A 72,089-nucleotide genomic window follows, 5' to 3' on the forward strand; every position below is an offset into this window, starting at 1 on the left:
AAAGAGACACTGGATGTCGGTCTCCACATGGCATAAAGGAACAGTGAAGATGAGTATCCTAACTTTTTCAAAAATTTTCCAGAGTATGCTCAGTAGTTCAGTCTTACTGGCTTAAAGAATGAATGGACAAACATTGGGGTAAAACCATGATTGAAAAGCAAAAAGCAAGAAAAACAAAAACCAAAAAACAAAAACAAAAAAACACAAACTATATAAAGAGAGCAATAATTTGGAGCCCAAAATTTTGTAAAAAAAATCTCTGTTCAAATCTCTAATAGACTCCTAAGCTATATTTGTGCAAGGAAGATTTCAGGAAGTCTAGCTAGGCCAGACAGAGTGGCTCATGCCTGTAATCCCAGCACTTTGGGAGGTCAAGGTGGGTGGATCACCTGGGGTCAGGAGTTCGCAACCAGCTTGGCCAACATGGTGAAACCCTGTCTCTACTAAAAATACAGAAACTAGCTGGGTGTGGTGACGCATGCCTGTCAGCTACTCGGGAGGCTGAAGCAAGATAATTGCTTGAACCTAGGAGGCAGAGGTTGCAGAGAGCTGAGATAGCACCCCTGCACTCCCTACCCTCCAGCCTGGGCAACAAGAGCAAAACTCCATCTCAAAAAAAAAAAGTCTAGCTAAAGACAACAGAAATAAACAAAAAAATTTTAATTCTTATGCTACCTTGGAAAGATTAAATTTGGAGTTTGACTCCTGCCAATTTAGTTTTCTTGAAAAAAAAATTTAGATAAACAGAATTACAGCTGATAGTATGTTCATTCACAATATCTAGGATACATTGTAGAATTACTAAGTGTAGGAAGAAATAGGAAAATGTAACCAAAAGAATAGTGAGCAGCAGTCGACAAAACAGTCCAAGTCAGTAAAATGCTAAAATCAGAGGTGTGACTTCTTGCCTGTTTTCACAGTGATCGTGTAGACATTACTTTCTTCATGTGAAGTGGTGAAGTTTCCATCCCCAAGAGAACTGAATATTCCAATTGTAGAGTGCTGGGAAGGCCCTTTTAGCAATCATAGTGGACTGATGAAGTACAGTTTTCTCAGCTTAATAGGGACAGGATGAAAACAGTTTCTGTAAAAATATGAGTCTAAGGTTAGAGCCACAAATCAGAAATCAACTTTACTGGACATTGGGTGGAGTAGGGTTAAGAGAGGCAAACGATCTAGTTCAGAATATGACTTAATGAGAATGAGAATGAAGTTCCCAATACTATTCCCAAAAATATAACCAGGAAAAATCTAACTGGGAATGAAGGACTCTTTGAAGATTGCTCGGGATTGCTAGCTCAGCTTTTTCTAACAAGATGGGACACAGCCCTGGAAGTTCTGATGAGCACAATAAGGCCTAGCAATGACAAGCCACAATTTATTATGGCTTCACTTTGCTGGCATCTGAATTGAAAAGCCTGCTATGTTCAACAACAGGCCTTGTTGGTATACAATTTTCAGTCACAACTAACATTAAAATCCTCTTTCTCAGATAACCAGGGAGAAATACATTATGTCTAATTACTTGTTATTTGTAGCTATTAAACATTTATATCCACAGTATCATGAATCTTTTAAGATAGAAGAAAACTCAAAGATCATTAAGAAGTTTGCTGTACAATACCATAGACATTAGCCACATTGGCTCTGAGCACTTGAATTATGGCTACCTTAAATTGAAATGTATTGTACTTTTAAAATATACATTGGATTTCTTAGACTTAATACAAAAATAACAAAAATAATATAAAATACCTTATTATTTTTTCAAAAGTTGATTACATGTTAAAATTAAATTAGATTTACTGAGTGAAATAAAATGCATCATTAAAATTAATGACACCTGTTTATTTCTAAAATGCAGCTTTTGGAAAACAATATTATGTGTGTGACTGACATTGTTGGCCCACATTATATTTCTATTAATTTTTATCTAGATCAGTATTAGCAAACCTTTTTAAGACCCAAATTGTAAATATTTTAGATTTTGAGTGGAAAATGCTAAATTCACTTTATATATATACATGTATATGTATATATATACACACACATATATATACATAAATGTATATATATATGTATATGCACATACATGTGTATATATATGTATATACACATACATGTATATATATGTGTATATATATATATATATATATATATATATATATATATATATATATACTTTAAGTTCTGGGATACAAGTGCATAACGCACAGGTTTGTTACATAGGTATACACCTGCCATGGTGGTTTGCTCACCCATCAACCCATCATCAGCATTAGGTATTTATTGTAATGCTATCCCTCCCCTAGCCCCCACCCCCAACAGGCCCCAGTGTGTGATGTTCCCCGCCACATTCATGAGTTCTCATTGTTCAGCTCCTACTTGTGAGTGAAAACATGGTGTTTGGTTTTCTGTTCTTTTTTTTTTTTTTTTTTTTTTTTTTTTGTCTTTTTGTTTTTTTCCTTTTTGTGGAGAACGGGGTCTCGCTATGTTGCCCAGGCAGGTCTCGAACTCCTGGGCTCAAGCTATCCTCCCGCCTCTGCCTCCCTAAGAGCTGGGATTACAGGCGTGAGCCACAGCGCCCGGCGGTTTTCTGTTCTTATGTTAGTTTGCTGATAATGATGGTTTCCAGCTTCATCCATGTCCCTGCAAAGAACATGTGCTCATCGTTTTTTATGACTGCATAGTATTTCATGGTATATATGTGCCACATTATCTTTATCCTACCTATAATTGATATAGGGCTGAGATTATGGGGTTTTCTAAATATACAGTCATATCATCTTCAAACACAGACCATTTGACTTCTTCTCTTCCTATTTGAATACCTTTATTTTTTTCTCTTGCCTGACTGCCCTGGCCAGAACTTCCAATACTATGTTGAATAGGAGTGGTGAGGAAGGGTATCCTTGTCTTGTACCAGTTTTCAAAGGAAATGCTTTCAGCTTTTGCCCATTCAGTATGATATTGGCTGTGTATTTGTCATAAATAGCTCTTATTATTTTAAGATAGGTTCTCAATACCTAGTTTTGCAAGTTTTTATCCTAAAGGGCTGGTGAATTTTAGCAAAGGCCTTTTCTTCATTTATTGAGGTAAACGTGGTTATTGTCATTGGTTCTGTTTATGTGATTGATTACGTTTATTAATTTGCATATGTTGAACTAGCCTTGCATCCTGGGATGAAGCTAACTTGAGAAGCAAGAGTAAACAAATTCAAAAGCTAGCAGAAGACAAGAAATAACTAAGATCAGAGCAGAACTGAAGGAGATAGAGACATGAAAAACCCTTCAAAATGTCAATGAATCCAGGAGATGTTTTTTTTTTTCTTTTTTGAAGAGATTAACAAAATAGACCTGTAGCCAGCCTAATAAAGAAAAAGAGAAGAATCAAATAGACACAACAAAAAGTGATAAAGGGGATACCTTTATCCAGTGATCCCACAGAAATACAAACTACCATCAGAGAATACTATAAATACCTCTATGCAAATAAACTAGAAAATCTAGGAGAAATGGATAAATTCCTGGACACATACACCCTCCCATGACTAAATCAGGAAGAAGTCAAATCCCTGAATAGACCAATAACAAGTTCTAAAATTGAGGCAGTAATGAATAGCCTAGCAACCAAAAAAAAGAAAAAAAAAAAAGCCCAGGACCAGACGGATTCATAGCTGAATTCTACCAGAGATGCACAGAGGAGCTGGTACCATTCCTTCTGTAACTATTCCAAACAATAGGAAAATATGGGATCCTCCTGGACAAGCATCATCTTGATGCCAAAACCTGACAGAGACACAACAAAAAAGAAAATTTCCGGCCAATATCCCTGATGAACATCAGTGTGAAAATCCGCAGTAAAATACTGGCAAACTGAATCCAGTAGCACATTAAAAAGCTTATTTGCCAGGATAAAATTCACTTTATTTCTTCCCTCACCCACTTCCCCCCTTCTCCAAAAAAACATTAAAAACATCCTTAGCTTGGGAAAATCTATAAATGTGTGTGTGTATATATATATATACACATAATATATATACATGTAATATATATGAATATATAGTAGGCCATGGGATCTAGTTGGCCCAAGAAGCTTCGTTTTTTGACTCCTGACTTAGATCAACCTATATTTTATTGATAAGTAAACCAACATCAGAGCATTCTATTACTTACTCTTAACCAAACGTCTGGAAGCCAAACTTCAGTCCCCACAGTTAATGTTTCTAGTATACTATAAAATATTTATGGTTAAGAATTATGAATCTTTTTGGCATTTCTTCAGATTTACTTCCCTGAAATGCTACATATGCCCTTTATAGAATTGCTTTCAGCTCAGGCATATCCTAGCTAATTATTGAGCACATTACCAACCTACTTTTCATCAGTGGTTTACCAAGTGATTTTAATGTCAAGTTTAATTTGGTACCACGCAAGAATGCTGCCTGCTTAAATCTCTGACATTGGGCAATTCATTTATGTTTTCTTTGCTAAGTTAATTATTCCCAGAGTTGTTGCCACTGAGTCAAGCTTCATCTACTAAGCTTTTCAACCTTACCTTTGAGTTATCTTTCTCAATCACTGCTAACATTTAGAGATTATTTCCAGTAGGCTTAGGTAAATGTAGTTAGCCTGTACTATAGCACAACCTCATATGCCAGTAGTATTTCAGTCCCACAAACCAGAATAGTTGATGTCACTTCCAGACTCAAGCACTAAATTGCCAATGTAAAACTGTTTATAGCTGCCTCTTTTTGAAGCAGAAGCAACATTTGAGATGGTAGCTTCTCCCTGGGTTCCTTAATAATTATAATGTGCATTGCCTCCAACTATCCTGTGATGGACATGTGGTACAAATAAGAAATAAACCTCAGTTCTTGTAAACTGATGACACCTGTAGGCTGTTTGTTATCTCAGCATAACCTGTTTCTTCTGACTCATACACCTTTGATCCATAGACAGGAAACTCTGGTGCATTAAAAGGTGAAGGAGGTATTGTAGAGTTTGTCATAAAACTGATGAGTGTAGTCTTTTCTTCATATTTTACTCCTATTTTATTGGTCATTCTCCTGTTTTAGGGGATAATGATGGAGTATAAAATCAGTCATATATTTGATTATATAGTAAGTGAAACTAACGAAAATTTGAAAGCTTAGACTGAGGCAGAGGAATCCAGAAATTAAGACATTAGCAAAGAGACTGTTTCTTAGAGTAGAGTGTATTATTGATGGGTAATATTGAGACTTGATTAGCAAAATGGCAATATTGCTAATTTCTCTGCTTAATGTTACATAACAAACCAAACTATCTATCATCTATCTATCCTCATTTCTCCCTCTCCCTCTCTATGTATATATTTTATATATTTTTTCTTTTAAATATTTTCCTATATCAACTCTATTTTCAGAACGATTTTTTTAGTATGAGCTTCGTTATGTATTAAGTTTCGTAAGAACCTCCTAACTCATGCTTCTGAATATATTCAAACTCTTCATTGATTTATTTTCTTTATGAATCCCAGAGTAATCTTTTAAAATTATAGATTTGCCATATCATTTTCCTAATTAAAATATTTGGAAATATTTTCTTTGCCACAAGACAAATAAATCTTTTCATCGTTGAATAAAAGGTTTAATCATCACTGCTTTTCAATGCTCTCACTCCATACTAAATTGTTTGCAATTCCATGTATCATTCCCTCTCTTTGCATGTCCTGGGATACAAGGAAGGAAAGTGGACTTAGGAAATCAAGTCAAATCAATATGGTCTTAGCAAATTGTATCAAACTGAATAAAGCAAACATATGGGCATAACTCTTGAAAAAGCAATCCCAATAAGAATATTACATAATATAAAGGCTAAGTAGACAGAACATATAAATCATAATATATTATGTTATAAATCCCCATACAAAAGATTTTTCTCTAGCTGTAACTATTATTTTCTATTACTAGTTCTTATATTTATTATGTTTGGTTATAGGAAGAAGATCAGATTCTGACCTGAAAAGGGTGATAGGCAGATTTACTTTGATGTTAATTATTCCTTGAATTTCCCTATTTCTGGACTTTTCTTTGAGACTAATGGCTTTGTTACCTTTCACTTTATTTTGCTAAAAAACAGTGTTTTCTTAACATTTTCATAACTTTTAATTTTCTTTGATTTTAATGCTCATCTTAACCAATTAAAATTTTTTTAATTTTCAAAATTGCTATTCTGTGTGTAGCTAGATTTTATTTTTATTTTTGCTAATCTTTATAATGTACTAATTTATAATTGAATACACTATTATTATGCCACACAATTATTCTGCTCACTTGTACCAAAATTAAGAAACATTGTAAATTGTCCATATATTTTAAAATTATTAATCCTGTTATTAAAATTGTGTTTTATAATCACTTTAATTTTAACCATGCTTTACTTAACTTTGTTTACCACCATAATATAAAATCATAATGCTTTTAGAAATTATATATTACATTTATTCATCTATTTGGATGATTACTGTATACTACCTCTTACTATATTTTGGGTTGCCATTTACAGCTATTTTTAAATCTAGAAATATCATGAAATTTGTGACTGAAACCCTTCTCCCTATAACAAACTGGATTGTGAGCTTCATAAAGTCAGCAAACTAGCAATTTTCTATTTTTTATCCCACCATATATAGCATATTCCCCTTGCCTAGAGATCAAAGAGAATTTTTAGGTTATTTTTTCAATTACACTTATTAAGTATTTATATATTGACCTACTTTTTAATGCTTGTATTTTCTACTTACAGAATCTGTAAAAGTTTCAATTAGAGAAACAACATTTCCTTTAAAATGAATTTTCTGAGATCTTGTATTTGGGTTCCAAATTGTATAATGTATACTCATGAAAAGAAGCATTAAAACTTTGCCCAAATCTAGTGTAGTCTATAAGTGTCAATACATATTTTAGGCAAAAGTATGTTATTCAAGAATCATGTTAGTTAGTTAAATATATATTTACAGAATAGATAAATGCTTTAAGACATTTGACTTCTATTTTATCGAAAGATGTTAGTTGTAGCCCACTGAATTAATTTCATGACCTAATAGTTAGGTCAAAGCCAGCTATATGAAACACGTTTGTATTACACAAAAGCTTATGGAGGATGAATATACTCAGGAAAGATAAGGATTCTGCAAATTTTGGGCAAAAGGTGCAGAGAAATAATGGAAAAATACAACAAGAAATTAGTTAAGAAATGAGATTTGCTGCCAAACAGGGAAGCTTTGGTTGGAAGTTGTATTTTTAGCTTACACATTACTGTAACGTGTTCTATGTTTTTCAGATAAGAAAGTAAACTGATAACATATTTGTTGTAGATAATTACCATTGTCGGCAGTGGTAGTGATGAACTGGAGTCTGGACATGCTAGACACAGGGGAGAGAGAATCCTACTGGAATAATGAAAGGAAAAGTTAATAAGAATCTGAATGGTAAAGGCACAATGAAAATTACTGAAAAAAGACAAAAGATATTCAAAATATGGGATAAATAAAATTCACTAGTTGATAGATCTGTTGAGTGAAGGAGAGGGAAAAGTTGTCTATGATTCTTTGGCTTTTAAGCCTTAGAAAATTACTATGTGGTTTTAGCATTTTCTAAACTTTGCCATAGCAGAAAGTAGAATTCTGAGAGAAGGATGAATTCACTTTTGTTCACATTGAATTGGATACATCAGTAATCTCCGTGACTTGACAATTAAAGTGTATCTTGCTTTATGATTTCATAATACTCTTTAATATTAGAAAAATGATAACTTTAATAAATGTGCAGAGAAAAGTAATAGAAAATTATATTTTATCCAACCTGCTAGAAAAACTAGTAAAATTACAATGGAGACATGCACATTTGAGAGCAATTAATGACTGTCATTCTAATTTTAATTCTTATTGGAGGTAAGTTATAAATAGTTAGAAATGATCATAAAAGTCATAAATTATTATAATCTTTTTGAATAGATACCTGGCAATTTGTTTCAAGAACCAGTAAACCAATAAACCAATATATGTGAAGGCTTCTCCCAAAAACTGTGAACACAAACAAAATTTTGTGAACATACAAAAATTTTAATCAATTAGCATTTTTATTTGTTCTTCAAATAGAATGTTCAGTTCTTTCCAAACAGAAACACAAAATATTTTTTAACTTCAATTTTGCTTATAGTTAAATCTAAGTAACAGCTTAATGTGGCTTTGAAATGTAATGAAGCATTTAAGATAATTAAAAGATATCATGAATTAAAAAATCAGAAAATAAAATTTATTTCTGAAAAGCTGGTGCTGCAACAAAAATCAAATAATAGGAGAGTTAGTGACAGCATTTTTGAAAATCTGAAACTAACGTTGAAAAATAAAATCAATAAAAAATGGATAGGAAAAGTTTAGTAAGTAAACAGTAAATGTATCCTAAAATCTCTTCTCATATGTCCCATTTTGCTCAGTTGCTTGCTTTTATTGTGACATCTCTTTCTCTGAATTTCCAACTTTACTGCCTCCCTTTATAAGGACCTTTATGATTACATTAGTAGACTCAAATAAATAAATGAGGATCATCTGCTCCTAGAATCCTTAATTTAATCACAACAGCAAACTCTAAAGGACATTGGAGTAGCCATCATTCAACCCACCACAAAGTTTAGAGAGGGTACTGTTAGGTAAAATACCTAATTATGGAAATTGCAGGTGGGGTAGCAGAACAGGAAGGTTTGATTAGAGTTAGTGCTGATATGCAATAAACAAAAAGAGGATACTGCCCTGTGTTTCAAAATAATGTCCCAAGAAAAGTGTAGTTATGTGGCTTGAATTCCTATTTCCTATAAAAGAGATAAAGCCTTCGAATACCCCTTATGAATATAATATGATATAATTAAATATGGAAACATGAAACAAATAGGAAAGGAAAACAAGACACACCATTACAGATATCTGATAGATAGCATGGAGGTAAAGTGTGAGGGGTTCAGAATTAGAGCAGGGATGGGAATTGGAAAAGGCCTCAACTCTCCCAATTTTTATGCATGAACCAGACTCCCTGACAAGGGTCATTCCACTGGTTGCAATCTCCTTACACAAAAACTCTCTAGCAGGAATCAAGTGAAGGTAGTTTTTGCTTTGTTTATTCTGATTTATTATTAACAAAGCATCATAACAGATAGAATATGATTTGACATACTGATTTAAGATTTTTAGGCATGTCTTCCACTTGTCTTTTGCTCTGCCTCTTTTTAAAGAGCCTGGAGATTGAGGTAATTTAAACCAGCATGTGAAAGTTAGAAAAGAAACTAGAAATCAGAGGTGGAGATAATTAAGACCTTCTAATGTAATGGTATTATTCACTCTTTAATAACAGGTTCCTTGGATATGTCTTCTAAGTGAAATAGACATCATTATTCTCAACATTAGTATTTAACAATAATAGCATTATGGCAATTTTCAATAATGAATGCTGCAACTGATGATTATTTCAATATTGCATTTTCAGATAGGCAGTAATAATCAATTTGGAAAATTATTTGAGGTAGGAAATTTTTGGTAGGGTTGGAATTTTTTTTTTCTAGACACGATTGTTATCTGATAATAAAATAAAAAATTTGTAACAATTATTGATTTTGGGGAAGATGGCCGCCTAAGAACAGCTCAGGACTTCAGCTCCCAGTGAAAGTGCAGAGGAGACAGACAACAGGTGGATAAACCCACAAAAATGGGAAGAACCCAGCGCAAAAAGGATGAAAACTCCCGAAACCAGAACACCTCTCCTCCTAAAAGGGATCACAACTCCTCACCAGCAAGGGAACCAGACTGGATGGAGAAGGAGGGTGATGAAATGACAGAATCAGACTTCAGAAGGTGGGTAGTAAGAAACTACAATGAACTAAAAGAACATGTTCTAACCCATCGCAAAGAAAATAGGAACCTTGAAAAAAGATTGGACGAACTGCTGACGAGAATGGACAGCATAGAGAGGAGTATAAATGAATTGATGGAGCTGAAAAACGCAACACGAGAACTTCGTGAAGCATGCACAAGCTTCAACAGCCGAATTGACCAAGCAGAAGAAAGGATATCAGAGGTCGAAGATCAACTCAATGAAATAAAAAGAGAAGGCAAGAACAGAGAAAAAAGCGCAAAAAAGAATGAACAAAATCTTCAAGAAATGTGGGACTATGTGAAAAGACCTAATCTACGTCTGATAGGTGTACCTGAATGTGATGAAGAGAATGAATCCAAGCTGGAAAATACTCTTCAGGATATTATCCAGGAAAACTTCCCTAACCTAGCAAGGCAGACCAATATTCAAATCAAGGAAATACAGAGAACACCACAAAGATACTCCTCAAGAAGAGCAACCCCAAGGCACATAATCGTCAGATTCACCAGGGTTGAAATGAAAGAGAAAATCCTAAGGGCAGCCAGAGAGAGAGGTCGGGTTACCCACAAAGGGAAGCCCATTAGACTCACAGCAGATCTCTCAGCAGAAACCCTACAAGCCAGAAGAGATTGGGGGCCAATATTCAACATCCTCAAAGAAAAGAACTTTCAACCCAGAATCTCCTATCCAGCCAAACTAAGCTTCATCAGTGAAGGAAAAATAAAATCCTTTGTGAACAAGCAAGCACTCAGAGATTTCATCACCACCAAACCTGCTCTACAAGAACTCCTGAAAGAGGCTCTACACATGTAAAGGAACAACCAGTACCAGCCACTCCAAAAACACACCAAATGGTAAAAAAGCATCAACACAATCAAGAATCTGCATCAACTAACCAACAAAACAGCCAGGTAGCATCAAAATGACAGCATCAAATTCACACATAACAATACTATCCCTAAATGTCAATGGACTAAATGCCCCAACCAAAAGACACAGACTGGCAAATTGGATAAAAAGCCAAAACCCATCAGTGTGCTGTATCCAGGAAACCCATCTTACATGCAAGGATACACAAAGGCTCAAAATAAAGGGATGGAGGAAGATCTACCAAGCAAATGGAGAGCAAAAAAAGGCAGGAGTTGCAATTCTCATCTCTGATAAAATAGACTTTAAAGCAACAAAGATCAAAAGAGACAAAGAAGGACATTACATAATGGTAAAAGGATCAATGCAACAAGAAGAGCTAATGATCCTAAATATATACGCACCCAATACAGGAGCACCCAGATACATAAGGCAAGTTCTTAATGACTTACAAAGAGACTTAGACTCCCACACAATAATAGTGGGAGACTTTAACACCCCATTGTCAATATTAGACAGATCAACCAGACAGAAAATCAACAAGGATATCCAGGACCTGAATACAGACCTGGAACAAGCAAACCTAATAGACATTTACAGAACTCCACCCCAAATCCACAGAATATACATTCTTCTCAGCACCACATCACACCTACTCTAAAATTGACCACATAATTGGCAATAAATCACTCCTCAGCAAATGCAAAAGAACAGAAATCATAACAAACAGTCTCTCAGACCACAGTGCAATCGAGTTAGAACTCAGAATGCAGAAACTAACTCAGAACCGCACAGCTTTATGGAAACTGAACAACTTGCTCTTGAATGTTGACTGGATAAACAATGAAATGAAGGCAGATATAAAGATGTTCTTCAAAACCAATGAGAACGAAGACACAACATACCAGAATCTCTGGGACACATTTAAAGCAGTCTCCAGAGGAAAATATATAGCAATGAGTGCCCACATGAGAAGAAAGGAGAGATCTAAAATTGACACCCTATCATCAAAATTGAAAGAGCTAGAGGAGCAAGACCAAAAAAACTCAAAACCTAGCAGAAGACAGGAAATAACTAAGATCAGAGCAGAACTGAAGGAAATAGAGACACAAAAAACTCTTCAAAAAATCAATAAATCCAGGAGCTGGTTTTTTGAAAAGATCAACAAAATAGACAGACCACTAGCCAGATTAATAAAAAAGAAAAGTGAGAATAACCAAATTGATGCAATAAAAAACGATAAAGGGGATATCACCACAGATTCCACAGAAATCCAAACCATCATCAGAGATTATTACAAACAACTCTATGCACATAAACTAGTAAACATGGAAGAAATGGATAAATTCCTGGACACCTGCAACCTCCCAAGCCTAAACCTAGAAGAAGCCGAAACCCTGAATAGACCAATAACATGGTCTGAAGTCGAGGCAGCAATAAAGAGCCTACCACCCAAAAAAAGCCCAGGTCCAGATGGGTTCACAGCTGAATTCTACCAGACATACAAGGAGGAGCTGATACCATTCCTTCTGAAACTATTCCAGACAATCCAAAAAGAGGGAATCCTTCCCAAATCATTTTACGAGACAAACATCATACTGATACCAAAACCCGGCAGAGACTCAACAAGAAAAGAAAATTTCAGGCCAATATCCATGATGAACATAGATGCAAAAATCTTCAATAAAATACTGGCAAACCGATTGCAACAGCATATCAAAAAGCTCATCCACCATGATCAAGTAGGATTCATCCCGGGGATGCAAGGCTGGTTCAACATACGCAAGTCCATAAACGTAATCCACCACATAAACAGAACCAAAGGCAAAAACCACATGATTATCTCGATTGATGCAGAGAAGGCTTTTGACAAAATTCAACAACACTTTATGCTAAAAACCCTCAATAAACTAGGTATTGACGGAACGTATCTCAAAACAATAAAAGCTATTTACGACAAACCAACAGCCAATATCATACTGAATGGGCAAAAACTGGAAGCATTCCCTTTGAAATCTGGCACTAGACAAGGATGCCATCTCTCACCACTCCTATTCAATATAGTACTGGAAGTTTTAGCCAGAGCAATCAGGCAAGAAAAAGAAATAAAGGGTATCCAAGTTGGAAAGGAGGAAATCAAATTGTCTCTATTTGCAGATGACATGATTGTATATCTGGAAGACCCCATCATCTCAGCCCAAAATCTCCTGAAACTGATAAACAACTTCAGCAAAGTCTCAGGATACAAAATCAATGTGCAAAAATCACAAGCATTCCTATACACCAGTAATAGACTTCAAGAGAGCCAAATCAAGAACGAACTGCCATTCACAATTGCTACAAAGAGAATAAAGTACCTAGGAATACAACTAACAAGGAACGTAAAGGACCTCTTCAAGGAGAACTACAAGCCATTGCTCAACGAAATAAGAGAGGATACAAACAGATGGAGAAACATTCCATGTTCATGGTTAGGAAGAATCAACATCGTGAAAATGGCCATACTGCCCAAAGTAATTTACAGATTCAATGCTATTCCCATCAAGCTACCAATGACTTTCTTCACAGAACTGGAAAAAAACACCTTAAACTTCATATGGAACCAAAAGAGAGCCCGCATAGCCAAGTCAATTCTAAGCAAAAAGAACAAAGCAGGAGGCATCACACTACCGGACTTCAAACTATACTACAAGGCTACAGTAATCAAAACAGCATGGTACTGGTACCAAAACAGAGATATAGACCAATGGAACAGAACAGAGGCCTCAGAGGAAATACAACATACCCACAACCATCTGATCTTCGACAAACCTGACAAAAACAAGCAATGGGGAAAGGATTCCCTGTTTAATAAATGGTGTTGGGAAAACTGGCTAGCCATGTGCAGAAAGCAGAAACAGGACCCCTTCCTGACACCTTACACCAAAATTAACTCCAGATGGATTAAAGACTTAAACATCAGACCTAATACCATAAAAACCTTAGAAGAAAATCTAGGCAAAACCATTCAGGACATAGGTGTAGGCAAGGACTTCATGACCAAAACGCCAAAAGCAATGGCAACAAAAGCCAAAATAGACAAATGGGACCTAATCAAACTCCACAGCTTCTGCACGGCAAAGGAAACAGTCAGTAGAGTGAATCGGCAACCAACAGAATGGGAAAAAATTTTTGCAGTCTACCCATCTGACAAGGGGCTGATATCCAGAATTTACAAAGAACTAAAGCAGATCTACAAGAAAAAAGCAAACAAGCCCATTCAAAAATGGGCAAAGGATATGAACAGATACTTTACAAAAGAAGACATACGGGAGGCCAACAAACATATGAAAAAATGCTCATCATCACTGGTCATCAGAGAAATGCAAATCAAAACCACATTGAGATACCATCTCACACCAGTTAGAATGGCGATCATTAAAAAATCGGGAAACAACAGATGCTGGAGAGGATGTGGAGAAATAGGAACACTTTTACACTGTTGGTGGGAATGTAAATTAATTCAACCATTGTGGAAGACAGTGTGGCGATTCCTCAAGGACCTAAAAATAGAAATCCCATTTGACCCAGCAATCCCATTACTGGGTATATATCCAAAGGATTATAAATCATTCTACTACAAGGACACATGCACACGAATGTTCATTGCAGCACTGTTTACAATAGCAAAGACCTGGAACCAACCCAAATGCCCAACGATGATAGACTGGATAGGGAAAATGTGGTACATATACACCATGGAATATTATGCAGCCATCAAAAACGATGAGTTCACATCCTTTGTAGGGACATGGATGAACCTGGAAACCATTATTCTCAGCAAACTGACACAAGAGCAGAAAATCAAACACCGTATATTCTCGCTCATAGGCGGGTGTTGAACAATGAGAACACATGGACACAGGGAGGGGAGCACTACACACTGGGATCCGTTGGGGGGAAATGGGGGAGGGGCGTGGGGGTGGGGAGGTGGGAAGAGATAGCATGGGGAGAAATGACAGATACAGGTGAGGGGACGGAAGGAAGCAAAGCACACTGCCATGTGTGTACCTATGCAACAATCTTGCATGTTCATCACATGTACCCCAAAACCTAAAATGCAATAAAAAAAAATAATTTATAAAAAAAAAAAAAACAATTACTGATTTTATCAAATCAATTTCTGTACTTAAAAATGATGTTCTATATAATTAATTAAAATATTAAAATATTTTAAATAATTTTAATTAAAATAATTAAATAATAGGTTTGTCGAAGATTAGATGGTTGTGGGTATGTTGTATTTCCTCTGAAGCCTCTGTTCTGTTCCATTGGTCTATATCTCTGTTTTGGTACCAGTACCATGCTGTTTTGATTACTGTAGCCTTGTAGTATAGTTTGAAGTCCAGTAGTGTGATGCCTCCTGCTTTGTTCTTTTTGCTTAGAATTGACTTGGCTATGCGGGCTCTCTTTTGGTTCCATACGAAGTTTAAGGTGTTTTTTTCCAGTTCTGTGAAGAAAGTCATTGGTAGCTTGATGGGAATAGCGTTGAATCTGTAAATTACTTTGGGCAGTATGGCCATTTTCACGATGTTGATTCTTCCTAACCATGAACATGGAATGTTTCTCCATCTGTTTGTGTCCTCTCTTACTTCGTTCGACAAACCTGACAAAAACAAGCAATGGGGAAAGGATTCCCTGTTTAATAAATGGTGTTGGGAAAACTGGCTAGCCATGTGCAGAAAGCAGAAACTGGACCCCTTCCTGACACCTTACACCAAAATTAACTCCAGATGGATTAAAGACTTAAACATCAGACCTAACACCATAAAAACCCTAGAAGAAAATCTAGGCAAAACCATTCAGGACATAGGCGTAGGCAAGGACTTCATGACCAAAACACCAAAAGCAATAGCAACAAAAGCCAAAATAGACAAATGGGTCCTAATCAAACTCCACAGCTTCTGCACGGCAAAAGAAACAGTCAGTAGAGTGAATCGGCAACCAACAGAATGGGAAAAAAATTTTTGCAGTCTACCCATCTGACAAGGGGCCGATATCCAGAATTTACAAAGAACTAAAACAGATCTACAAGAAAAAAACAAACAAACCCATTCAAAAATGGGCGAAGGATATGAACAGATACTTTACCAAAGAAGACATACAGGAGGCCAACAAACATATGAAAAAATGCTCATCATCACTGGTCATTAGAGAAATGCAAATCAAAACCACATTGAGATACCAGTTAGAATGGCAATCATTAAAAAATCTGGAAACAACAGATGCTGGAGAGGATGTGAAGAAATATGAACACTTTTACACCATTGGTGGGAATGTAAATTAATTCAACCATTGTGAAAGACAGTGTGTCGATTCCTCAAGGACCTAAAAATAGAAATCCCATTTGACCCAGCAATCCCGTTACTGGGTATATATCCAAAGGATTATAAATCATTATACTATAAGGACACATGCACACAAATGTTTATTGCAGCACTGTTTACAATAGCAAAGACCTGGAACCAACCCAAATGCCCAACGATGATCGACTGGATAGGGAATATGTGGTACATATACACCATGGAATATTACGCAGCCATCAAAAACCATGAGTTCACGTCCTTTGCAGGGACATGGATGAACCTGGAAACCATCATTCTCAGCAAACTGACACAAGAGCAGAAAATCAAACACTGCATATTCTCACTCATAGGTGGGTGTTGAACAATGAGAACACATGGACACAGGGAGGGGAGCACTACACATTGGGGTCCATGGGGGGGTAATGGGGGAGGGACGGGGGTGGGGAGGTGGGAAGAGATAGCATAGGGAGAAATGGCAGATACAGGTGAGGGGAAGGGAGGCAGCAAACCACACTGCCATGTGTGTACTTATGCAACAATCTTGCCTGTTCTTCACATGTACCCCAAAACCTAAAATGCAATAAAAAAATTAATTAAAAAAATAATAATAACATAAACAAATAATGTGCATGTTTATATTCTTTTCTTTGTTGTGAAGACAAAGAAAATAATATGAACATGCACATTAAAAATAAAAATATTTCTGGCCGGGCACAGTAGCTTACACCTGTAATCCTAGCACTTCGGGAAGCCGAGGTGGGTGAATCACCTGAGGTCAGGAGTTTGAGATCAGCATGGCCAACATGGTGAAACCCCCATCTCTACTAAAAATACAAAAGTTAGGTGAGTGTGGTGGTGGATGCCTGTTATCTCAGCTGCTTGGGATGCTGAGGACGGACAATAATTTGAACACAGGAGGCAGAGGTTGCAGTGAGCCGAGATCTTGCCACTGCACTCCAGCCTTGGCAACAAAGCGAGACTCCGTCTCCAGAAAATCCCAAAACAAAACATATTTCTTAATATTTATTACATCTAAACTGACATTTTCTTCATTGTGTCCTGATAAGTCTTTGAAAACAGACACACTTGGATTTTGAACTTGCAAAAATACTAGCATTGATAAACATAAAAGTATCAGCCTGGTGAAAATTATTTTAATTTGTTATATTCCTATGCATTTCTAGCTAGGGCTTTTTCTTATTATGTTACTGCAAAGGACTGATTTTACCTATCCTAGAATCAATGAGACAACTCATATTTGAAAATTTTCTCATGTGTCAAATGTATTCATTTTACCATGTTTAAAGTGCAAAAGATATAAGTCACACTCAGGAAATGGTTTTTGGTAAATTTTAATATTAAAATGAGGTGTGACCTTGCATCAGCCCCTGTGAAAAATTGCATAATATTTTTTTCACAATTGATCATCCAGAAAATCATCTGCAAAAGGAAGTTTGTATCTACAATACAAAATACATACATTAATGCAAAATACATTTGCGTTAATGTATCTCAAATAGATTATTTTAGCTTATTTTTTATTTTTAATTTTTAAAATTAAAGTTAGAATTTCAAAGGTTTATTACATATGTTTTTAAACTAAAACTCAAAATTTTTTGTAAAATGTTTTAACTTGTTTACTATTCCTTTTAGTTTTCTTACTTTTCTTGCTTTCCAGGAAAGAAGAGTGAAAGAGAGTATAAATTTGACATAAAATATCACATAAAAGTTAAAGAATTCAAAAATAATGAAACAACTTTTTTTGAATTTTATGTTTATCTTAAGGTCTGGTGTCATTTGGAACAGAAAATAATATTCCTTATTTGTCTTACGGGATTCACTGGTTAACAAAATCTATTATTTTAGATAAGATTCTAAGCTAATAATCAAGATTGTACTGTTAAATAAGACTCATACAAATTAAAGATCTTAGTATTAACAAATATCACCTAATATCACATGTTCTAATAATTTTAAGATCAAAGGCAATTGAGAGGCACGAAAGCAAAAAGAAGTCTGGGACATTTAGAGCAGCTCCTTCTCTTTCCACACTAGTCCCAGGTATTTTTGGCCCAGAATGAATGAATAAGGTCCCTAGCTGAGGTTCTGTGGGGTCGTCTCATACAGCAGGGAGGGAAAGTTTAAGTTGTAAAATATCTCCATTTTCTACCTCAGAGTGTTATAAAACTTACCGTGCCTCAGATATCCATAGATCCTGGATTTATTAACTATTAGTAATCTTTAGGCAAAGGCATGTTGCTAAGAATATTCTGTAGCCTAGAACTCTGGCAAATATCATTAGATTAATCACCCAAGAAGTCCAATTGACAAACCTATTCAGAGGAGATCACCCATTTTCTCTTATTTTACCAAAGGCATCCTCCAGTAAAGATAGTGAATGCAGTAGCAGGGCAGATGTTTTAACTTCATCCTCTTCAGGATGATTTGGTGATCAAATAACCAAACATGAAGGAAGACCCGTAATGAGATAGTATAGCATTAAAAAAATCTGCTAATGTGAAGGGAAAAAGCAAGCAGCTTTAAGTTTCCAATAAAGTCTAGCTTACTAATAACCCTCTCAATCCTCCCTGTATTTCATTTAGAAAATAACTGTAAGTAGATAAGCAACCTTAATAAATAAACTGAAAACAATTGAAGAACAAAATAAAAATACATGCAAAAAATTAAAAATTATAAGTACAAATGACTCTAGTACCCACAAAAACAATTCTGTCAACCAAAACTACTACTACTATTACTACTACTACTGCCACCACTACAGATGATGATGATGACGATAATGATGATGGGTAAAGATCTTTGACTGGTTTGATTAGAATAAGTAGTATTGTTAAAACATTTCTTTTATTTTTCTTTTTGAAATTGCATTTTCGGTTTTGGGGTACATGTGAAGAACATGCAAAATTGTTGCATAGGTACATACATGGCAATGTGGTTTGCTGCCTTCCTCCCCATCACCTATATCTGGCATTTCTCCCCATGCTATCTCTCCCCAACTCCCCACCCCACACTATCCTTCCCCTATTTTCCCCCTGACAGACCCCGGTGTGTGATGCTCCCTTCCCTGCGTTCATGTGTTCTCATTGTTCAACACCTACCTATGAGTGAGAACATGCTGTGTTTGATTTTCTGTTCTTGCGACAGTTTGCTGAGAATGATGGTTAAAAGTTGTTGTAATAAATTTCTCCTCATAAGCAAGAAAAACAAACATCTTTTCACCTTTAAATCCTAGGGATCTGTGTAAGAGTAGTCAATCAAAAATAAGAACTGTTTGGAATTTGCAGTATTTTGATATTACATTTCTCAATTTTATCATTCTAATTATCATCTATAGTTGGGCTTTTTCTATAGCCAACCAAATGAAAAGCATTTAACATTTATGATTAAAGTCTGTATTATCACATCTGTTGAAATTTAGCCTTCCTGTTAACATTTGTCTCTTGACCTTAGCAATACAGCAGCTGAGCAGGTAATGAAAAGCATAAGATATAATTGTTTTGTCAATTTTTTTAAATTTTTTCGTAAAAGGATTTGTTTTACATTTTGGCATATCCTTTTTTATTTAAGTGTGACATAGGGCTTTTATAGTAGAATTTGATGAAAGTAATGTGTCTCACTAAAAATAGGCCATTTATATTACATCTAAAATAATTAGATGTAATATAAACTTGGACTATTTTTATAATACTAATATTATAAATGAGAGCTATAATAATTGTTTGAAAGTTTGAACCTGTATACATTTTATCAACAATGCATTTAAGTTAAGACTTTACTATTATTCTATATTCTGTTTTATGGGTCTTTGTAGTTAAGAATGCCTGCACACTAAGAACCACATAGTGACTCAAATCTCATATTTTCCTCTATTTAAACTTATGAAAAACATTGTTTATATAGAACATTATGATGTCATTTGGGCAAACAAAGAGAAGTACACTGTATTTAAATATGCTAGAACAGATTTTATTTTAGGTTGTCATCACAGAGACAGATTGTAGATTATGCTGGGTACTTTTGTTAGGTTATTTGTTTTTTTTTGTTTGTTTGTTTTTGTTTTTTGTAGATACATAAGTATGTCTACATTTGAGGGAACTTACATTTCACTCGGATGACTCAACAATACTTCAAAAAAGGATACTTAAAATATAAAAAGATATAAAACTCACAATTTTATGATCTATGGAAGAATCATATTTCCTTTGTTATTTTTATTAAGATATTATACTTTTTTCCATCAACTTTTACAATATTCAGCACTTCAGAATGCTAGAATTTCCTCTCTGCATAAATATCTTATGTATTCTCGCATGAAATCTATTCTAAAAGTGACATACAAGTAGATAATGCTTTTTTATTTGTGGTTTCACAAAGAGTACCAATGGTTGGTGCAGTTCTGGTGAGACAACATTATGTAATATGATAGGAATTAAATATATGCAGAATAACAGAAATTAGAAATAGCCATGCAGCCTTTACATTTAATTAGCATTATTTTTAAGCTCTAGACCAGTGTTGTATGCATTCACAGAAACCAGTTGAAATGTCAGTTATGCCACTTAGAAACATTATGACTTTGAGAAATTTTCCTAATCAACTTGAGCCTCAATTTTTTCACATGTAAGGTGTGATAATAATAATTAATATGATTCTTTTGAAAAATGAAATGGTTAGCAACTATATTGTACTTCACACAGGTTACTACATGACCCAGAGTAGGCATTAATTAAATGAATGCCATTGTTATTATTAGAAACAGAATTTGTGTCTGGTCTTGTGAGACAAATTGGCATCCAGTCTTTTCTTTGATTAATGGGGAGGAGGAGATCAGAGTAGGAGGAAGAGAACGCTTTATCACTTTTATAAATAACCTGTCTACAAAAAGTTTTGTATAGCTAGTTGTTTAGAACTAGGAAGTAATTTTCTCATGGAAACAATGCTATAAATGGTAGGTTCTCAGAAAAACCCACAGAACTCTATTTAGGCCACAATGTGGTTGAAAATGTGTAATTGCAAAGGAAAATAGGAAAATAATAGTGTTTCAATATTACTAATTACACAAACAGATAAAAAATAAAATAAAATTGGTCCTTTGTATTGAATTCTTGGATTGGATAAAATATTTAATAAACAAATGAAGAAATGTCCACCATAAATTTCTATAATGATTCTGAGGGTCAATTTATTACATTTCAGAGGCTTTTGAGACTAATGACTAGTCTTTAAATGTAAGCTGACTTCATTTTGTTTTCTCTCTTATTTTTTGAGGGGGATGGAGTTTCACTTTGTCTCCAGGCTGTAGTGCAATGGGGCAATCTCAGCTCACTGCAACCTCTGACTCCCTGGTTCAAGCGTTTCTCCTCCCTTGGCCTCCTGAGTGGCTGGGATTACAGGCACACACAGCCACCATGCCTAACTAATTTTTGTATTTTTAGTAGAGACGGGATTTCACTATGTTGGCCAGAATGGTCTCAATCTCCTGACCTTGTGATCCACCTGTCTCAGCCTTCCAAATTGCTGGGATTACAGGCATGAGCCACCACACCCAAACTTCTTTTACTTTTTTTCTCTTTTCTTGCCTAAATAAAATAAAGAAAGGATGAAGAGTAGAAGAAAAATGATTATAGAGAGAAATCTTCTGATTTTGTAATGGAGAGGATGTTCAAAACAAGAAAGAAAAGGAAAAGATTTTTGAAAAGGTGGGTAGAAGTTTATTGAAAAAGGAAAGGAAAGAATGGCTGAATTACAGAAAGGAAGTGCTACAGAGAAAAAGTGAATAAGGAAAACAGGAGTGAAATTTGTTGAAGAGTTTCAAGCAACATGAGATATGGGAAAAATAAAGAGGAACCATAGCGTAAGAATCTGCTTGCAATGTGAAGCCCTCACAAGTGTGAAATTTCATTAATATTTAAAACATAAAAATTTACACTAATTTTGTATTCTACAAGGAAAAATAGGAACATAACAAAAATCAATTACTTTTCTTAGGCCCATCAAAAAATTTCAGTCACATGGGAAACTAATATCCAGAAATCTGAAATGAAGGGGAATATAGAAAACTGAGTCAAGGACAACTAAGTCTTTCTTCTGGAATGAGAAAATTCAACTTATACTTAAAAGGAATGCCAAAGAAACAAAGAGATATATGAATTTACTACACCAGTAAATTTATTCTTCAGAAGTGAAGGAAACAGAAACATTTTCAAATACTGAGGAAATTTATTGCCAGTAGACCTGTCCTGCAAGAAATATTAAAAGATGTTCCTCAGAGAGAGGAAAATGATATAGGTCAGAAACTCAGGTCTACATCAAAAAAGAAAGTGTGTTGGAGACAGAATAAATTAAGGTTATAAGGCACCTGCATTCCTCATAAAGTGTTATTTAAAAGTGGACTTAAATTAGTTATAAAGATTTATTGCAGACTCTAGGGTAACCAATAACAAAAATTTTAAAAGAGGTATAATTGATATGCTAAGTGAAGAAACAAAATGAAATTGTAAAAAATGCTCAGTTATAACCAGTAGGGGCAGAAGAATAGAGGAAAAATAGAAAAACAGAGAATATGTGCAATCAATAGAAAACGGCAATATGGTAGGTATTAAACAAATTATATAAACAATCACCTTAAATGTAAATGGCCTAAATACAACAAAGGCAATTAGAGTGACTAAAAAATAAGACCTGGCCAGGCATGCAGTGTCTCATGATCTATAATCTTATCACTTTGGGTGGCTGAGGCATGAGGATCACTTGAGTCGAGGAGTTTGAGACCAGCCTGGGCAACATAGTGAGACCTTCCCTCTACAAAAATTATCCAGGTGCAGTGGTGCATGCCTACAGTCACAGTTGCCTGGGAGGCTGAGGCAGGATTGTTTGAGCCCAGGAGTTCAAGCCATGATCTTGCCACTACACTCTAGCCTGAGGGAAAGAGTAAGATCCTATTTCAAAAAAAAAAAAAAAAAGAAGGAAAGAGAAGAGAAAAGAAGGGAAGGGAAGGGAAGGGAGGAAGAGGAGAAGGGGAGAGAAGAGGGGAAGGGAAGGGAAGGAAAGGAAAGCAAAAGGAGAAAAGAGACAAAGAAAGAAAAAGAGGAAGGAAATAAGGAAGGAAGGGAGGGAGAGAGGGAGGAGGAGGGAGGAAGTGGAAGGAGGAAAAGAAGGAAGGAGTGAAAGAAGGAAGAAGGGAAGGAAAGAAGGAAGAAGGAAAGAAGGGGAGGAAAGAGGAAGGAAGGAAAGAAGGAAGAAGGGAAAGAGAGAAGGAGGGAAGGAAGGAAGGGAAGGGAAGGAAGGTAGAAAAGAAGGGAGAAAAGGCCCAACTATACCTTGTCTGCAAGAAACCTACTTTGAATATAAAAACTAAGATAGGTTAAAGGTAAAGATATTAATGTATAACTAGAAAACTTCTGGAAGATAACATAGAAAAGAATCTAGGTTATCTTGGGTTGCATTTATCATTGTATAACGGTAAAGCCGTATCTTTGGTTTGGCGATGAATATATACAAAACAAAAATCACAAAATAATATCCTGATAACTTAGTCTGTTGAAATTAAAAATCTACTCTTCAAAAGACTCTATTGCAGAATAAAAATACAAGCCACAGACAGGAATAAAATATTTACAAAACACATAGCTGCCAAACAACTCATAAACAAGTTTTTTAAACTTCTATTCAGTGTGGTAGCAGTACTGTAAAATAAATAAATAATAAAAAAATTTAAAACTCCCCGAACTAAACTATAAGAAAACAAGTCAATAAAAAATCATGAAAAATCTGAGCATACACCTCACCGAAGAAGATACAGACATGGCAAATAGACATATAAAAATATTCAATATCATTTTTATTTAGGAATTTTAAATTAAAGCAAGATGCCCCTGCACACCTGTAAGAATTGGTAAATTTAAAAACGCTGAATATGCCAAATGCTGGCCAGGATGGGGAGTAACAGGCATGCCATTCATTGCTGCTGCGAATGCAAAATAGTACATCCACTTTAGAAGACAGGGTGTTTCTTACTGTAGAAGTTTCAAGGGATTTGGGGGGACTGTGCAAGGAAGAAGACATGTAACACACAGTAACAGACAACAAGATTTATTGGGTGGGCCAGGTTGCATGGAAGGGGGCTTCCTGCAGTAGTGGGCAGAACAAGAAAACTTTTAAGGGAGAAAGAAGGATTGGAAAAGGAATTTTTGTGTCTAGGTGTTGTCTCAGTAGCACAGCCAGCTATTTCTAGATTAGAAACTCTGAAGGGCAGTAGTTGTGTGGAATCTTACAACGCAAGCTCTGTTTTATTAGCAGACAATAGATGCTAGATCTATTTTCATGTAGTGTGCAAAGCAAGCGAGCTCTAATGACTAAAATTTGGTTGTTTAGGTTGAGCTTAACTGATGGCTTTGTGAGTGAATGGGTCTCATTGGGCAATGAAGAAATAAACAACTTAGGGGTCAACATACAAAGGCCATTGTTGGCTTTTTTATCAAATGCTCATGAGACTAAAAACAGTATTACTACATGATCTAACAATGAGGTGTGTTCCTTGGTATTTACCCAAAGTTGAAAACTTATGTCTATACAGAAATCTGCACTTGAATGTGTTTATAGCAGTTATTTATAATTGCTAAAAACTGGAAGCATAAAATATGTTTTTTAATATTTGAGTGGAATATTATTTAGCAATAAAAATGAGCTATCAGGCCACAAAAAGCCATGAAGGACCATTAAAGGCATATTGCTAATTAAAAGAATCTGGTATGAAAAGGCTATAGACTGTGATCTCAATTATACAATGTTTCAGAAAAAGTGAAACTATAGAGATTAAACATCTAAATAGTTGACAGGGCCTTGGGAGTGAGGGAAGTTAACAGGTGGTTTTTAGGTGAATATACTGTATGACACTGTTATAAAAGATATATAACATGCTTTTTAAAACCTGTAGAAGTCTACAATACAAAGAGCAAATCTTAATTGTAACCTATTTAATATACATGTCTTGTACATACATGTCTCTCTCTCACTCTGTGTGTGTCAGGAGCAGTTTGAAATTCCAGCCGGGAAAGAATGCAGACAATGAAAAGGGGGTCTAACTCTTTTACAAATGTATGAAATGACATCACTGAAGAGGGTGAAGGAAAAGGGGCAAACATAACTTTGAAGATAAATCCGTCTACAAAACTAAAGGCAAAATGAAATGCACATAAAAACTATGGTCTGGTTAATGATTATTTCCCTCAGGCTTATAAGTTAACAGTCCAGATACTGTTATACATGCATGCTAGAATCAAATGAAGTAAATGGTGATGGATGGTGAGAGACATGTTTATATTATTGAAATTATATAGTTCAGGTAATATAAATTCCATGAAGAAAATAAAACAGGGTAATAGTATAGACAGTGACTGGACTAGGATGTTTTAGATATGGTGATCAGTAATAATCTAAAACTTTTATGTTCAAGAGAGTATTTAAATGATCAGAAGTTAGTTTTGTGAAGATTTTGAGGAAGGGCATCCCAGGCAAAGAAAATAGAAATGTGTAAAACTTGTGAAAAATAGGAGTTAACTTTGTCAATTCCAAGAGTAATAAGGAGACTGATATGATTAAAACATTTTACATGCTAGAAGACAGTCTGAGTTGACAAGCTCAGTGTGTGAGCTAATTGTGTAAGGCTTTGTACACCACAGGGAAGTTTTTGCATTGTAGTCTTAGTGAGAAAGAAGGCATTCAGATTAATGGCAAATAAATGAGATTATCTGACTTACATATTTAAAGAAATACATTGACTGCTTTCTCATTAAGCTCAAGGAAAACAAGCAAAAAAAAAACGAAACCAGAAGCATGTTAACTGCCACATGGGTTAGAGACTGTAGAGAAACAAGAGTGGAGACAATGTGACCAAATGCACATTATTACAGAATTCAGTCGCTGATAGTCGCAGATATAGTTTAATAGACTTGGGGTGAATCAGTAGTGGTCAAATTCTGGATATATTTCTGAAAGGAGGGTCAAAATAATTTGTTCAAGTAGCAGATAATGCAGTGCAAAAAAAATGACTCCAATTTGTTTTGATCTGAACAACTGGAAAAACAGAATTGGTAACTATTGAGATGGGTGAGAGAATAGGAAGAAAGTTATTCTCGTAGGAACAGTTATCAGGTGTTCTATTTTGAACATTTGATATTTTAGATGCTTATTAAACATAATGAAGATGTCAAATAGGTAATTAGTGCCCAAGTCTTGAGATCAGAAGATATTTGGGCATGAAAATATAAATACAAGTACACTACCATCCAGTAGACTATACTTAAAGCCATGAAAATGGGTTAAACCACCATAATATTACAGAAGGAAAAGAGAAAATAGTTTAGCTTTACATAGTAAATTCTTTAAAATTTAAATGTTGATTAGAGAAGTTGCCACAAATGGATTTTTTAGAAAGTCGCCTTTGAGTTAGAAAGAATAAAGAATGAATAAAAGGTAATGTATTATGTAAAGGCTGATGAAGAAACAAGCAGTTAAATAGTTGGACAAGTTGAGCATGTAGAAATGTTAGGCTTGCTAATGTGAACTCCAGTAAAGTGAAACAAAAAATGATAATAACTGATGTTTATTGGTGGCATTATAATCTAGACACTGTTCTAAGCACTCTACATGTATTATATCATTTACTCTGATTATTATATTGATTTTACAGATGAAGATATGAAGGCATTTTGAGATTGAGTTAAATTATTACAGGATTGCACATTTAGTAACTGAGGCAGTTAGGATAAAATCTTGTGCACTCTGATTTTCATGTTTATACTCTCAACCGCTGTAAGAAATTTAATGATGAAGTCTTGGAAGCATCCTTTTAAAGGAGGTGGGGAATTAAAAATGTCTGCCAATTATCCTTCTATTTTCAACATGTTAACCAGAAATTCTGGTTAATCATTAAAATAAAAAAATAAAAAGTTATGAAGATTTAAATATATATATATATATATTTCATTTCCTAATCTGTACAATCAAAATAATTCTATATGTAATTATCAATATAAGAAATGATGAGTTAGAACTAAACATGTGAGTTTGGCAAGTTATCCTGATATAAGATAAATAAGTAAAACAATAGCATTTGTTCTCTGAGGAGTTAAAATTCAGTTAGCACTTAGTTGAGGGTCAAAATTTTAAAGCAATACATAATTTTAAAGAAATACACTTTTTCTTTAAATTTAATTATGATTTTTATCAAATTTATTGAGCATTTATTATGTGTTAGAAAGTTTGATAGCCCCCTACAATCTTATCAGTACCACATCATACCTACTTACAGGTTTAAATGAAATATTGGTTGGCTACTTGTTATTTTCTTGCCTCATTTTTTTTAATGTCTCTATTATTAAGCACAATTATAGGCATACCCATTTTTAGACTGCTTTCTAGCCTGGGCAATAAAGCAATACCCCCATTCTCTCTCCCTCTTTCTCTTCCTCTTTCTTCCTCTCCTTCATTCTTATTTTTATTTTATTTTATTCTTTTTTTTCTTTCTTTCTCCCTTTCTTTCTTTCTTTTTTTTTTTTTCTGAAAAAAAAAAAAAAAAAAAAAAAAAAAGAAAGTTTGATAGCCCCAAGGAACAGGTAGATCAGTAGGCTGGAGTAATTGCCTGGAGGAGTTCAACATATAGTAGGGCAGAAAAACTGATTAGTAAATAACCATTGCAAAGTGTTACCCACTGGAACACACACATAAACAAATTGTTGAATGAACAAGGAAAAAGGAATATTTTATTTCCCCAGGCTGTGATGAGGCATGTAGTCTTAGTCTTTGAGGGATGTTCGGTGAGTTCTAAAGTCTTACTTGAAGACATTGAAGCAGACCATTGCAAGGTAAGATGAACTACATAAATTAATGTCAGGTAGGGAGTCATGGAGGAAAGGAAAGAAAAGCTAGAGTCGTGCAGATGAATGGGATGGAGCTCAGGGCAAACCACCTGGTTCTTGTGAAAGAGGCAGGCATTTCAGAATGGGAAACACAAGCTGTAATGACACTACACCCAATTAAGTGAAGGCTGCTGTGTGTCATATAAATAGTGTGGTTTGCAGTGATGCAGGATTTTTGCTCCTTAGTTCAGCTATATCCGGATTCTTGTGTCATGACCAGGAAAAAATAGGCCTGGGGACACAATGAACGCTGAGGAGAGTGAAACTTATTGGATGAAAAGGAAAAAGAAAAAAAAAAAAAACAAAAAAAAAAACTCTCAGCAAAGCAAGAGGGGATCCTGCCAATGGGCTCCCACTTCACAGATTGAATACCAGGCCACCACATGTAGGAGCTGAAGAGAGGCCTGGCTCCTCCTCACTGCACAAGGCACAAATTCCTGGTGGCTCCACTCTATTCCCATAGCGTGCACGTGGGCATTATTCAGAAAGAATCATTTGGGAAAGGGTGGGAAAACAGGAACAGTTCTCTGTCTGGGTAACGAGTTTAATCCAAAACCAGCAGTCTGGTCTTTTAGCCTTTAGGCTGCTTTAGGCTTGAAGTTGAGGTTTCAGCAGGGACCCTTGGCTGCCTCCTGTCTCTATCACTAGTACATAGAAAATGCAGAGTAAAGTAGAAGATTGTGAGGTTTTTTTAATTTTTAATTTTTGTGGGTACATAATTATATATATATATATATATATATATATATATATATATATATTTGTGGATCATATTTTTGAAAGAAAACTTTTACAAATGTAAAGATGGAGGTGAGTGGAAAAAGATGATGAAGGGAGACCAGGCAGGTCAAAGGAAGTGAAACTCCATTTTCAAAACTTTCTCAAGTTTCTTTTTCTAAAAGCATCCATTTCCTCAATATTTCTGATGAAAATGTTTCCGGCTTCTGAAGATTGATCTCTTTTATGTAACTCTTTTCAGCTACAACCATCTCTCTCCTTGAGATAAAGATGCTTTAGCACTGATCTGTACAATTGCTTGCTTGCTATTTTACTAGTATACATCACATTTTTGAAGTGTCACTCTAAGTCTTTGCATGCAAAACCATATCTGTCTTTCTAAAATGTCTGCTACATTCAAAGGACATAATTGGTAACAAACAAGTAATTGATGATGAATTCCAAATTTAAATCCACAGCCTGGACCTCTCCCCTAAACTACAGACTCGTGTGCTCAATAATTTACTGGACATCTGCACTTAATGTTTAATAGACATCTTAAACTTAACTCATAGAGGTTGAGCTTATACTATTCCTTCCCAAACTGATCTCCCTATCCTGTCTTCCATTTCGTTGAGGCAACTCTATTCTTTCAATTGCTCAGGCCTTAAAATGTGTAGCTTTCACTAACCCTTTGCTATTTTTAAAAATTCCACATACAGTTCATTAACAAATTCTTTCAGCTTTATCTGAACATATATTGAGTCTGTTTACATTTATCCAGAACCAATTTACTCTTTTCTGATGCTGTTACTATCATCATCGCTGTATCTCCATTCCAAGCTACCTCACTCACACTTAGATTTGTTAATAGTCTCCTTAACGGTTTTCCGGCTGCTTGTTTGTGTACATTCAATATATTCTCAACAGTAGCTAGAGTGACCCTGTTCAAAGGTAAGGTTGGTTATGTTGCTTTTCTTTTAATTTCAGTGGCTTCTCATCTAAATCAGAACAAATGTCAAATCCTAGGTAATGATTTGCAAGGCCTTGTGTTGTTATTTCTGTGTGCTACTCTCTGGTACTGTTTTCTGCTCATTCAGCTTTAGTCACTTGGCATCTTTATCTGTAGAGTGTAGTAGACAGTCTCCTAGAGCACAACACAGCTTTTGTTCTTCCCTCTGTGTGGAGTGCCCTTCCCCAGTCATTGCATGGCTTGCTGATTCACCAGCTTCATTTCTTTGTTCAAATGTTAACTTCTCAGGCAATCCTTTCTGGAAAATCCTATTTACAACTGTGATTCTCTTATCTTTCAACACTTCCTTTTCTTGGCTCTTATCATTATTCAACATTATTCATATCCATTTATTCAACTTTTTACCATCACTAGGAAGAAAGCTCTGTAAGGAAAGCAATATATCCACTGTTCCCAAACTATTCCCTGGCACTTAATTGACACTCCAAAATTATTTGTTGAATGAAAGATTAAATGAAATCATCAAAGATAAATTGTTGAGTTAATTGAAAACAGAGTAAATCTGATGTCCTAACATATCTTGTCTCAATTAATGCATCCCATTAAATTACAGCACTAACTTAGCCACTGTAATAAAATTCTTTCATGCTAATACTGTGAATTAAATATTTGTTTAGAAAGAATTTGGTCTAAAGACTAAGCTTCTACTCAAATCTAAATAACTTCAGGTTTCAAACTGATGGGGATGTGTCTTTTTTTGTGTCCGAACAACAGTACTGAAATGATCACAGCAGGAGGATAGATTAATGTGGTTAAAAAGAAAAAAAGGAAGTTGCAAGAGAGACATTCACGTATTTCAGTTTTATTGTTGACTCCAACATAAAAGAATCATTTTTTCTGATTTCTATTTTTTTCTAACCACCTAATTAGCTGAACTCTCTCCATTTACTGATGTCTTCTTACCAGTCTTACAAGCTGACCCCCTGACTAGAGAATCTTCATTCTTCACAAGCCTGTTTATTTTCTTTCCCTACTGCCGCCCGATTTTTTTCCCTTATTCATACCTCCCCTGTCAAGTTTCCATCACCTGTATTGTTTTTAATGAAATTATCTTTGCCATCCAGTTCATATTAAAAAGTACTTCAATGTCATATTACTAAAATTCACATTCATGATGGCTACTGATCCCTAAAAATGGTCTTCTTTATCTCTTTAACATACAAAATACTAAGTTTGATTATGTTTGAAAAGCCAGCTCATATGTTGCCTCCTATATTTTGACCTCACTCATCTAATCATAATTCTCCACCTTGCACTTGTTTTCTTACTTGCCTTCTCATTATAGTTTACTAGTACCTCAATTCTAATATCTCTCTTATTTTAAGTACTTGTTTCTGTTTCTGTCATCCCAGGTATAGAGAGAAGTCTTTGAAAACATAATTTGAGTCATTTTCATGTTTGCATTATATTTTCTGGCACTGAATAACTACGAAAGAAGAAAATGATTTTATATATTAAATGATTTCAATTCATAAAAAAATTATAACTCAGATTATATTAAAGCCCAAACCGTTTTATACAAGTTAAATCTAACACTAATGTTATTAATTTGAAAATTAGGCAAATGCTTGCAATTTCATATTATTCCATTTCAATTCTTAATTTTCCTATAGATATATGTTGGGAAAAGCAGCAAAGGAGAAAGGACTTTCAGAGTGCCTACATAAACTGGTTATAAGTAACACATAAACCAGGAACAACAAATCACAGAAGGCTGCAGGAGGCCTTTGAGGAGGAAGGCCTCTCCATGCCTCATGTTCCGGTACAGGGTGACCCAGGCTCTGTTACCATAAACGTTGTGCTCAAGGACATAAAACCCCTTTGTAGCACTATGACATAGCCAGACTTGTAAGCTTCTTGTGAGGCCCAAGTTTTCACCGGCTGCACATAGATAATAGGCTAAAGATAACCACATGTTCTTGGTTTGTGAAACTCCTGAAACTGACACTGTTATCAGTCTTTAGAATGACCTAGCAGTTCCGGCTCACTGATTCACTTCCGGCTCACTGATTCACTCCCGGCTCTCTGATTCACTCCACTATCACGTCACCCTCTCTCCACCATCACTCACCCCCACCCTATAGATCAAAGTAATTGTAACCAATAAATAGTGTGAGAGATCAGAGCTTGGGACCTTCAGTGTCTCCTCCTTAATGAGTGATGGCACCCTGGTACCACTCTCTCTCTTAATCTGTCTTTTTCTCATTCCTTTGTTGCCATTGAACTTGAGGTACCCACTGGTGATGTAGGGCTGGTTCCCTGCAATATAAAAGGGAGGCAGGAAGGCAAAAAGAAAGAAGTGAAAGAAGGAAGGAAAGAAAGAAAGAAAGAAGGGAGGGAATGCAGGAGGGAGGGAGGGAGAGGGGAGATAGAAAGGAAAAGAAGACAGGAAAGGAAAATAAAGGGCAGCAAAGATAATTGTCTAATCCACAAAGAGTACCCGAAAAACAACTCCAATATTTTGTGCTTTTGCTTTTTACCCGTATTCCCCTGAAATCAACTTTTTCGGGCATTTACTTTGGTACTTACTAGTTTCTTTAGCTGTCTAACCACTTTTTCTCACATTTGAGCTGTCAACATTTTATTTTATTTTAATTGATTATAAAACTGTCCTTGTTATTTAAACTTTAACTCAGTTACCTAACTACTCAGTTAACTAACTCAGTTACCAGTTCTTGACATAATAAAATTAGAGAGTGTGTGATGGCAGATTTTCCTGAACCTGTTTTCACATATTCCTTGCTAAGAATACAGACTAATATTCTCACCTGAAAAGCAAATGTCAAGAAACATTCTATTCAATGTTTACAGTATTTTCCCCATAGGCATACAAAAGCATTAGTTGGTGGAAATGATACAATAGCAATGAATTTTAAAATTGGCAATATCTATCAGAATTTAAAATGTATTTATTATTATTCCTAAAAGTCCCACACATAATATCTATCCTATAGATTTATCTGCATATATACTACATGATATAAATGAAATGACATGAGTACCTTGATAGCACTGCAGCATTTTTGTCATACTAGCATATTAGAACTAGCACAGGAATCATTAATGAGTGAAGGAAGAGTTCAATTATGATTTTATCCTCACAATGAAATAAAATGCAGTTGTAAGGAAGAATGAGGAAGTTTTTTGTATTCTGAAATGGAGAGATATTGAGGATATGTTGTTTGCTTTCTATATAAGAATTTACTTTATTAATGAAAGAAAAAATAATGTATACAAATATTCTTAATTTATAACATAATAATTTTTCAATATAAGAATAGATTTTTACATGGATATATTCTGTAGAGATAGAAAATAAACTAGCATTATTTCTTATAAAACTCAGCCCATGATGAGAGTTAAATTGAAATTATATGAATGCACCTTATTGATCACCTTGAACCAAATAAAATCTCTGTATTTGAATATACTTTAGATTCATAGACATGGATAGAAATTTTTTTCTCTTAAAGTATACTTTATTAAATGTATGGCTTACATAGCAAAATCAAGTAGAGATATTACACGACTCTACTCTCAGCAAACGTGGGACACTCAATTGTTCTTGTTTCAAAATATGTAGATTGAAGCTAGATTGTTTTGCTTCATTTTTATTATGACCATATAATGACATCATGTTTTGCATTAAATTTCTGATAGAAACCTGGCTTTGAGAAAAAGATAATCTAAACAATCAGATTTAAAGACAATCTAATTTCAAACCACGGTTTTAAGTATTCTTCTGTAATTTTATATTACTTTTAATATGTCTAATTACTTCACACTTACAACAACACAAATCCCCTGACACCACTGCCGTTTGTTTCTCTACTTTGGCTGTCTTCCCACTCTTCCCATCTTCAGCAAAGAGCCAACCCGCCTAAAGGGAAGCTGCGACCCTGTCCCACTGCTGATTGGTACACACCTCACAGCCTGAGCGCTTAGTCTTTCTCTGAGAAATTGGAAAGGCTCCTGTGGACTACTGGGAGGCTTAAATGCAGTTCGTAAGTGAACAGATTGTCTTTTAGAACTGGCCAAATTTTATCTTCCATATTGAAAAACAGACTCCCAGAAAGCTTTTGTTTTTTTCCTCCTCTTTTTTTCTCTCATACAACAGTAAAAGCTTTAAAGCTTTCTTCTTTCAACCAAAACTGTTCCAGTACCTATCTTGGGTTTTGTGGATTTCATCTTTATTCTAGCTCAAGGTATATAGCGTTATAAGAACAATAGCACTACCTGGCTCTGTTTTAAATCTGTATTGGCTGGCTCTCCATTTCCCACAGGGTTTCAGGATGAACTTCTCTTGACAATTTGCAGATAGGGCCTGGTGGGACCTTCTTTTTGGAGTAGGATGATGTTCAATAGCAAGTATTCCTCTTTCTCAGCAAAGGCCAGGTCAGCCTGTATCCTGCTTTCCACAACTTGATTTGATTTTTGTCTGCCTTTCTGATTAAATTCTCTGGTAGGCAAAGGAAAGAAAAGAAACAATTTCAGCTTGTTTATACTTGAGCAAAATTGTGAAATAAAGAAAGCACTGCACTGGGACGTCAGAAACACTTGTCTACGTTCTTCCTTCTGCCTTATTTATTTATTTATTTATTTGAGACAGTCTCGCTCTGTTGCCAGGCACCAGGCTGGAGTGCAGTGGTGCCATCTGGGCTCACTGCAACCTCCACTTCCCGGGTTCAAGGAGTTCTCCTGCCTTAGCCTACTGAGTAGCTGGCACCCCAAGCGCATGCCACCATGCCCAACTATTTTTTTTTTGTATTTTTTAGTAGAGACAGGGTTTCACCATGATCTAGATCTCTTGACCTCGTGATTCACCCCCCTCGGCCTTCCAAAGTGCTGGGATTACAGGCGAGAGCCACCGTGCCAGCCTCCTCCTGCCTTTTTCTAGCAGGATCATTGTCCTCTCACTTTGGGCTTCAGTCCCCTTCCTGGTAAAGTGTAATGATAATAATACCTACCTGCCTAAAGTAGGGGCATATTAGTTAATATATAAGAGTATTTGCAGATCTAGGTTTTAGCCACAGTAAAGATAAATAGGCTCATCTATGCTAACATGCCTAGCCAAAAAATTCCAAATAAAATGCCCACCATCCAGAGTGGTAAATGCAGTTTGTTGAATGCTTACTCCCTGTCTAGACCTATGAAGGCACTGAAACAAAACATTGAACAAAATCGGAAAGCTTTCTAATCCCATTTACATTACAGGACTGAAGAAATGAAAGGTGATATATAGGTTGAGTATCCCTAATCCAAAAATCTAAAAATCTGAAATACAAAATGCTCCAAAATTTGAAACTTTTTGAGCATGACATGATACTCAAAATAAATGCTGATTATAACATTTCAGATTTTTGTATGTTTGGATTAGGGATGCAGAACTAATAAGTATATAACGCAAATATTCCAAAATCCACCCCCCCCCAAAAAAAAAAAATCTGAAATCCAAACACTTTTGGTCCCAGGCATTTCAAATAACGAATATTCCACGTGTACTAGGGTGTTTTGCTTGATTAGAATAACATGTGTTGTGCCAATCTTGTTTTACTTGATTGTTCTCATCTGTGAAACAATCTTTTTCCTTCCTACCAGCAGTATCAGAATAAACAGAAATGTTTAGTAAGATTTTTCTACTTTCTTAGAATTGGCATTAAGAATTTAATAATTTGGAGGCCTAGAGGACTCTAGAACTCTGCTTGCATTTCAAGTTGGAGATCTTCCGGCTTGAAATATTTTTCAAGCTGAAAGGTACGAAGGAGAAAAAAGGCATGGAAATTCTTCCATCTCATACGAAAAAGCATTCAAGCCTAGGAGGACACTGTGTAAGTGTACACCTGAAAGAGCACAGGGTACTACTCTTTGAACTTTGGAAGTAAGGTTGCTTATCAGCTGACCTTAAAGTAGGGAGATTAGTCTGCGTTATCCAGGTGGGCCCAATGTAATCACACGAGCCTTTAAAAGTAGAAGAGAATGGCACGGGCACGAGTCAGAGAGATGTGGCCAAACTGAGGGATGTTTTAACGCTGAAACAGAGGAGACCCACTATTATTCGAAGGAGGCTAGCGGCCACGTGAAAAACACGGAAGAAATGTGGATACATTAGAAGCAAGATTTCACGGCTGGCAGCCAACAAAGAAATGGAGGCTCCGTTCTACCACCACATGGAACTGAATTCTGCCTGAGTAAGTCTGAAATTTGATTATATCTAGAGCCTGTAGTAAGAAATGCAGCCATACAAACACCTTGATTTCAGTCCTGTAAGATGCAAGGTTTCAGGTCTAACCTCCCAGAAGCTGGGAGGTAATGAATCTGTGTTGTCTTAAGCTTCTAAATGTGTGATAATTTGTTGTGGCAACAAGAGAAAAATAATACAATCATATCCTCATCCTTCTGTAGATACATTTGCCCTCCTTTCCCTGTAGGAAAATTATAAAAGACTTGTAGGCAGCTGGGTCAGCAAAAGGGAAAAACAAATTAGTGGAGTCAAAATATTATTCCCTTTACACTTTTTAACTTTACTGATATTGATATGATGGCTCTATGCTTATAAAGTACTTAACAGATCTTATGTATAGAATACGTTCTAAAGCACTCTGTGTGTGTGTATGAGAGAGACAGAGGTTTGGATTAATAGTTCACATATTCACTATGATTTAAAACACTTTCACTCTCTCAGTTGAACCTTTCATAAATTAAATATCCTGATATGTGTACTACGTGTAAAGAAACAGGAACAGAAGTATTAAGTGATAATGTGAATAAGATGAAATTCTGACTGTGCAAAATGGAACAAACTCCAGGGAAATGAAATATCTAACATTAGTGCAACTGAAAAAGTAGTATGAGGTCACCAGGGATTAGAGAAAAAGCCAGAAAGCCAGGCATGATGGCTCACACCTGTAATCCCAGAACTTTGGGAGGCTGAAGTAGGATCAATTGAGCTTAGGAGTTTGAGACCAGCCTGGGCAACACTGCAAAACCCCGTCTCTATAAAATACCAAAATCATCTGGGCATGGTGGCAGGCTCCTGTGGTCCCAGCTCCTCTGGAGGTTGCGATGGGAGGATCACTTGAGCCTGGGAGGCAGAAGTTGCAGTAAGCTGAGATTACACCACTGAACTCAAGCTTGGATGACAGAGTGAAACCCTGTCTCAAAAAAAAAAAAAAAAAAAAAGAAAGAAAAGAAAATAGAGAGAAAAGAGAAGAAAAAGCCAGAAGATAGCTTAGCCAAAAGCAAGGACCCAAGAGGTAGACTGCATCTCACTATTTATCAGGATAAGAATACATGAGGTTTCCATTGATTACAAGAACACCTTATTTGCTGTCTGAAGCTTAAATTGTCTTATCACTATTTCCAAGTAAGGTGCCTTCTTAGCAAAGGGCCCAGGTGACAACAAAATGTGGAGTAGACCAACATAAGGACTCAACAAATGTCAAGCATAATTATACTAAGCAGTCACTACTTCAGTGGCTCATTTGCACTAAGAATTTAGATTTTAAAGAAAAACTTCTTGTCATAATTTTAGTTGGTGAGTTATCAAGATAGGAAGGATAGCTTAAAGTAGATCTGTACCAGTCTTATAGTACCCTTTGTACAATCACACATCTTTCTCCTAAAAGGTCTAGGGTTTGAGTCCCTGGCACAGAGCAGTAAACAAAAACCAGTTCTCATTCACTGGGGAATTGGTGGCACCTCACACAATAGGGGCAATGACCTCTGTATGGCTAGTGTGGAGCTGCTATTTTTACCTTTTCTTCTGTGTATTTTCAACTAGAGAAATGCATAAAGGAAGGGATCCAGGGGAAAGATTAGATCTTAAGTCTATCCCACCCAACCTGGTGGAAAGGACTGCAAAGCTAGACTAAATTGGAGGAGAAAAAAATTGAATTAAATATGTGAAGACATTTAAAGTGATTGAAATGCATGGACTCAAATTACAAGCAGTTACATTAATCAATTACACAGTGGGAAAGGAGATTTCAAGGTCCATAGCAAGTGTTAGAAAAATAGAAATATTTTCTACTTATACTTTAATTCTACTTATACAGTAATTTTCAATTTATTGGTCAAACTTTATGTTGTTTGCCTCATGGGTTTTACACACACACACACACACACACACACACACACACACACAGTTATTTCTCACTTAACATTGTTAATAAGTTCTTGGAAATTGACTTTAAGTGAAAGGACATACAATAAAAACAATTGGTTTTTCTCTCAACATTATAATGAAATGATGAATAAAATGAGGACCTGCTGCATGCTGTTTTTGTTAAAGTTGCTGTTTCCAAGAACCGGTCAATGACATTGAGAACTTACTGTATATATTAATGAAAAGCTTGGTGATGTGAGAAATCTTAGGCAGTGTGAGCTTAAATATCTTGTACAATGTCTCAGAATTATAAAGTATTCATGATTTGAATACTTGAGGTTAGACATGGGACTTTTATTCTGTCAAACTTCCTTTTTTTAAAATTGTACTGTAGGTTCTGGGGTACATGTGCAGATCATGCAGGATTGTTGCATAGGTACATACATGGCAATGTGGTTTGCTGCCTCCATCCCCCCATCACCTATATCTGGCATTTCTCCCCATGTTATTCCTCCCCAGCCTCCCTACCTCCCTGCTCTCCCTCCCCTACGCCCCCCAACAGACCCCAGTGAGTGATGCTCCCCTCCCTGTGTCCATGTGTTCTCATTATTCAACACCTGCCTATGAGTGAGAACATGCAGTGTTTGATTTTCTATTCTTGTGTCAGTTTGCTGAGAATGATCGTTTCCAGATTCATCGATGTCCCTACAAAGGACATGACAAACTCATCGTTTTTTTTATGGCTGCATAGTGTATATGTGCCACATTTTCCTTGTCCGGTCTGTCATTGATGGGCATTTGGGTTAGTTCCAGGTCTTTGCTATTATAAACAGTACTGCAATGAACATACGTGTGCATGTGTCTTTATAGTAGAACTATTTATAATCCTTTGGGCATATACTCAGTAATGGGATTGCTGGGTCAAATGGTATTTCTATTTCTAGATCCTTGAGGAATCACCACACTGTCTTCCACAACGGTTGAACTAATTTACACTCCCACCAACAGTGTAAAAGTGTTCCTATTTCTCCACATCCTCTCCAACATCTGTTGTCTCCATATTTTTTAATGAAAAGCATGAAAAGTTCAGATTAGAAATTCAAAATCCACTCCAAATTGTTTACCCAAAGCTAGAAGATCAATCACAATTAAAGTATCAACCTACCTCCTCACAGATAATACTTATTTTGACAACCCCTGACTTAATTTCACCGGCAGGTGCCCAGCATTATTTACTCTGGCCCTTATAATGCTTGACACACTAGAAACAACTTATTATTATATGTCCTCAAAAATCAATTTTAATTTATTTTAATCCTAAAAAAATCAATTTTAAAACATCTCTCAGCTGTGTCTTCTTTCTTTCCTCTTTTATCCTTCTGTAATACCTACTAGATACATGTTGAAGACTTGCATTTGATCTCTCATGTCTCAATTGCTTTTATTTTTCAGTCTGTTTCTCATTATTATGCCTCTAATGAGATTATAGTAATGTAATGGATAAACAGGAATTTATTGAGTACCTACTCAGTACCGCATACTGCTCTTCACATCGTACAAAGTTGCATTTGCATTCATGCCAACTCAAAAATGCAAAGCCTATTATAATTTTCATTTTATAGATGGAGAATCTGAGGATAAAAGGAAGGGAAAGTATTCAAACCAAGTAAGTTTGGTTTTAGAATCTACAGTGCTAGCTCTTTTACTTCTGGTTTCAATTCATTAATTTTTCCTTAGCAAGATTAAGTCTACTCTCTAGCACTCCTATTGAAATTTCTAAAATTTTTATTTCAATGATTGTATCTTAAAATTTCAGTATTTTCATATCATCCATTTTAATGTGTCCCTGTACAGAAAACTGAAAGTATTTTATACGTGCTTATTATAAACTATTGTTCATATAATTCTTTAATCTCTATTTCCTTAGATTTTCTGTTTGTTGAATCTGTCAAATACTGAAGATTTCCTGGTGTTTGCACCATTATCTGCCCTTTTCTTAAGGAATAGTTCCTCATCTGCTGTAAGAAGCACTATGCTATCCATTTGTCCCAGGACCTTATCCTCTGCAGATAAGCAGTCTTGATCTTGCACCTACAAATGAGGCAGACCAAATCCTAATTATTTGTGAGTGCATTTCCTTTAGGCTTCGATATCTTCAAAGTGACACACTTATGCTTTGTTTCAAGATGATGTGCAAAGATAATTCAGCTAAGGCAATGTGTGAGCACTGGCATTTTCCTGGGTTCTAGAGATTATGTAGGAATTCTTTTCCTCACCACACCCCAACTACATATGTGTTTCTTCTATCAGACCCAGACTCCAAGTGGGTTAAGTTTTTCCCACCTTGCTTTTTTTGGTATTTGCCTTTTTACTTTTGGCATTTAAAATCTTTTTTAAAGCTTTTAAATAATATAGTGGATATTTCATCAATAATATCTATGAATTAGAGTGGATAATGTTGTTTTGCTCTTTTGGCCCTGTAGACCCAGAACTACATACGTTTTAACAAAAGATTATACCAGAATCTTTTAGTATGCAATAATTCAGTGTATGTACATTATTGTTTTGTTTATGTAGAAGTTTCACACATGACTTTAGGATTTGAAAAATATATTTTTGAGATATATTTTTGTGTTTAATGCATATTCAACTCATGATTTGAAAGCTTTTAAAAATTCTACCAATTGTCCACTGGTTTTACTGCTAAAAAGCAGAGATTTTTAAAAAAAACATAAAAATATGTGATTAAAGGAGAACGTTAACATAGATATAGGCTAATAAAACCAAGAAATATTGGCTCCACTAGTCATCCCTTCTCATTAAACTATTTCAGGTCTATTTTTGAGTACCTTTTACAGCTCCTAAAAAGAGAACTCACTAATAATAAGATAATCTAAAAAGTCTAAAAAGTTGCTCATGCCTGTAATCTCAGCACTTTGGGAAGCCAAGGCAAGTGGATCACCTGAGGTCAGGTGTTCAGATCAGCCTGGCCAACATGTCGAAATCCAATCTCTATTAAAAGTACAAAAAAAAAAAAAAAAAAAAGAAAGAAAAAAAAGAAAGAAGAAAGCAATTAGCTGGGCATGGTGGCAGGTGCCTGTAATCCCAGCTACTCAAGAGGCTGAGGCAGGAAAATCACTTGAACCTGGAAGGCAGAGGTTGCAGTGAACTGAGATCTCACCATTGCACTCCAGCCTGGGCATTAAGAGTGAAACTCTGTCTCAAAACAAAGACTGGTTGTGGTGGCTTGTGGCTGTAATCCCAATACTTTGGGAGGCCAAGGCGGGTGGATCATGAGGTCAAGAGATCAAGACCATCCTGGCCAACATAGTGAAACCCCATCTCTACTAAAAATTCAAAAATTAGCCGGGCGTGGTGGCACGTGCCTTTAGTTCCAGCTACTCAGGAAGCTGAGGCAAGAGAATCGTTTGAACTGAGGAGCAGAGGTTGCAGTGAGCTGAGATTGCGTTACTGCACTCCAGCCTGGTGACAGTGATAACAAATTAAAAAAAAAAAAAGTCAGTTGCTAGTTTTGTTTTTGCCTGAAATATATATGTAGAAAATATATCATATATGTATCATATATATTATATATCATATATGTATCATATATATTATATATCACCATATGTGATATGTAATGTTCTGAAGAACACAAACCTAAAAGGTAAAATACTAATTTTGTTTTATATTTATCATAAGTCAAAATTATATTTAGAAAGATCTATATTATAAAGAACCTACTAATATTTGAATTTCCCTCAAAATTATTTTACTGCTTCCAAATATTATGTAAAATTCAAATAGCACAATAATAATTTTTCTCTGATGTTACTTATTTTATTTTTATTTGTTTGTTTATTTAGTTATTTAAGATGGAGTCTTGCTCTGTCACCCAGGCTGGAGTTCAGTGGCGCCATCTCAGCTCAGTTCAACCTCCACCTCCCTGGTTCAAGAAATTCTCCTGCCTCAGCTTCCCTAGTAGCTGAAACTACAGGCACATGCCACAATGCCTGGCTAATTTTTGTAGTGTTTTTTTTAGTAGTTACTGGATTTCCACATTGGCCAGGCTGGTCTTAAACCCCTGACCTCAGATGATTCACCTGCCTCTGCCCCCCTCGATTACAGGCATGAGCCACTGCACCTGGCCTGATGTTATCAATTTAGATTTTTACCTGCTTGTCAAATTCTTAACTGGCATATTTCTTTTTTTTAAAATCATATATGCTATTTTAATCTTTAATTAAAACAAAAGCCTCCAAGTAGTTTATCCTTCAATATCCTTTAAAATTATACATTCATTTGCACAGCAAACAAAAATAACACTAAGTTCTCTGAAAAAAAAGCAATGCTATTTTGGTATTTTATGGCATGCAACATTTGCTAATTAAAAAGTAGTTGAACTCAACTTTGATAGTTAATACAAAGTCCTCAATTAGAATTTTTTTCTAACTACAAAATAGCCATTCATATTTAACACAAAGTTGATGATTTAAAGATTATATTAATATATAAATATATTAATATATATTTAATATATAATTAATATATAAATGTTTTGTCCAATACTTTGTTATTTAAGAGACTATTATAAAATAAAAATACTTGAATTTTAAGCTAATTCTCCATTATGCTCCTATCTTAGTCCACGTTGCTGGTATAACAAAATATCTTAGACTGGGTGATTTATAAACAAATTGACCGCTCAGAGTTTTAGAGGCTAGCATGTCTAGCAAGGGCTTACTTTTTGCCGCAAAGATGATGCCTTCTAGCTGTGCATGGCAAAAGGAGTCAATAAGATCTTTTGGCCCACTTTTATAAAGGCACTAATTCCATTCATGAGAGTGGAGCCCCACCTAATCATCTCCCAAAAGCCCCACTGTTTAAATCATCACCCTAGGGTTAGGTTTTTACATATAAATTTGAATGGACACAACATCTAGACCATAGCATTCCTCTCCTTGTCCCCTCCCCCAAATTTATGTCATTCTCACATGCAACATTCATTCATTTCATCACAGTAGCCCCAGACATAATAACTCATTTTAGCATTAACTCAAAAATTTGAAGTCCATTTTTGTCTAAATATCATCAAAATCAAATATGAGTGAAACTCAATACAATTTAGTCTGAGTCAAATTTTCCTCCAGCTGTGGGTCTATGAAATCAAACAATTTATACATTTTCAAAATATAATGGTAGGATAGGCATAGGATGGACCTTCTTATTCCAAAAGGGAGACATATAAAAGAAGACAGGTAATAGGTTTCAAGTAAGTCTAAAACTTAATAGGGAAGAAAACATTAACTGTTAAGACTTTAGAATAATCTTTGACTAAATGTCTCATCTTCTGGACATGCTGGAGTAGAGGTTGGGTCCCCATGGTTCTAGGCAGCCCCACATCCCTGAAGTTGATGGTCTCAGCCCATGCCACACTTTTGCAGGCTAAAGTCAACTGCCTTCAGCCTTCCTATAATGGATGGAGTTGCTTCTAAGTGACTCCATCAGTGTGGAGTTCTGAGGGTGGCCCCACCCCCATGGCTCCACTAAGTATTACCCCAGTGTGGCTTTTCTGTAGTGGCTCCACTTTTATCACAGCCCCCTGCGTGAGGCTCATGCTTCAGTCTTCAGGCAGCTCCATCCTTCAAAACCTAGGTGAAGGCATCCATGGCTCAAAATTTTGAGTTTTCCTTTGATGTGTGAATTACCCCATCCCATCTCAGGTTGCAAATTTGACGAGATTGTTGTTAAAGTGGGCATGGTAATGGATAAAAGTTTAAATACCAATTAGTATTTATTGAATCAAAAAATAAAACATGATTCTAAAAATAGTGAATGATTAAATTTGAGCCAAAATCTCGAAATTTTTGTCATTTCATACTCTACTAGAAGATATATGACATCAAGAGAGAGAAAGAATTGTAGAACTCATGCCTGAAAATTTAAAGAGAAATGATGTACAGGCTACCTTTAAAAAGTTAGAGATCATTTACTGAAGTGGAAGGCTACATAGAGCAAACTAAAACTACTTTCATGTGGTATATAAGGATAGCTTATTGAAAATGAAATAAATGTTGAAATTTTTCTTTTCTTTCTTTTTTTTTTTTGAGATATAGTTTTGCTCTTGTTACCCAGGCTGGAGTGCAATGGCGCGATCTCGGCTCACCGCAACCTCCGCCTCCTGGGTTCAGGCAATTCTCCTGCCTCAGCCTCCCGAGTACTGGGATTACAGGCACGCGCCACCATGCCCAGCTAATTTTTTGTATTTTTAGTAGAGACAAAGTTTCACCATGTTGACCAGGATGGTCTCAATCTCTTGACCTCGTGATCCACCCACCTCGGCCTCCCAAAGTGCTGGGATTACCGGCTTGAGCCACCGCGCCCGGCCGTTTGTTGAAATTTTGAGGAGCTTTTACCAAGTAAAAGGACCACTGGTCTAAAGTCAAAATTACTAAATATAATCCTTAGCTCTTAGATTTAACTTGTGAGCTACATTCCAGTTATTAATTACCTTGGCTAGCATAAAGATCTTTTTTTATCAGATAAGGATAATGAATATCTCCTTACATTTTAGTTTGGCTAGTTAAGTGGAATCATATTTTGCCAGCATCTAAAATAATTAACATTTAATTCATATATATTTATATAATATGTATCTCTTATATAATATTATATACCATATACTATGTTATATATTATATATAATATATATGATATAATTATATATATTATATATTTAATATATTTAATATATAATGTATAATTTTAATATATATGTTATATATTATATATATTAAATATATATCATGTAATATTTATATTAAATATATATCGTTTATTTATATTAAATATGTATTTAATATTTATATTAAATACATATTTATATTAAATAAATATGTATCACTTATATAACACATATTATATACTATATACATGTTATATATTATATATAATATATATGATATTAAAATTATAATATATAATATATAATATATATTAAAATCATATAATATATAATATAATATATAATTATATATTATATTATATATTATTATATTATATATAATATATAATTATATATTATTATATTATATTATATATAATATATAATATAATATATAATATATAATATAATTTTTATATAAATATATGATATATATAAATTTATATATACATTATAAATTTATATGATATATGATACATAATATGTATAATTTATATATAATATATATTATGTATATATGTTATATAAGTATATATAATATACTATATATTATATTAATATATAAGTATATATAAATTAAATGCTTATGTAATATTAATCCCTAGGTAATTTAGTAAACAAATTGAGGATTTTAATAAGTAGTATCTCTAGTAAATTCGTAACATATGTTTGTATATTGTCATCTGTTTGACTTAAAGTTGAATTAGGGAGCCATTTTTATGTTTATTAGCACATAATCCTAGCATGGTGCCTGAAACAAAGAAACAGACACACATTTGTTAAGTATTGAGTAATAAGAAAGTTCCTGCTGCTTTACTTTATCATGGATTCTTTTTCTCATTCTTCAAATTTCACTTTAAAAATAATTATTATCCAGTGAATACAGGATGGTCAAGATTATTTCACAGAATTGCCTCCAGCTTCATTCATTAAACACATGGCCCATCATTATTTTAGCATTAGAGACAGATAGCATTTGAGCTGTAATGTGAAAGTACAATGTGCAAAATTATTATTATATATAATAAAATGGTTATGTAGATATACAATTTTTAAAGTAAAATGATTCAAATGTTAAAATGTTTAAAATATAGAAACCTTTAGTCCTTCCATTATTTTTACGTAATTTGCCTAGAGTTGGACTTGGGCTTTTACTGTTACTGGTAACTTTAATATATGATTTATAATTAGAAATTTTCTAAACTTCAGTAAATGAAATATCTGTTAATAATTATTGCTTGGTTGTTATTGCAAAAAGTAAATCCCACAGTCTGTTCTTGAATTGATGGCAATTATCATAACATTATAAAATTACTGTAACAAGAATATACAATTAATCAGTTCTGTATTTCATGCTAATATGTGCATGCCCTGATGCATTGCTTTCAGCAATACAGCAGCTGTGGTTTAATGCATTTTTTATGTCTCCAAGTAATTCTTTCATGATGAATTATGGCACATTCAGCCAGAATTAATAATGCACCAAAAGCATGTGTGAAAAATTAAGTCAAATTTTACTGAAGAGTTAAATTCGATTTCAGATTTTAAATTTCGTGTGTGTGTGTGTGTGTGTGTGTATAAAACTTTTCATCTGATAAAAATCCTACCTTGAAAATATCTTCAATGGTCAGGAATACTATAATTGTTAACTGAATAAAAAGTACATATTCACTGAGAAATAAATAGAAATAACCACAAGAAAGAATTATGGTCTTGGAAAGAACTACCAAAGTAAACATTGTTAAATGTATAATTTTAATTTGAGAGACTCATGTTATACATATTCTATTATTTATGTGCTGCCCCCACACCCCTGTCTACCATGAAAAATATTCAGTAATTTTGTTTTCCTTAGTCACTTTCACCTAAATGAACTCTATGAGAAGAGCCTTGAGATGAATCATTTATACTGTATTATGAATTAAGTAAAATCAATTTAATCAGCAAGTATTCCTTGAATATTGAAGATTAAGTGATCACATCAGTCTGAGCCCAATCATGACAGAGAAACCACACAGTAATTTGAGCAAGAAAAGTTTATTTTGAAGAAATATTAGCTATACAAAGGACTCGAAGTAATGAGGCATAGAGACAAAGAAACACCAAAGAAGATAGAGCATGTAAAAGAACAGACACTGCTTCTATGATTAAATAGAGCACCCATCAAGATACAGACCATATGGGAGGACACAGCCATGCCTAAGTTAGTGGCAGAGAAGTAAATAGCAGAGAATGCAAAACTCGAGGCAGCTATCATCTTGAGATTGCCCCATATCCACTCACTAGGATAGAGGGGAAAGTTATTTCCTAGGGGGTTTCACACTGGAAACACTACTCCAAAACCACTCTAGAAGAGGATGTGTGGTGGAAGTTGTGGGCCCTTGAGTGCTGCTGGCTTTTATGCACTGCAGCATATGGGAACTGGAGCATATGGGAACTGGCTGCAAGCACTGTACCAGCCAGATGTGAGAGAAACTGTATACACTGCAGGAGCCTGCTAGGAGAGGACACAGGAATCAGGGAGCAAAACCCTTTCCTTCTGCAGTGTCTCTTCAGCACCCTCTATTGATAAATCTGAACATCATTTTTCAGCTGATAAAGCAAAAATATTTCAAGTACAAAGATTCAGTTTTATAGAGCAAGCCAAAATTTTGAATTTAGAAGTGAGAGCGAATAAATCCTTAACTTGCAGATATTAATAATTGTTCTTATGCATTTATTACTGATCCCAAGGCAGTTACATATGAAAATATATTTGTCCTGTTAGGTGATAAGTATTATTTTAAAAAATAGCTAAAAGTAATAGGTCAGAGAAGGTGATATGAGTGGGGAGATGGTTCATGAACACATATGATGTAACATGCAGCTGGATATGTCATAGAGAAGGAAAAACATGGTCAAAGGAACAGGAGGGAATGGAAGGAAATTACTAAGAAGTCCCAATTTGTTGTTACATTGCTATTTGGTTTTTGAGGGTCTGTAAAAAAGGTGTTCAGGCTTTTTAATAGACAATTGAGATGAAAAATATTTTAAGTAAAGGGCAAGGAATTAAAAATGTGCTCTAGGAACATAATTTCCATATGGCAAACAAGACAACCAAAGCTGTTGTAGTCTATCTCTTACTATAAAATAATTGTATTTTCATCTAAATAAATTTATCTATGGGAAAGAAAGTGGAGTAAAGAATGAAAATGTAAACAGGTGCTTGGAAGTATGCTGATCCTCCACATCAACCTTTAAGTTAGTTGTCCCTGCTCTGCCCTCTACGTGAGAACAGAATTAGCCATATAAGATAAATTACATTGGAATGATTATAAAATGAAGGTCATATGGGACTACAAAGAAGAAAATTATTCATAACCACTCTGTAATCCTATGCATAAACGTTCATATATATATACACACATATATACATACACACACACATGCACACACTCATTGCCCAGTTCCCAAACTGTGGATGTTCAGTCTTCAATTAGCTTTAAGTTAATTGTGTTAATTGTGATGAAGTGCAAAACAAGCTACTTAAACAATATGGATTCAGATCTAGATTGTGCCCTTTATTGCCCATGTAATGTTAGGCAATAAAGGTGACCTATAAAATCACACTTTTAATATGGCACATGATTACAGTAGGAATAAAATATTGTAGGTGAAAAATTTGTATTAATTAGAACATTATGTATTAAGAAATACAATAAATTAGTGTTATTCTGAAGTAATTCAACTTTGTGGAGGAATGTTAGTATTTTAAATAACAAAGATTTATCTCTTGAAGAATCAATTTGTCAAAATCATATCCAGGACATATTTTCTTAAAGCATTTTTTCTCCTGAGTATCCAGGAGGAAATTCATTTTTCTTTTCTGAAGTGAGCAATGAAGAACATAGTGTCACAGTTAAGATTTTTGATAGACATTTCACAATTTCATAGACAACTCATGCATCTTTCATATTTCATCTTATGTAACTTATAACTACTCTAATTATATAACTTAAAACTACTTTAATTTTTATATTTTTCAAATAAGTATGCTGCAGTATTTTAATTGATTATACACATCCTCTTTTCCTTTTGTATAGGTCTTATAATGATATTATAAACTGCAAATTCATTCTTTTTAAAGACAGGGTTTCCTCTGTCACCCAGGCTTACTATAAATCTTGGTGTATAAAACATGAAAATCAAATTCTATTTTAAAATTATTTTAGAGATAGGGTCTGTTCTTTTGCCCAGGCTGGAGTGCAGTGGTGCCATCTATCATAACTCACTGCAGCCTTGAACTCCTGGCCTCAAGGAATCCTCCTGTCTCAGCCTCCCAAGTAGCCAAACAAAAGGCATGCACCACCACACTTGGCATTTTTTTTTTTTTTTTTGAGACAGGCTCTTGTTATATTGCCCAGGCTAGTTTTCAGCTAGCTTCAGTTGATCTTCCAATGTTTCCTGTGGTTATAGGTGTGAGCCACTGTGCCTGGCTCAAACTCATTTATTCCAATATCCGTAATTTCAAGTCTTCTTTTAACATACTTTGAATTTTAAATCATATGATATAACCTGTTTTACAATACTTATTTTTAGTGTAAGTTTAAATACATTTTAAAACTCCCTGCTCGTAAGTTTATAAAATAAATAAAAGCTCATTGAATAAGCATTATTTTTATAGAAAACTATTTTACATGGGTCACATAACTCAAGTAATGGAAATTAAGGTAATTTCTGTTTTCATTAATTTAATATATACATTCAGCACTAAATTTGCCTTTGCTAAAGAAAATAGGCAATAATTGTTCTGGATTATGTCATACCAAAAGAAATGAGCCTCACAATGTAGCTCCCTCAAACTGTCATTTCTATAACAAGTTAAAGGAGGATCTTGCCAGTATTAGAATAACAAAACAAGATTTGATACTTGAACCTTATCCATTTTCATACAGCGTGCCTTACAGCAAAATAAATTTTTTAAAAAGTACCTTCTTGCAGTGTACAAGCTATCAGCAAAATGCAAACTAAAGGTTGAAATATAAAGACAAACACTTACCTGTATTCATCCAGAATGAGCAAAACATGCCACAGTGTTTCTGATTTTAGCTGAGGTAAGCTTAAGCATGGCATGGTGGAGTGTGAATCTGAAATACAAAGATCTAATCAAATATTATGAGAAAGCAAAGACCATAGCATAACTGAGGGAAGATTACATGCAAATATCAATGTTTGATGGCATTTAAAAATATGTCATATTTGATCACATCAAAATGGGAATTAGCTTAATAATAAACTTAGGTCACTAAAACTATCGATCTATTTAAATAGATTTAGAAAGTTTTAAAACCATTGATTTATTCTAGTGATATGTATCCTTTCCTCATTACACAATATAATGATTTTACCCATACAGCGGAACATAAGCCTTATTGTTAATTCTAAAAGTAACGTGTCACAAAAGCATATGCTTTTATTTTCCTGAAGCTTAGTAGAGTTAGTTATATATGCTATAATATTAATAATGGTTTTCTTAAATTGAGTGTCACTGTTGATTATCCCTACTCACCTTTTAAAAACTGGATTGGAAACAAACTTCAGGGATTTTCTTTCCTCGTTATGGTAGAATAGCTTATTTCTAATGTTTCTCAATATAAGAAAATATAAAACCTGGATTAAAAATGAAAACTGCTGTTTGAAGATATTGGAAAGCAACTTAGGCAGTCAGGACTTCAAAGCCCTAAATTCCCCAGAGAAGAAAAACACAATGAAATGACTTTAGCACTGTTTGTTTGCCACTTCTGTTCTGGAGGCATTTGACAACTTGTCAGTAGCACAGGGCCCATAAGCCAAGTAAAATGAAGAGGCTCAGAGGTTTTTGAAGTGGCTCAGAACTGTGAAAACAAAAATTTGAGTTCAAGGCTACCACAGTAGCTTGTAATTAAAATACCAAGATCTCAGAGCAAAGGCAGCAACAGAGAAGTAGACCTGATACCATGTGATTCTTTGCTTGTGTAGTGGTTCTTAATGTCTAATCTGCAGGGTGCGAGAAGTGAGGCAAGCAAGCTGAAAGAGAGAACTAAGAAGCTAAATCGATAGCAGAGCAGTCTTATAGTACTGAAAGAAAAAAAAAATGTTATTTAGGTCCTAACTAAGAGGAAGAGCCTTGGAAAATACTCCAGGATTTTAACTGAGTCGCATAAGGAGTTATTACTAGACACAGCTGAATAAGATCTTAATAGAAGGAAAAATAAGTCGTGTGTGTGTGTGTGTGTGTGTGTGTGTGTGTGTGTATACATGAATACATGAAGTGACATGAATAAAAATATAGGGAAAAATATAAAATATTCATGGGACAGAACAAAGAATTACAGGATTGCAATTGAAGTCCCATAAAGAGAAGGGGGTGGTGAGGGAAAGGAGGCAGTAAGTACTATTTGAAGAGACACTGTTAAAGATCTCCTAATATTGATGTAAAAAGACAGAAAGCTACAGAAACACAGAAATTAATATTAAAAGATCAAACTGAGGCAACCTCTAGTAAAATTACTGATATTTAAACAAATAGAAAATGGTTAAAAGCAATCAGAGAAAAATAGATGCATTATCTTCCAATGAGCAAGAAGAATAATGGTATCTGTTTTTAAATAGAAATGATGAAAACCAGTAGCTAATAAGTAATATATTTAAGATACGTTAAAAGAAATAAATGCTAACATATAATTTGATATCCACGTAAAATATGTTTAAATCTGAATATGAATTTAAACAGAAACAGAAAATGTAGGGGTAGCCTGCTTACACTAAGAGAAATAATAAAGGAAGTTATTGAGGCAGAAGGAAAAGTAACCTAACTGGATTTTCAGTAATGAAACATGAAAAAAAGAACACGAAATAAATGAAAGCGTTATAACTCTCTAAGTAAAATTTACTATATAGAACAGTAATATGAATTACTTATTAATTAAAATACCTTACAAAGCAAGCAGAAGTGAAGGCAAACATACCAAGGGCTTTGATGGAAATTCCAAACACCAAGAAAAAAATATAATAATACAGAACAAATAAAAACAGTGCTGGGATGGGTAAATAACACTTAAAAAATACTGTATTTTTTTCTATATTAATATTCATTCAAAAAGCATTTGTAGCTGGGCACGGTGGCTCACATCTGTAATCTCAACATCTTGGGAGGCTGAAGCAGGAGAATCTCTTGAAGCCAGGAGTTTTAAATCAGCCTGGGCAATGTAGCAAGGCTGTCTCTTCAAAAAGTTTAAAAATTGGCTGGACCTGGTGGCTTGAGGCTGCAGTCCCAGCTACTTGGGAGGCTGAGGTGGGAGGATCTCTACAGTCCAGGAGTTCAGGATTGCAGTAAACTGCACTGCAGCCTGGGTGACAGAGCAGGACCTGGTCTCTAAAATAAACTAACCAAAAGAAACCAAAAAGCATTTATATTTTATGTTTTGGGTACCAAGATTTGTAATAAGCCTTGACATATATACATGAACCAGATATATTATCTGTCCTCAAATACATCAAATCCAGTTTAATAACAAATTCTGTCCATTCTAAGATTTGATGTTGATTTAATTCAGATTAGGAATAAAAGAACAGCATGTGCATTTTAAGAAAATATGCATTTTAAGAAAATACCTGAAAGCAGCATTTATTTGTTCATGCAGATATACTTCTTGTGTACTATATTCCAATCAAAATTTGAATCTAAGATTTCTGCATATTTAGATTCTATTTTTTTCTAAATCTGGCGATTGGTAAGAATTTAGGGCATCATTATTATATTCTGCTAGTAGTAAAAAATGTATTTCACTTGATTTCTTTAAAATTTTTAGGGTTGATAATATTATAAATGGCTATGATAAGTAGCATTTCTCTAAGTTCTTTATTTCCTGGAGACAGTTAACAATTTGGTGCCTCAATGGCATTCTTTCTTGATTCATGAAATAGTTATACCTAACTCTCCTAACTCTAAACATTTTATTTTATTTAAGGAGAGTTGGCAATTTATTTGCTATCAATTGTATTGCTATCAACTGGATAATTTCTAACCATATAATACAAATTAATTTATCAAGTTAATATTCTTTGAAAAAACATTTTATGGTACAAATATATAGTCACATGTAAATTAACATTATACTCCATTTGATGCTAAACATGAAAATAGTTAAAGTGAGATGATAATCAGATAAGTGTAAATTTCTTTGATAGGTAAGTTAAATTGGATGAAATAAATAACAGCATCATAGAGTATCTCTCCTGTAGTATAAAAAACTTTTTTTCTAATTGTGATTATAGGATATATTTTAATAACTTAGAAAAATGTAAAAAAATATAGCTCAGAGTTGATAAAATATGGTAATCACAGAACAATGAACAACACAGAAATGCAACAGTAAATACATATGATGAGGTGAAGAAAAGTATTCCCAATCTTTATTAATGAAAAATTTTGCCTCCACTTCTGAAAACATTTTTCTCAATATGATTTGTTTTAAAGATAAGTAAATATGGAGCATTTAGTACCATGTGATTGGAGGTAAAAAGAAGGGTGTAAAAGGAGTGTCTCTCTTAACAGCAGCACTCCAGGAAGATGTGAAAACCTTCCATTACCATGCTACCTCTGTGTTCATCATCCATTGTCACCATTTCCCCAAACAGACAACAGAAAACAAATGAATGGCAGAATCCATCTGATTCTTTCTTCACTGAAGAGCTAGAACAAACTACTCGTAGAAATTACACCTACAAAGGACCTTAGCCCTTTCCGAGACGCCTAAAACCCAAAGCAACCTAACTTCAAATGCAGAGAGCAGACACATCTCTATGTTAAAGATGCTCATAGACCAAGCTGTATTCTAGATATTATTTACTGTGTGATAAGTACCTTGTATTGCTGATGCTAATATATCTTTATAAAATATAAGTTTAGAAAATATTTATTTATGATACTCAGGTTTCTAAATCTTCTTGTGAAATGCTGCATGCAATATGAGTTTCTGAGTGATCTTTAAACAGGTTGGAAAGTGCTAGTTTCATAAATAAGTAAAATGAGCAGACAAAATAAACTAAGAATATTGTAAAAATATATTGAAAGAGTATCTTATTAATCAACACATTAAAAATGAGGAAATGCTTTATGAAGGAAATATCATATGTTTGAGCATAAGGAAGTGAAAGAGCATTTTATGTAGACAAATGGAGAGAGCCTAGTAAAAGAGGTAGAAAATCCAAATCCGTATACAGAGAATGAGAAAGAATCTACTTTGGATGCATTATAAGGTGGTGAAAAATCATGGTAAATATATCAGTTATGGTGAATGGAAAATTAATATATTAAGATATATATGTCTGAAGTGGTCAAATAGGCTCGTAACAAACCAATATTATTTTAAATTGTGTACATTTTTGAGTGTGGCATAAAGTGGACATGTTGACATAATTAGAGTTAGCATTCATAACGTTTTTTTTTTTTTTTCAATTGGCAACATTGTGCAGAATAGTTACATCAGAAAAATACTGAAAGCAAAGAGACTAGAGGTAATAAAATTGCAGTGATTTAGTTTATTAGCAATGGAGGCCTGACTACGGTTGGTCAAGGGGATACCATACATTTGAAAAAGTGCTGAGAGAACTAAGTAAAAAGGTTGAAAAATAATTAAATCATCAGAGAAGTTGGGGAACAGGAAAAGGCTGGAATGACTTCATTGTTCTTGATCTAGGGGAAGGAGATAACTGGGAAGAAAGAGGAAACATCATCTGCCAGAAAATAATAAATATTTACTCAGGGTAGTAAGAATTTGTATAATCTTTCACAAAAGAACTTTTCTAAAACTTAACTTCTTCTATTCTGTTTTCTTCAAAACATATCTAAGGCTGGGTGGGGTGACTCATGATTGTAATCCTAATGCTTTGAGAGGCCGAAGCAGGAGGATTGTTTGAAGCCAGAAGTTGAAGGTCAGCCTGGGAAACATAGCAGGACCCTGTCTCTATGAAAAACAAAAATAAATTAGATGGATATGGTATAATCCTAGCTATTCTGGAGGCTGAAGCTGGAGAAACACTTGACCCCAGGAGTTCCAAGTTGCAGTGAGCAGTGACTACACTCCACCCTGGGCAGCAGAATGAGGCTCTGTCTCAAAATAAAAGAATATAAGATATTGTAATGACTATTACATAATTATAATTTGATATCATAATTGTAATTATTCTATAATAATTTTGCTTCATAAAGATTTTTTTCACCTTTTTAGTTTTTACTATCAATGGTATGTAAATTTGTGACCACTGAAACGTGATGCTTATAGACAATATAGTTTAGTGAAACAGTATTCTATTCACTTATTAGTGCTAAGTGCAAATTTATCACTGACATTATACTCATATGATTATATTAGTTAAAAATAAATTTAGTTGTGTAAGAAAGAAAGCTGGCTACAATGGTTTCCCTAATAGGATTTTTTAATTATAAAAAAGATACACAGAGCTAAGTAGTCCAAACTGCAACTGTTCAAGTAGATACTATGTTTCTTTATAATCCAGCATCTTCAGCATCTGCATGTTATATCCTTGGTTGCAAGTCAGCTGCTCCAACTTCTGATAAGACATATGACCTCTAGGCAGGAGGAAGGTAAAGGACAAAGACGAAAGGCACAATCAGCTGAATCTATTCTTTTTATGAGGAAACAATCTAGGAATTCTATCCACTAAATGTCTGCTCATGTATCATTAGCTATCAATGTGATATTTGTATCAACAAAGAAATATGAATATATGAATATTTTAAAGTAGTATGTTGGCATGTGAATAAAATTGGTGTTAGTAAAAAAGAAAAATAGGATGGTTATTTTTCCTGTATTATGTATCTCATGTGAAAACTGAGGGGATTGCATAATCTGTAAGGTACCAGCCAATTCTAAGACTCTGTGATTATGTATAAACTGAAAAGAACTTGACCAATGTATTCAAATATTGCTCATATTTCATATCACAGTCTAACACAAAAACCAATTGCATGGCTGTAAACGAAATAACCCTGAGAATTGGATTTGTGATTATGATAGCAGAATGTTCTTTTATAACTCAAAGGTTCTCTTTCGTCAGAATAAGCAATATCTCTGAATACTGAGTAAGCTAATGTCAGAAATGAGTTAATTAGACTTTTTACTTTTTATATTGTTTACATCAGATCTAAAAGACTCTTGTGTTTCAAAGTAGTAGAAATGTAATTTCATGGTATTATGCTTAAGTGACTTAGAGATATATACTAACTGCCTAAAGTTGATTATTTTAATGATTTTAAGTCTACTGAAACTCAAATACAGATTTCTGATTTCCTAACCCATGTAATTGTTCCAGAATGAAGACTCTAATCTGAATGTTAAATTATAAATTTCCCATCAAAACTAAGGTGCAGACCATAGGGAAGATAGTAAAAGGAACTAAAAGTCTGTAAAAGTTTTATACATAATTTATGACTGGTAAATCAGGCATAGAATAAACTGTCACAGAATCTAAACACAATTACCAAATAACCTGAGGTTATTGGTAAAGCTAATCTAGCTGTTTAATCAAATATTCACTAAAATAGATTTAGATCATTGACAGAATAATTAGTTAATTGAAATTTCTGTTTTGTCAAGTGGCTGTTTTATTATATAAACACAAGCACTATTTTGATATCCTAATAGATGCTGAATTTAAGTAAAATATTTAGAGATATATGCTATTTAATATAGTGATGCATTACCTCTTAGTAATTTAGAGTCACATTTAAAAACACATCCTCTGCTTAAATTCATATGTTGACTCACTTATTGGGCATAATAAAGATTTTTTACGTTAAGATTAATACACAACATGAACATTTGATTTGTAAAAGTAAATATAATTTCCTCTATTTCATTAGTAACATTCTGAAGCATAAAATTCTTAAATAGTTGACATATAAATAATTTATACCTTTAGGAGCTAAAAATTATTTTAAACCTGGTAATAATGATGTTGCATTGATTACCTTGAGGTAGTTCAGTGTAACTGGTGTATATATAACCAAAATTATTGATAAAATATAGTGTCTATTGTCTTAAAAAGTTATTTGAATCACAGAAACATATATAAAAAGAAACCAGTTGGTTTACCAACTAAGCCAACTTTTGTTGGTTTGTCAAAAACTAGACAAGACATAATTTTATTTTTAAAAATTACCTTTAAACAAGCAATGCTACTCAATTGAATGATATACTTAAATGAAAAAAAAATAGCTAGTTAATAATCACTAAAATAGTCACTAATTTACAATATGAAATATTCAAGAAAACAAGATATTTTCAGACAAAACCTAAAAAAAATTTGCCATAAATAGGCATGCATTAAAGGCAATACTAAAGGATGTCTTTCAGAGGAATAAAGAATATTCTAATAAGAGGTAGGAAATGCAGGAAGAAGCAATAAAAAAGAGAAACAGTAAAAATATAGTTAGCTTAAAATAGTATTGAAAAAATAAATCAATGATCATAATTTGATATATTACATATGATTTATACACACATATAACTAAATATATGTTAATAGTAGCAAGTAATATGGGTATCCAAATGCTTCAATAAAATAAGATTTGCTGCTATCTCTTTTGACTTTAGAATTTTCAGTGTTGAATGAAAGTAAATACAAAGATTCATCATGATATAATGAACTTGTTTATATTTAAGAGAAAAATTTAGAAATTTAAAATCTATACTACCAATCTTAATCATCAACATCGTTCCTACATAAATTACTACAAATATATGTAGTAATTTACAATATTCATTGGGACCAAATTCTCTTTTTAATTTTGAAACACATGATCACAAAGTTTTGTTACCTGAATAATTCTGATTGATGGTTGAAATTTACAAACATAGATTTTTACAATTATACTTTAAATTTTGTCTCATTTTTTTACTTGCCTTATAGGTTGGCAACATATTATTAAAAATTTTGCATTTATGTTATTTTTTTGCAGAATAGTAAGTGAAGTAGTGCAATAAGGAGAATAATGAACAATATTGTAAATAAATATGTATGATTAAAATATAGATTAAATCTCTCTCTTTTTTACTTGAACCTTTCCATTTCATTTTAATCATCTTCTCTTGTCAGGTAATCTAATAATAAAAGGGGATTCCATTGATTAGAATAATAATGATTTAATGTGTGCTAGGGTTATCTTATTTTTTGTTATTTGTCAAATAATTTTTTCATGAGAATTTCAAAGACAAGTGCCAAAATAGGTAAGCATATACACTCTGAAGCCAGGTTACCTAAGTTATACTGGCCACTTACTTACTAGATAGATCTATTTCCTTAGAAAAATTATTTAACCTTCCTATTCACTACTTTCTTCCTCTTTGAAATTTTATAACATACAGAGTAAAACGTAAGTTTCATTACGGTTAATACATGTCATGCTAGAAGTTAGAGTAATGGGAGAAGGAAAAAAAATGGTTAAAAGATATCTGAATTTACTTCTATTTAGTGAGTGGAAAATACCTATAATACTTATAATTCTTACTTGGCAAATGATCAGATCATTGTAGCTGTTTTTTTTTTTTTTTTTTTTTTAATTAGACTTTAAGTTCTGGGGTACATGTGCAGGATGTACAGGTTTGTTACATAAGTATGCGTGTGCCAGGGTGGTTTACAGCATCCATCACCCCATCGTCTACATTAGTTATTTCTCCTAATGTTCTCCCTCCCTAGCCCCCTACCCCAAAACAGTCCCCAGTGTGTGATGAACCCTTCCCTGTGTCCATGTGTTCTTATTGTTCAATTTCCATTTATGAGTGAGAATATTCAGTGTTTGGTTTTCTGTTCTTGTGTTAGTTTGTTGAGAATGGTTTCCAGCTTCATCCATGTCCCTGCAATTACATGAACTAATCCTTTTTTATGGCTGCATAGTATTCTATGGTATATATGTGGCACATTTTCTTTACCCAGTCTATCACTGATGAGCATTTGTGTTAGTTTCAAGTCTTTGCTATTGTGAACAGTGCCACTAAAAAACATACATGGGCATGTATCTTTATAATAGAATGATTTATAATCCTTTGGGTATATTCCCAGTAATAGATTGCTGGGTCAAATGGCATTTCTAATTCTAGATCCTTGAGGAATTGCCACACTGTCTTCCACAATGGTTGAACTAATTTACACTCCCACCAACAGTGTAAAAGTGTTCCTTTTTCTCCACATCCTCTCCATCATCTGTTGTCTCCTGACTTCCATGATTATCATTCTAACTGGCATGAGATCATATCTTAATGTGGTTTTGATTTGCATTTCTCTAATGACCAGTGATGCTGAGCTTTTTTTCATATCTTTGTTGGCTGCATAAATATTTCCTTTTGAGAAGCATCTGTTCATATGCTTTGCCCAGTTTTTGATGGAGTTGTTTGTTTTTTTCTTGTAAATTTGTTTAAGTTCTTTGTAGATTCTAGATATTAGCCCTTTGTCAGATGGGTAGATGACAAAAATTTTCCTCCATTCTGTAGGATTGCCTGTTCACTCTGATGATAGTTTGTTTTGCTGTGCAGAAGCTCTTTAGTTTAATTAGATCCCATTTGTCAATTTTGGCTTTTGTTCCTTTTGCTTTTGATATTTTAGTCATGAAGTCCTTGCCCATGCCTATGTACTGAATGGTATTGCCTAGGTTTTCTTCTGGAGATTTATGGTTTTAGGTCTTACATTTAAACCTATAACCCATTTTGAGTTAATTTTTTATAAGGTTTAAGGAAGGGATTTAGTTTCAGCTTTCTGCATGTGGCCAGCCAGTTTTCCCAACACCATTTATTAAATAATGAATCCTTTCTCCATTGCTTGTTTTTGTCAGGTTTGTCAAAGATCAGATGGTTGTAGATGTGTGGTGTTATTTCTGAGACCTCTGTTCTGTTCCATTGGTCTATATCTCTGTTTTGGTGCCAGTACTATAGTGTTTTGATTACTGTAGCTGTGTAGTATAGTTTAAAATCAGGTGGCATAATGCCTCCAGCTGTCTGTCTGTCTCTGTCTCTGTCTCTGTCTCTCTGTCTCTCTGTCTCTCTGTCTCTCTCTCTCTCTCTCTCTCTCTCTCTCTCTCTGTGTGTGTGTGTGTGTGTGTGTGTGTGTGTGTGTGTGTGTGTTTAGGATTGTCTTGGCTATGCGGGTTCTTTTTTGGTTTCATATGAAATTTAAGGTTTTTTTTTGTTTTTGTTTTCTAGTTCTGTGAAGAAAGTCAATGGTAGCTTGATGGGGATACCATTGAATCTGTAAATTACTTTTGGCACTATGGCCATTTTCATGATATTGATTCTTCTCATCCATGAGCATGGAATGTTTTTCCATTTGTTTGTGTTCTCTCATATTTCCTTGAGCAGTGGTTGGTAGTTCTCCTTGAAGAGGTCCTTCACATCCCTTGCTAGTTATATTCCTAAGTATTTTATTCTCTTTGTAGCAGTTGTGAATGGGAGTTCACTCATGATTTGGCTCTCTGTTTGTCTGTTATTGGTGTATAAGAATGTTTGTGATTCTATTTGCAGGTGACATGATTGTGTATTTAGAAGACCCCATCATCTCAGCCCCAAATCTCCTTAAGCTGATAAGCAATTTCAGCAAAGTCCAGAATGCAGCTGGTATTTATATCTATATTATTGGCAAATAAAATCTACCAGTATCATCTATAATACTTTTTTAAAATTAAAAACTTCTACAGATTAAGAAGAATGAATCTAGCAGAAAAAATAAAGAATAATAATGGTCTATTTGGAGAAAAAATATAAACAATAAACATTAAAAAGTTTGCACATCCCTACATATCATCTTGGAAATGTAAGCACATATAATCATATAACATTTCATCTCTATCAGATAGTGAAAGAAAGGGATGAGGGGGCAAGAGAGGAAACTAGGGAGGAAAGAGAAGCAGGGAATAAAGGAAGGAATGGAAAGAAGGAGAGAGGGAAGGCAGGAGAGAAAGCAGGGAAGAAAGAAGGTAAGGAAAGGAGCAAAAGAAAAGAACAAGAACTACAGAGGAAGGAAGTTTTTTTTTTTTTTTTTTTTTTTTAAATAAAGAAATAGAATAGAAAATGAATTAAAGAAGACTGGCAATACCACGAGTTGAGGAGGACAAGGAGCAACAGAAATTCTGGCACTGCCAGTAGCGTTGAACATTGGCAACACAATTTTGGGATATAATTTGACAACATCTAGTTAAGGTAAAGATAGTTTTAACTTCTCACCCAGTGGTAAATACTTATAAACATGTTCACAGGAAGACATATAAAACTATAGTCACTGGGACATTGTTTATAACAGTAATATATTGAAAACAGCTTCATTTATAAGAGAATTTACACCTAAATTGGAGTAGAGGTATACAATTAAGTATTCTTTTAGCAGTTAAATAGAATCAAGCAAAATATATATTCTCCCATGGATGAATTACAAAAATAAAATATTAGGTGAAAAAACTGTGTATATTTCTACAAAACATAATTTAAAATATATGTGATTGTGCATAAGCTATGCTTGAGCATGGGAAGTTCCATATATTCTCATATATGGAGGGATAAATAACATGAGAAGATTAATTCCCTGTAATGCCCCTATTTTCTTAAACAGAACTCGGTACAAGTGAAGTTCTCAGAAGTATTTACTGAATGATAAATGATATTTTCAGTTTCTTTCCTAACGTGCAAAATTATCAATGTTTTAATAATATCTGTACTATAGTGGAAACTATAAAGCATGTTGTAATTTTAACAACTGAAGAAAAATACCGAATCTTTACATACAAATTTAATTGAATAGTTATTGCAATTTTTTTAACTTTCTGTGTCATTTTATCAGAGAAGTTATTCATCTATAAACAGAAATATTTCTATTAATAAAAGAGAGATTTTGTATGACTTGAAACATAGAAACAAAATCACCACAGTACTATCACGATTTTATCCTAAACAAAGTTTTGAATGAAAGATCTCTGGTATTCTTATAATAATTTATCTAGTAAATATGATTGACATAGTTGTTTATACAACTTAGAAAAAAATCCCAAGATTAATGATACAGGTATGGAGCGAAACTTCAACTAAGCAAAATAATAATTTTAATATCTGAGTAGCACCCATTATCTTACCTTAGTGTCAGTTAGTACTGACCCAGTAACTTGCTTAGGGCAGGTTAATGCTAATGAGGCCAAGGTCGTAAGCTTTATGCCTTGTGGACAAGGTAGTTTGCCCTGTTTCCCAGCTGTTGATTGCACCCTGTGGTGGTGAGTCTTGCTGAAAAACTTACATGGCTAGAAAGAGCTTTAATTTAAAAAAAAAAGTAAAAGTTCTTTAAAATACACTTTTTCTCTCTTGGAAATCAAGTTGTTATTGGAATGTAAGAAGCTAGAGGAGATTCTAAAAATTAAGGGGCAAAGGGAAAGTTATTCAAGGTTAAGTCAGAGTTAAAATGAGACTCAGAAACCATTTTTGGATCATGTCTTTAGATAAGTAAAGGTTCTCTTTTTCTCAGTTACAATTCATAATACCTATAGTTGGGAATAAAGAAAAATATTAATATAAATAATTCATAATTGTCTAGTAGTGATAGGCAAAAATCAAGGCCATCACATTTGCTAATTCCCATTCTTAATCTTGTGCCTCTGTTCAGTACGATCTCTTTTCACATTATCTAATTGTACCAATTGCAACAAATTCAAATAATTTCAAAAGACAAGATGATAATATAAATATCTAGATAGGTCTAGGAGCATGAGGAATTGTGAGTATTTCAGTTAATTGAAAGTTTCAGAGTCTAACTTACCATGTGGAAATTCAATTATTTAACTATTAGTTTGTGATTCCTATATTATGGTATCTGCCTTGTTGATCAAATGATCTACAGTATTCTATATTGATACTACACTTTAAAATGTCACTATGCTAACTTTTTAAAGTGTGGAAATTATATATTATTAGTCTCTTTATCCCTGGCATTCAATTCATTTAATATATCTTGTTAATATAATAAAAATAAACACCTTGGTTGAATATTTATTTTGAGGTTTTTATGGAGAAAAGAACTTTATACTATATTATTATCTAATTTAAACCCCAGACTAATAGTACAATATGGAGATGATTAGGCCAATTTTATAATAAGAAAATTACATATTAGAAAGAATAAGAAATTTGACCAGTTTTGTCTTAGGGATATGTACTGGATTTGTTAATGTGTTTGAGTAAGCTTATGCCAGCATGTGAAAGACAACTGTTAAATTTTGTGTGAAGGTTGTTAACTATTGGTAGCTCTTAAATGGCCATGGTAAGAGTATTTATACCACAGAAAATGACAAAGCCTGAAAGTCAGGGCTTTCTTTTTTTTCTTTTTTCTTTTTTTTTTTTTTTTTTTTTTTTTTGCAGAGAGATGTTTTACCAGCACACAACTGAGTGTTACTTAGCTAGATTCTGTAGAGTTAACACTTAAATTCTTAAATGTCTTATGAATAAACCCATGGTTTTGTCTCTGTGTAGTATGGTTTTCATTTATTGTACTTCTTTTCCTCAAGAATTTATTATTATGTATCAGTATAGCATTAGTAAATTAAATAAAACTTAAATTTTATGTTTTTAGGGCTTTATAGTAAATCATACTTACAATAATTAAATTAGTAATCCTTGAATGTCAAACTAGGAAATGTATACTTTATTTTATAGCCAGTGGAGAGTTCTTATGCAAGGCAGGGACATCCTACCTAGCTATGATTAGCTTCTTAACACCTTCGCTAGCAATAGAGCAAAATGTGATTTTTCTTTCTAGAAGAGACTAGAGGCAAGCAATTGGAAGGCCATCAAAATAGTCTCTCTGAGTGGTAACAAGGTCTTTACTGATACAGTAGAGGGAGTACAGCTTCAGAAGTTTATTGGTACTACCAGAGGACATATACTTAACATAGTAAAATGTCATATGTGAACTTAGATTTGGTGGCTTAGAACAAAATTTTGCTCTTATAAAATAATTTGTATGCGTTGAACTCGTTGTACCTGAGTGTCTCTTTTTTTAAAAAAGTTAGTTCTCTCCTAGAGATCACTGTACCATTTCTAATTATTTGATGAGAGTAATGAAATGAATTCACCTTCAATTTTTAGAGGTGTATGAATTTACGCTTGATTGAAAGCATTTTTGTCCTAGGAATATCCACTTTCTTCATGTCAGTGTTTCCTCCATCTGTCCAAATATTCAGAATGTAAAGAATATTTCTGATCATTTCTGAGTTGTTCTTTTCCTTTTTTGTTTTGCCAAATGAATTCTTCTAAGGAAAGGCCATTTTATATTTTATTATATTTTAATCTGTCTTTGGAACATTGTGATGATAAGGTTTAAAAAATAGGATTTCATTTCATTTGTTTTAGTGCCTAAAAATTGCTATCGACTATTTTTAAATAGCAAAGAAATGATTAGCTTTAAAGTCATAAGTAGAAAGAAGAAAAAATATGCTCAGTCTAAGAGTTTTAGGTGTTTATATTAAATTTGTCAAATTCTTATTTTCAATTTTAATAAAGTAATTTAATACATGGTCCATACTTCACATATATAAGGAATAGGTACAAATCTTAGTTCATAAACTCTGTGGTGAGAGAAATACCATTATATGTTTTTATAAAGAACTTTAAGATTCATCATTGAATCTCCAGTCTGACCTTACATTTGATCTCAATGATTGTAATATTCCCTCCTTTCTTTTGCTATGGTTCCAAGACCCTATACATTAATTAGGGTATAAGGAAAGAAGTGTCTCTGGTCTTTAGTTGTCTGTGTACACACATCATCAAACATCTCACACATATGTTTCCTTCAGGTTTGGTGGATCTCCACAATTTTTTTGAAATTCTTTGTGTATAGGTATCTTTGTTGAATTTTGAACCCCTATGTCTAGAGCCCAAGGTAATGTCATTATTTCTTTGTAAAACCTTTATGCCCTTATTCTCAGCTAAATTCCTCTAGATCCAAAAATATCTCCCTCTTCTTTCTCATACCATGAAATTTTCCATATAGTCTGAAGAAATCCTTCTTCCATAAAGTCATCCTGCTTCTATATGAAACTTTATTCCTTTTCCTTTGACTTCCTTAGGATAGTCTCTAAGTACTCCTAAAAGTGTGGGCTATTAAAAAAAAAATCTGGTACATACCCTGCAACATGGTTCTCTTGAAGCTGTGAAATATAAATCTAGCTGCTTTAACAAGATTGAGGCAGAGGCCACGATTTCAAGAGTATTTCCCACTAGCGTAGGAAATATAGAATCCTTAGGAGTGGCTCTTGCCAATGAAGAATACCAAAAAGGAAATACATTTACCTGGGAATGCAATGTTGGATTGTTTGTAAATGGATTATCAATTATTAGGTGATTTTAAATAACAATGTGTGCAATGCAATCTGTTTCTGGTTACCGGAGGGTTTTTTTTTTTTTTTTTTTTTTCTTTTTTTAACATTGTAAAACTTCTCTGGGGGCATGGTTGCAAATTAGCAGCTGATTAACCTTATCTTGTTAAATGGATAATTTTTTTCTGTATGTCTTAGTAAAATCCCGAAGATATATTTTCCTCTTATAAAGAAACCAAGGACTTTGATACCATATGAACATTTGAAATGAGCATATAAAAAAGATTGGTTTTAAGTATGGTTGTATGCACAAATAAATTTAAGAAGCTGAATTTGTTTATGCACATTTTTGAATGTGGATAATGCTAGTCTTCAGGGAAAACATTGCACTAAAGTTAATAAAGCTATCCTATCATCAGAAGAATTTGTAATTTGAGAAAATTTTAATAAGATTCTTTTGGCATTCAACTAAATTATATTATCCTTGGAACAAAGAATATGGTTAACTAAGGTCAAGTCTATCTACAGCCAGAGCATAGTGTATGGCAGATGCATCTGACAGCAATAATTTAAGCATACCCTGAGAATGACCATATAGTCTAAGAAGAATATGTATTTGGAGTTCTGAGTCTTTTTAAAGGCCAGGAGGGGCCGAGCAGTTTCACTACTTATTGGTGAAGAAAACCCAAACTCTTGGGCCATCCCTTGGAATATAGACATGCAAGAAACCAAAGCCCTTTGTTTTGGGTTAAATGGAGGTTGCTAGGTGGAGGGTGATCCATGAAAATTAAATTCAAACTGCATGTTTATTTTATGAAGAGTATCAATTCTCCTGTCCAGCCAGCTACCACAGGACCACCCCTGTATTTAAGTCCTCAATAAACCCTGTGTCTGGATTGCTGGCTCTGGGTCTCTTCTGTAGCCTCCTGGACATGGTGCCTTCCCTATTGAAGTCAATAGGGGTCCAGCAGAGCACTTAGAAAAACTAATAATCGTCTTAGACTAATGGTCTTGATGCTCTAACCAGCAGTTTTACGCTGTTGCAGAATAGCATCAACTTTTAAAAATGTACAAGACTGTGATCCCAACTAGTTGACTATCCTGATTTTTATACAGCTCAGCAGATTCACAGAACAATTTTCAGTTCTGCCCAAGCTTTCACTTTCCACAGGTCCAATTCAGTCTCCTCTGTTTTCTCGTCAGCTCAGTTGTTTTCTAGTCAGTCAGGGATGTAATGTGGAGCTTGCTTATCCCTGGCAGGGACCTTTCATTTCCAGGCTTTATTTTTCTTTTAAATATCAGGCTTTTCTGCCACTTTTCTCGACCAGTTTATAATTTTAGTCTGCAAGAGCTTCTGATTTCCATGCACATTTTCAATTTAGTTTGCTACTTCTACTGACTATGCCGCAGGGTGTGGTTTTTCACTTTCTGCTCCAAATCCAGTTAGTTGACTTTCTCAGCAAAGTTGTGAGTGTTTCTGGTGACACTAGGTGGTGACAGAGCTAGGAGGGGTGGGGTGGGAATGGGAACAGCCCCAGGCAAAGTCCTAGAGTCTCATTGTTTTTTAATAAAGTTCTGGAAGTTCCTCATAAATAAATACTCCTCGATTTGTTTCTGCCTTTAATTAACTTCAGCATCCTGAAATACTTATTTTCTACAATATTGTACAGTTTTATACTTGTTTTCATAGGAAAAGATTTGCCAATATCTTTCTATTACTGTAGCTCTCAATCTTGCCAGAGTTTGTTTGATTTATAAAGAATTTTTCTTAATTATTTTATCATCACAACTAGCGTATGAATTAATGATATTTGCATGATAATTTTATAAAGCAGAACTCATGACCAAATGGACTCAGAGTGTAACCAAGATGAGAACCTATGTATATATCCAAAGATATTATATGATTGGCTTATTGCAGAAAACCGATTTGCACCAAATGGTAGGTGGCCATTCTTTTAAATAGCTTATGGAAGATGAAACATAACCATTAATTTAAAAAACTAAATATAAATATTCATGCCTAACATTCTTTACTTTCATAAGTTAGACTAGAAGTATCTCTCTTCACTTTCCATATATCACATTTCCTTCCATATAATAACCAATTCTCTCAGTATTGTTCTACATTGTTTTTTAAGTATAATGAATGCATCTGAAATTAAAAGCATGCTTACATTCCAAAGAAAAGTAAGAAACAGATGATTGTATATAACAAAACACAGCCCCATTAGGAATAACACTTTTTAAAACACAACATAAAGGTTATAAACTATTTCAGCACCTAACAATCACTTCAATTATGTTTTCCAGTTCTATCACTAATGTTGGATATTTTCATAATATGTTTCCCACAGGTATGTTCAGTCTTTTCATAAAGCACTTAGTGTTATAATAACAGCAAAACTTATTCCATTTGTGGAAATTCTGGGTAGTCCAAACAGTAAGCTATGCAAATTCTGACAGGGAATTTAAATACTATTATGAGATACTGCAAAACTCACAATTCTAAATTCCAGTTCCCATTTCAGTTTTAAGAAAAAGATATATGCAATATCTCAATTTTAATTTGTACCTCAAGGCTCAGTTTTGTTGACTATGTGATACAATATTCTAGCTAAAAATTAGCTTACAATATTGTATTTTTCAGCTTAAGCTGACATAAAAAAATATACCATGTAGACCAGGTGCCTTAAAAGACAGAAATGTATTTCTCCTAGTTCCAGAGGCTGGAAGCACAGGTGACTATATCCTCACTATATGCTTACATTAACTCTTCTCTGTGTGCAGAAAGAGAAAGAGAGTACTCTGATGTCTAATCACATAAGGACACTAATTCCATCAGACCAGGGCCCCACCCTTATAACCTCACCTAACTCTCATCACGTCCCTAAGGCCACATATTCCGAGGTTAAGGCTTCAACATATTAATTTTGAGGGGACACAAGTATTCAGTCCATAGAAAATGCTGATATAAATTAACTCATTTATACATTCAAAGAGTATATTTGGGGGCCTGATGTTAGAGGGTGAGTAGCCATTCTTCCTTTCCTAATGGAGCTGAAGTCTCATTTATTTCCCTCTGCTTATGTCTACCTTAAAATTTTTCAGAATAATCCTCAGAATCTGTGCAAGTAATACTTATACTAGAAGCAATAATTGTCATAGCTATTTTTCTCTTTTAAAATATTTAATATAAACAATTTACAAGGATATATTTAATATTAAACATACCATATAATAATCCTCTAAGTCTAGCCTTCCTGTTAATGTTACATCAAAATATGACACATCTAATTTCTCAAATTAATGATTAATTTATTTCAATTCTATTTCATTTAATTCATCAATTGAAAACATAATGAAAGAGAGAGATTGAACTCTTCTTTTTAATATTGAGTAGAAGAAAATATATTGCATGAACCAGAAATTAAGAACAAAAAAATTATTGAATGGTAGATATATTTTATGTCCAACCATAGCTATTTATTTAGTTAAAATATACACCCTAAATCTAATTAGAAACAGAACGTATACGTAGTTTTTCCTACCTTATGACTTCTTTAAACAATGTCGTTTTCCTCCAACTTCTTGAAAAATATGTACTTTGAGCCAGGCACTGTGACTCACACCTGTGATCCCCGTGCTTTGGGATGTCAAGGCAGGTGGATCACCTGAGGCCAGGAGTTCAAGTCCTGCCTAGGCAGAAAAGCAAGATGTCATCTCTAACAACAACAATAAAAAGTTAGCCAGGCATGATGGTGCACACCTATAGTTCCAGCTACTGGAGAGGTGAAGGTGGGAGGGTCACTTGAGCCCAGGAGTTCAAGGCTGGAGTGAGCTATGACCATATCACCATCCTCCAGTCTGGAGATTATAATATACTTTGGAAATTGTGATCTATGGGTACAGGCAAAAGCCCCACTTTTTAAAAAGAATAGGCACCAAAAACGCTTTTGGCAAAGCAGATTGTACAATACATTCTGATCGATAATGATGAGGAAGATTTAGAAACAAGACTGGCAGGAATGAGAGAGGAAACCATGCCCTGGTAAACTGACTGGCTATGGAGCCAAAAGCCTCATTCATCTCTCACTCAACAGACATGCATTCAGAGATTGCTCTGGACCTGCCTCTGCTAAGGTGCTGGGATGTTGCCATGAACAAAACAAAGATCTTGCTCTCATAAAACTTACATAGTGTAAGGTCACAAACAATAAACAGATTTACTTTTATCAGGCAGTAGTAACAGTTAAGAAGAAAAATAAAACAGGGTAAGAGAAAAGAAGTATTAATTTAGGTAAAGTAAATGGGAAAAAAAATTCAAATTAGGTGAAATATGATCAGGTGCCCAAATGAAGCAATGACTGAGCTGTAAGAATTTCTGAGTAATGTGCCTTCCTGGCAGAGAAAATAGCCAATGCTGTGTCTCTGAGGCCTGTACAGGAAGAATGTACTTCATTGGAGGAGGAAAAGGATAGAAAAGCTGGTTGGAACAAAATTTTAAAAGGGTGAGTGGTAGAGATGAGGTTATAAAATGTTTTCTAATGAACATTAACAAAGCTCATTATAGAATTATATACATTTGTAAAAATATGCTTCTGATTGAATAAAAAGACAGTTGAATTTAAACAAATTTGTTCCTGAATTAAACAAATAAGGATTAATTCATATCTATCTGTATCTTATTGCAGTCACTTCACTCCCAAACTTAGTGAAAACAATTTTGCTCATATTTCTTGATATTTGGTAAAATGTAAGAATTATAAAGTACTTATCAATTTAGTTGTACACTGACAGGTATAACAATTACTTAAACTTAAATCCATTTTCTTTGTAATACAAAGTCTAGGTGTTTGTCTCAATATTAAAAAAAAAATTGCCTTCTAAATTCCTTCCTGAAAACATTTCTTCTCTGGCAAATTTATTTTGACTTTTAAATTTTTTGTAGGTAAATGTAGCAATATTTTTTACTCTTAGATAACAATGCTAATATAATTTTTAAATAAAATGAGTTAAATTTTTTTAATTTTCTGACTATACAGTTTGATCTATGAAAAGTACTAGGTTTATCAAAAGTAGATTAGTGGGAAAGTAGACTATTTCTAAGAAATAAACCATATTTTTCAAGACAATGTAGAAAGATCATTGAACTTTATTTTTAAATGATAATATTGAAATAACTTGGTATACTCTCATACCTGGGAGATTTTACTGGCAGAATTTACAGCACTTGGATATAATCTAGGACAGTTGAACTTTTCTGTATGTGTTACCAGTTTGAAAGAAATTAGTATTTCGAGAGTGAGTAAGTCAGGAGATTATTATATTACTCTTTCATAAAGAGAAGTGTCTATATTGTTTTAATTACTTTGCAAATACTGATTGTTTAAGAAATTAACTGAAACAGTAAATTATTATTTTATTTTATGATATATTCAGTAAGTATAAACCTTGTTCTAGGCGTCATGCTATACTATGTCTACAGGTGTAACAAATAGTGATGGTTAATGTCCTCATAAAGCTAATGTTTTGCTTTTTTCACTATGATAGATAAGTATTTAATTGATGTGCTTAAGAGCATAGTGAAAATAAAATGTAGATTGCTCTCATACCTGGTTGGGAGAGAGTACTCAAATCCAGACTCTCTCCTGCTATAAGTAACCAGAAAAAAAATAATCATAATGAAACTTGTTAAAATATAATAAATCTACTTGAAAGCACTAGCAAACTAACAATATCCTAAAAATGTATGGGACCAAGATAAAAGGAGAAAACCCAGGAAGTGAGCTCAGATTTGGAGCTGCTTTTGTAATATGAACATACTACAGTTCTAGAAAAGATAACCTAGAGGGTTTGAACTTTGAAGAACTAAGGAAATCAATTTGGGAGTACAGGGTCTGTCAAAGGGGAGAGGCCCTATGGAATCGTATTCACATTATTTGGGGACTCTGAAGAACTAAATTGCAGCATTAAGAATAAACTAGGCAAATACTGATCTTTGCAGAGATAAATTATAAAACATTAAAAGTGTGATTGATTGAGGTGAGCTAGAATTGTAAAGCTCTTGGTTGGCTGCCACTGTTAACAGAGTATCACCGAGGGGTCGAACACTAACCATAATGTACCATACACAATTCTCAGCACTCAGTGAGACATAAGCAGGTAAAGGAGCAGACAAGACAGGGCCAATGAAATCCATGAGGATTCACAGCTCACTGAGGTGCCTCCTAATGGGAATTCATGGAAACGTAGTTCTCATCTCCTCCATGATGCAGAGGGTCCTAGAAGAAGACAGTGCCAATGGAGAGTTGGCAGTGACAATGCAGCATAGTAAAGACAGAGATCTAAACACAACTAAGAAACTCCAGTTAAAAAGTATAGACTGCTGCACCAAGTGGCAGATTTTATAGGTTTAAAAGTTAATTTATAAAAATTGACTGTATGTTGAGCCACAAAGTAAGTCTCATGAAATATTAAAGAGTTAAATCATATGAATATGTCTCTATCTGGAGAGGAGTTAAGCTGGAAATAATAAGAATAGAAGAAAAATAAGAATATATAATTAATAATTATCTGAAAAAACAACATTAGATTATTTATAATAGATGATTTTATATGGCAATATGTGTTAGGCAAACTCTGTTTCTGGTTAAGACTTTTTTCTGTACACAGTGAGTATTAAACATTTATTTTTATTTTTATACACAAAAGTCAGAAAAATAAATGTAAAATGATACTACTAACCATGACTAGACATACATACTTTGGAATAAAGCGCATATCAGAATTCTAAGAAAAATTTAACTGTTCTTGAGAGGCATTTTGGAAACTACAAATAAGAAATTTTTCATGATCAAGATATTTCAAAGATACCAATCTTTCTAGAATAATTTTTAGATTTAATGTAATTCCAAAAAAAATTCCAGCAGGATTGTATATGCATGAATGTACGTATGTGGTCATGTGTAAATTAAAATTTTTGTTTTCATATTTACATTAAAATTGCAGAGTTTAAAATAGTCAAGCCATTCATGAAATGATGAAGATTTTTGATCTGGGAACAAGGG

The sequence above is a fragment of the Saimiri boliviensis genome, chromosome 7 (assembly GCF_048565385.1).
Source record: "Saimiri boliviensis isolate mSaiBol1 chromosome 7, mSaiBol1.pri, whole genome shotgun sequence".
NCBI classification, from domain to species: domain Eukaryota; kingdom Metazoa; phylum Chordata; class Mammalia; order Primates; family Cebidae; genus Saimiri; species Saimiri boliviensis.